Raw genomic sequence first — 72,089 nt, forward strand, 5'->3', positions numbered from 1 at the left:
TAGTCCTTCCTTAGGAGTTGACTAGGACTTGAGGAATCAAATTGATTCATCCACTTGACATTCCTTCATAGTTAGAGGTTAACTAAGTGGGAGCAATGGACAATTGATGTCACAATTGATAAGGATAGGTAGGATAGGACTTCTAATTCTCATACCTTGCCAAGAGCTTTCTTAATTATTAGTTTATTTTCTTATCATTTACATTCCTTTTTCAACCTTTCAAAAACCCAAAAAGATAATATCTCATGACCAATAGTAACATCCCTGCAATTCCTTGAGGGACGACCCGAGGTTTAAATACTTCAGTTTAATTTTATTGGGTTTGTTTTAGTGACAACCAAATTTTTGTATGAAAGGATTATTGTTGGTTTAGAAACTATACTTGCAACGGAAATTTATTGTGAATTCTTTACTAGCAAAAATCCGTTCATCAACGCACAACCGGCGCAATCTTCAAATCTTGCGCACGTATGCACCCATGCATACGCACAACTATGAATTGGTGTCCCACGCAAAGGCTATCCAGTGCCACACCTGTGACCTTCATAATTGAATTTTGGGCCATGCAAGAAACATTCCTTTGGCGTTCCACGCCAAATCTTCAGCGTTCCACGCCTATGCTCTATATTCATGCATTTGTGCTTGTTTTCTTTAGTTGCTTTTGAAGTCCTACACCAAGGCTGTTCCCGTGCCACGCTAGTTACCTCATTCATCAATTTTTGGGCAAATTCAAGGAGGAGAGCAATTGGCATGCCACGGCAAGTACAACAGAGGCCAAATTGGGCTAGCATTTGAGGAAAAAGTGTGGCGTTACTTGCTTTCCAACCTCCAATGCTCAACTTCATCATTCATTCATCAATTCTTCAATCTTCCAATTGGATCAAGCCCATGGAATCCATCTCAATTTAATCTTGAATTTAATGTAATTCGAAATTCATTTGAATTTGTAATTTAGATAGGTTATAAATAGAGGATTAATCTGAGAGCAATAGGAAGGGACTTTCCCACCATCTCACTCTCACCTCTCTTTTTTTAGTCTTCTCCTCTTCTTACTTTTCACATTTTGAAAGCCGTGATGGCTAATTCCCTTTTTAATGGGGAAAAAGAACTCTATTGAATTTAATGGATCAATTGTGATTTATTCTTCATCTTCAATTCATCTTTCATTTGCTTCTTTAGAAAGAGTCTTTGTTATTCATCCCAAAGATTCAAAATCTATTGAGACATAGTTTGAATTTCACTTGAATATCTTTCTTCCAATTTGGTGAATTTGGATTTGGAATTGATATGTGACATGTAATCAACCCATAACTTGATTCATGAAATTGTGTAGCTCTAAATTGGAGACGAATCTTCATCTCTTCTCTTAAGCAATTAGATCAAGACATTGTGAATTGATCAAGTTCAGAGAGATAAAATTACCAAGATATTGGAATTTTATCACTTATGATTTACCAAGAGATTAATGATTTCATGATTGAAGTGGAGATCAAAAGCAATTTGATCCAGAGAATCCAATATCTCTATACCCCAATGATCTTCCCTTATTCTTCTATTCCCTTTCTTTATTAATTGCATTCAATTTAATGCTCATTTACATTGCTTTCTTTACATTCTTGCAATTTACTTTTCCATTATTTACATTCTTGCAATTTTAATTCCAAGTTATTTACATTCTTGTCATTTACTTTCTTGTCATTTTATTGCTTTATTTTAATTCAAGTCATTTAAGTTCCCGTTGGAATTTCTTGTTTGCTCATTATCCCAATGCGAACCGTCTAACTAGAATAATCAATCAACTATTGTTTGCTTAATCCATTAATCTTCATGAGATGGATACTCACTCACTGTGAGTTTATTACTTGGTACGACCCAGTGCACTTGCCGGTAGTTATACGAGATTGTAAAATCCCATATCAGTACTTCAAATCTTGTTATTATGTTCTTGTAGAGGAATTTCCGACTTTTTTGAGCTGTAATAGAAGCCAAAGGTTCTATCTCGATCCATTTGGTCAAGTAATCAACTCCAAATATAAGGTATTTTACTTGTCTGGACACTTGAGGAAATGGTCTGAGTAGATCAAACCCCCATTTTGCAAAGGGTCAGGGTGAAGTAATCCTGATGAGTTCCTCAGGAGGTGCTACAAGAAAATTTTCGTGGAGCTTACAAAATCGGTAATGTCCTTCATCAAGGTCAGCCAATAGAACCCATCCCGTAACACCTTTTTAGCTAGTGATCTTGCCCCTAAATGATTTTCACATATACCACTGTGAACTTCATCTAAGCCTTCTTCTGTTTTGAAGGTTGGGACATATTTCAACAAAGGTACGGATACCCCTCTTCTACAAAGGATATTTTGGACCAGGGTGTAATTTTGGACTTTCTTACTGACTTTTTTGCTTATTTTTCCTCTTGTGGGAGAATATCAAATTGAGGTATTCCACAATTGGAGTCATTCATCCTAAGTTCATATTGGAGGCTGTCATTATGCCCGATCCTTCTACTCCCTTAGACATAGATGGATATTGCAATGTTTCTTGAATTAAGCTCCTATTATTACCTCCCATCTTTGAGCTAGCCAACTTGGAGAGGGCATCAGCTCGGCCATTTAATTTTCAAGTTATATGTTTGACTTTGGCCTCTTGGAATTTAGTTAATTGTGCTAATGTCTTCTCCAGATATCTTTTTATGTTAGGATCCTTGGCTTGATAGTCACTATTCACTTGTGAAGTTATTACTTGGAAATCACTAAATATAATCACTCTCAATACTCGGATCTCTTCAGCCATTCGGAGTATGGTAAGAATGGCTTCGAATTCAGCTTGATTGTTAGAGGCTAGAAAATTAAATTTGAAAGATAAATCTAGCCAAGTTCTTTCTTCACTTTTAAGAATAATTCCAACCTCGCTGTTGACTTCATTTGACGAACCATCTACGTACAAACTCCGAGTAGTCGAGCATCCTACCTGCCCCCTGCATATTCAGCAATGAAGCCAGCCATATATTGCGATTTAATAGTTGTTTGAGCTTCCTATTTTAAATTGAACTCAAACAGTTTAACACCTCATTGCATAATTCGTCCTATGATGTCCATTTTTGTAAGGTAGGCTTCATGAGTTGATTTGTTTGGATTTTAATAGCATGGGATTAAAAGTAGACACGCAACCTTCTGTAAGCTACGACGAGAGCGTAGGCCAACTTTTTAATTCTCTTATTATTTAGCTCGGCTCCTTGCAACACGTTGCTTAAAATAAACAGGCTTTTGTCCTATCTCATCCTCATGAATAAGTGCAGAGGCTACCGCTTTATTGGCTACGGGTAGATATAAAATGAGTTCTTCACCTACCTCAGGTCGAGTGAAGATAGTAGGTTGTGAAAGAAACTCCTTGAATTGTTCAAAATCTTCTTCGCACTCCTGAGTCTAAGTGAATTTGTGTCCCTTTCGAAGTATTGCAATTAGTGGTAGTGATTTTAGGGTTAATCCAACCAAAATCTTTGAGAGGGCTACTAATATGCTACTCAATTGTTGAACTTTCTTCAAACAGGTCAGACTTTTCATACCTAAGACTTCCTTGGACTTGTCTGGATTAGTGATAAGTGAACATCTTATACCCTTTTTCATAGCATTTTCTTAGTGTTTTTGGTTATATTTTATTCATTTCTAGTATGTTTTAGTGCAAAATTCATCTTTTGAATGCTGCTTTGAGTTTTTGTGTTTTTTTCTATGATTTTAGGTAATTTTTGGGCGAATTTGGTAGAATCTTGTTCATAGACGAAGAAAGGATATCAGATGTCAATCCTGACCTTCGTGCATTCCAATGAGCATATCTTGAGCTACAAAGGTCTAATAGAATCTTGTTCATAGATGAAGAAAGGATAACAGATGCTGTCAAGCTTGACCTCCGTGCATTCCAATGAGCATATCTTGAGCTACAGAGGTCCACTTGACGTGGTCCCAACGGTGTTGGAAAGGTAACTTCCAGAGCTTTTCAACAATATTTAATAGTCTATACTTCTTGATAAATCCCAATTTTGTGGTTTATCTTGTGCTTAATTTAGGAGATTTTTTCAACTTATCTCACATTTATTCAATGAAACAGCATGGTTTTGTAATTCTTCCTTAATTTGTGCTTAAGTGTAAAAACATGCTTTTTAGGCCCTTAAATTGGTGATTTAATTCACTTTAATTCCATTCGATGCCTTGATGTGTTTGTTAAGTGATTTCAGGTTCATAAAGCAAGTATTAGACGGAAGAAGTGAACAGAAAAGCATGCAAAGTGGAGAATTATGAAGAAATGAACATTTGGAGAATCAAGGGCCACGCGCACGCGTCATCCACACGTACACGTGAGTTGAAGATATGCAAGCTACGCGCACGCGTCACCCACGCATACGCGTGAGGAGGAATTTTGGCCAGCGACGCGCACACATCACCCACGCGCACGCGTGACGCTGATCACGTGACCTCATTAAAGTGAATTCGCTAGGGGCAATTTCTGAGCTTCTCAGGCCCAAATCCAACTCGTTTCTGAGGATATTTCATGCAGAATTCAAGCTTGGGCAAAGGGAGAACAATTAGTTTTAGGTTAGCATCATGTAGGTTAGTTTTCTAGAGCGAGAAACTCCTTCTTCTCTCTAGAATTAGGGTTCTTAGGCTTATTTCCATCTTAGATCTAGGTTCAATTTCTTGTTCTCATATTGTTTTCTTTACATTTTCATGCTCTAGTAGTTTAGTTCTCTTAGTTTCCTTGTTAATTTCCCCTTTTGTGCCTCTTTTTAGTATATGAACACTATTCTTGGATTTGGATTTTCTTTAATGCAATTGATGTTTTATGTTCCTTCATTGTTAATTTGAGTAGTTATAGTTACTTTCTTGAAATTAGAAGTTGTTAGATTTTATTATTCTTGCAAATTTATTATGCTTTCCTTTTATGCCTTCCAAGTGTTTGACAAAATGGTTGGTTGGATGTGAGAGTAGATTTTTGAGCATTCTTGGCTTGGTAAGAGAAATTAGGTGATCTTGAGTCATGAATACCCAACTCATGTTGGTGAACTAGAGTGATTAGTTAATATTATTTCCATTGACTCTAATCTCTTGCTAATTCAATTAGTAAGTTGATTAGGACTTTTGGATTGAGATTAACTAGTCCTATTTGACTTTCTTCCGATGTTGGAGATGATGAAATAGGATTAGCTCTTGTTAATTATTGTGATATGATTAACTAGTCTTATTTAACGTTCTCTCATGTAAAGTTAACATTTTACCTTCTCCCATGTTGGAGATGACTAAATAGGATGAATTCTTGTTAATCATTGTATGACTAGGATAGAAAGCAAATATTCTCAATCATTGCCATGAATGTCTCTCTTTATTATTTGCTTTCTTTAATTGTTTGCTTTACTTTTCTTGCCATTTATTTTCTTGCCCTTTTACCAATCAAACCCCCTTGCATCTTCATAGCCAATAATTGAGCACTTCATTGCAATTCCTTGTAAGACGACCCGAGGTTTAAATACTTCAGTTAATTTTCATTGGGGTTTGTACTTGTGACAACCAAACATTTAAAACTTTGATTGAGCATTGCTTGTCGGTTGGAAACTATACTTGCAACGAAGTTATTTCCCCTAACCGAGAAGAAATTCTTAGCTGACGGTTATGCTCTTTCAAGTTTTTGGCGACGTTGCCGGGGAATTGTAATGGTGCTATGTTATTGGCTATTGTATATATTGTGAATATGTTAATATGTTTGCCTTTTGCTTCTTTGTTAATTGTTGTTAGTTTTAGAACTTTGCTTTCTTTGTTTCTTGTTAGCTTTTGTTTTTGTTTTCTCTTTCACTATGAATTCTCATCCCTTTGGCTATGAGTTTGGCTACAATTATGTTGTAGGGAATCAAAGCTTCAATGAGGAACCACATTGTGGGAATGGATATCAATTTAGGAGGGAGCCACATGCTTATGGTCAACCTTCATGGCAACACCCTCCTCCAATCTAACCCATAAGGTACACAATTATGAACCAAGCCCTCAATATTGTTGTCAATCATGCTCACAAGCCTCATACGACCATTCACCTCCATATGACCCCAATCCATATCCACCATACCAACCACTATATAAACCATATCTAGAGCCACCACCATTCTAACACCAATACTCCCATGAACCCTAAATTCCATATACACTACCTCAAGACTTTCACCAATATGAACCACCTTCCAACTACAATACCCTTCCATCAAACAATGAATCCTCTCTCCCACCACCGCCCCTAATGGACGAAGGTCTCTATGCCCTCATATTAGAACAAAGAGATCTTAGATCTCGTATCCTAAGGCAACAAGAGGAGACGGAAAAAGAATTCAAGGAGATAGAAGCCAAGATTGCTACCGTGGCGGAAGCCGTTAGCAACATGGTCTCATCCCGTCTAAGCCTATACGATCAAGGCACTCCCATTGTTGAATGTGGAGAAGCACTCAAGGAGCTTAGTGAGGGAATGGACTTGAAGCTTCAAGGTGAAGAGGAGGAGTTAAAGCAAGAAGTGCAACAAGAGGAGGAGGTAGAGATTATTGAACAAGAGGAAGTAGTGGTTGAAGATTTAGGAGATGTTGAGTGCAAGGAGGAATCTAGAGTTGAAGAGACTTCTTCCATCGAGTTTAAAATTGGTGTTGAGGAGAATAGTGCACAACCTCTAAGGCACAATATGATTGAAAAATTGGAAGGAGTGGGGCAAGCACCAAGTTCCCCTATCTATGATGTTTTCGCATCAACATATGATCCTTTTGAGCTTGATGAATCCCTCCCCATTGGACTTGGAATTGATGATGAGGTAGATTTCACTCAACCTCCTTTTATGATTTGAGTGATGGGGAAGAGCTAGAAGAATTTGGTGAAGAAAAATGTGAACTTGAGGAAGCTTGGCAAGAGGTAGAGCTTGAAGCACCTTGTCAAGTGGTGGAAGCCTCTAGAAGAGGATGGACGGGAGTGGAACATGCTTTGTCAAGATCATTGGGGACTCCTCCACCTAAGTTGCCATCTAATTCTTCATTTGAGTGGGTAAAACTTCTAACTCTTAGCTTTATTATCCCACTTGAATTTGGTTTGCTTGAAACGGATGGCCAACTTAGGTCGCTTTGGAATTAAGCGTAAGAGGAGGATGTTTAGTGGTTGGCGTTGTAAATCTAGGCTCATTATGGTTGGAAGCTCAAAATTTAGGAGCATGGATTGGTGTAGTTATCAATTGAATGGGTCTCGGAGGATAGTCTAGTACCTTAGTGAGAATTCGCTTTTCTTACCACCCGGAGGAAATTACTATGATCAACTTGAAGACGGGTGTGAAAACAAAGTATGGGATCCCTGATTACTAGAGGAGGATCAACTTTGGGAACTCATAGTTTGTGAAGAACTCCATCAAAGCTTGGAGATATCAATCTTGAATGATGGAGCTTATTGGAATTCCAAGTGTTGGTGGATGTTCAAGGATGGATTCAAGCACAAGCCACCTTGATGAAGAGCTCCTCATAAGTCCAACTTAAGGTAAATAAATAAAAGTGCTAGGTAGGAGACACCCCACCATGGTAACATCTTTTCATTTTTTCTCTTTTGTACATATTGGTAAAATAGGTTTAATTTTATGTTTTGTTTAGTTAGTTGAGTTTATTTGGGAGTCTAGTAGGTTTAATAAGGTTTCATGGTGTTTTGGTAGCTGTATGGAGGTTTGGAATGCTTGGTTTGGTGCAAGAACTTGGAAAAATTTTGAAAAACAGAGCACCATGCCATGCGTACGCGTGGATCCAAAATTTTCACCTCCCATACAAATTCCAGAGAGTTGTGCGAGTTTTGGGCTGGAATTATACTTTTAGCACAAAATCCACCCACGCGTACGCGTCACCCCTCTGAATAACCCATCACACGTACGCGTGACCCACTCGTACACGTCGCACCCATTGCACCCCTCTACGCTTACGCGTTACACGAAGCGTACGCATGGATTGCCCTGTTTCACCACCCCTCTTTTCTTCTCTTCTTTCCATTTTTTTCCTTCTTTTTTCTTCTCCCCTTTTCTTTCCACCCTTCAACCATCATCCAACACTACCATACACCATCAATCATTAGTTAGTTTAGTTAGTTGGTCATTTGGTTAGTTTAATTCCCATTTAATTTTCTATTTTTCATGATACATGTTGGATTAGTGACCTTGTTTGCTATCTATTGCTGCTGATTACTGATAGGATGTTAACTTAACATCAATATTGTTAATATTCATTGTTGGACTTCTTTGTTGAGGTTAAAAATTGTTACTTGGTTTTGAACTTTTCATGCTCAACATTTGTGAATACCAAGTACATGTGACATTGCCTTCAAGCCTTCTAAATCTTTTGAATTACATGTTTTGGCCACCATGTGATTTAAAGTATTTCATTATGATTAGGCAATTTGTGTACTGTCAATGCATTTTTTGTTAGGTGATGCTTATTTATGATTGATCTTTATTCGCATCACCTATTTCATGCATTGAAATTTTGGAATTGTGAAATTGGATCAAAAGCTTACCTAGTGACATATTTTTGAGCTTTCTAAGCTTTGTGGACCATGCTTGCTATGTGATTGATTTCCACTTCTATCTTCTTTTTTCTAAGTTCCATAGCACTCATGTGTTCCATTTCTATGTCTCTTAGGTGTTGCAATAACTTCAATATGTGTCATTGTTTGATGTGTGAGCTCTATATTTCATTTTGTTCACTAAGTTTCCTTGCACATCAATCAATGCACATGCATTATCCAATTTCACAATTACTTGATTGTTGCTTGAATACTTGTATGCTTCTTCACTACTTGTTTGTATCTTAACCTACAAGTCTTTTAAAGTATTTCAAGCACACTAGAATGAGTGAAGTATATGCTTTCTTTTGTGTAATTGTGACATAACTTTTTACGCTAGTGTGTGTGTTCTGAACCGCTGATGAGCGGATAATTTATACGCTTTTTGGCATTGTTTTTAGTATGTTTTTAGTAGGATCTAGTTACTTTTAGGGATGTTTTCATTAGTTTTTATGTTAAATTCACATTTCTGGACTTTACTATGAGTTTGTGTATTTTTCTGTGATTTCAGGTATTTTCTGGCTGAAATTGAGGGACTTGAGCAGAAATCAGATTCAGAGGTTGAAGAAGGACTGCTGATGCTGTTGGATTCTGACCTCCCTGCACTCAAAGTGGATTTTCTGGAGCTACAATACTCGAAATGGCGCGCTTCTAATTGCGTTGGAAAGTAGACATCCAGGGCTTTCCAGAAATATATAATAGTCCATACTTTGGCCAAGAATAGACGACGTAAACTGGCGTTCAACGCCAGCCTTCTGCCCAAATCTGGCGTCCAGCGCCAGAAAAGGATCCAAAACCAGAGTTGAACGCCCAAACTGGCACAGAAACTGGCGTTCAACTCCACAATGGCCTCTGCACGTGCTACACTTAAGCTCAGCCCAAACACACACCAAGTGGGCCCCGGAAGTGGATTTATGCATCAATTACTTACTCATGTAAACCTAGTGACTAGTTTATTATAAATAGGACCTCTTACTATTGTATTAGACATCTTGGAACGCATAGTTCTTAGACCATGGGGGCTGGCCATCTCGGCCATGCCTGGACCTTCACTTATGTATTTTCATACGGTAGAGTTTCTACACTCCATAGATTAAGGTGTGGAGCTCTACTGTTCCTCAAAGATTAATGCAAAGTACTACTGTTTTCTATTCAATTCATCTTATTTCGCTTCTAAGATATCCACTCGCACCCAAGAACGTGATGAAGGTGATGATTATGTGTGACGCTCATCATCCTTCTCCCTTATGAACGCGTGCCTGACAAACACTTCTGTTCTACATGAATTAAGCTAGAATGAATATCTCTTAGATCTCCTAACCGGAATTTTCGTGGTGTAAGCTAGAATGATGGCGGCATTCAAGAGAATCCGGAAAGTCTAAACCTTGTATGTGGTATTCTGAGTAGGATTCAATGATTGAATGACTGTGACGAGCTTCAAACTCGCGAGTGCTGGGCGTTAGTGACAGACGCAAAAGGAGGGTGAATCCTATTCCAGCATGATCGAGAACCGACAGATGAATAGCCGTGCCGTGACAGGGTGCGTGAGCATATTATTCACTGAGAGGAGGGGATGTAGCCACTGACAATGGTGATGCCCTTGCATAAAGCCAGCCATGGAAAGGAGTAAGACTGATTGGATGAAGATAGCAGAAAAGCAGAGGTTCAGAGGAACGAAAGTATCTCCATTCGATTATCTGAAATTCCTACCAATGATTTACATAAGTACCTCTATCCCTATCTTATTAATTATTATTCGAAAACACCATTATCCATTTATATCTGCCTGACTGAGATTTACAAGGTGACCATAGCTTGCTTCATACCAACAATCTCCGTGGGATTCGACCCTTACTCACGTAAGGTATTACTTGGACGACCCAGTGCACTTGCTGGTTAGTTGTATCGAAGTTGTGACAAATTATGAATGTGTAATCACGATTACGCGTACCAAGTTGCTCACGTGCCAGGAATAGTTTGAGCCTGGACATCACAATTTCGTGCACCAAGTTTTTGGCGCCGTTGCCGGGGATTGTTTGAGTTTGGACAAACAACGGTTCATCTTGTTGCTCAGATTAGGTAATTTTCTTTTTATTTTATTTTCAAAAATTTTTCAAAAATATTTCAAAAATTTTCTCATCTGTTTTCGAAAAAAAAATATAAAAATGTTTTCAAAAATTTTATTCAAAATTTTTAAGAATGAATTCTAGTGTTTCATGAAGCATGTGAAACCTGGCTAGCTGTAAAGCCATGTCTAAATTCCTTTGGACTGAGGCTTCCAACCATCAGTTGTTACACGACTGTAGGGTATGTCAGGCATGTCATGTCTGAATTACATGCTGAAGCTTGGCTGGCCATTGGCCATGTCTAGTGTTTTGGACCGGAGCTTTCATTGAAAGCTTGGCTGGCTAGTGAGCCATGTCTAATTCCTGGACTGAAGCTTTAGACTAAGAATGCAAGATTCCTGGAATTCATGTTAAAAATTTTGGAATCCTTATTTTTTCTTTTTCATATAATTTTCAAAAAAATCCAAAAAAATTTAGAAAATCAAAAAAATCAAAAATATTTTTCTGTTTCTTGTTTGAGTCTTGAGTCATATCATAAGTTTGGTGTCACTTGCATATGCATCTTGCATTTTTCGAAATTATCATGCATTCATGGTGTTCTTCATGATCTTCAAGTTGTTCTTGGTAAGTCTTCTTGTTTGATCTTGATGATTTTTTGTTTTGTGTCTTTTCATGTTTATCATATGCATTCTTGAATTCTTAGTGTCTAAGCATTAAAGAATTCTAAGTTTGGTGTCTTGCATGTTTTCTTTGCACTAAAAATTTTTCAAAAATATGTTCTTGATGTTCATCATGACATTCAAAGTGTTCTTGGTGTTCATCTTGACATTCATAGCATTCTTGCATGCATTCATTGTTTTGATCTAAAAATTTCATGCATTGCATAATTTTCATGTTTTTCATAAAAAATAAAAAATTCAAAAAAATATATCTTTCCCTTTTTCTCTCATCAAATTCGAAAATTTGAGTTGACTTTTTCAAAAATTTTTAAAAATCAAATTGTTTCTCATAAGTCAAACCAAATTTTCAATTTGAAAATCTTATCTTTTTCAAAATCTTTTTCAAAAATCAAATCTTTTTCAAAATTCTTAGTTATTTTCGAAAATTCCAAAAATATTTTTCAAAAATCTTTTTCTTATTTTTATATCAAATTTTTGAAAATAACATAATCAATTAATGTTTTGATTCAAAAATTTGAAGTTTGTTACTTGCTTGTTAAGAAAGATTCAAACTTTAAGTTCTAGAATCATATCTTGTGATTTCTTATGAATCAAGTCATTAATTGAGATTTTAAAAAATCAAATCTTTTTCAAAAACTAATTTCTATCATATCTTTTCAAAAATATCTTCTCATCTTATCTTTTTCAAAAATATCTTTTCAAAATATCTTATCTAACTTTCTAACTTCTTATCTTTTCAAAATTTGTTTCAACTAACTAACAAACTTTTTGTTTGTTTCTTAACTTTTTCAAAACTACCTAACTAACTCTCTCTCTCTCTAATTTTCAAAAATATCTTCCCCCTTTTTCAAAAATTTCTTTTTAATTAACTAATTATTTTTATTTTTGATTTCAAAAATTTTTCGAAAATTACTAACACTTTTCAAAAACCATTTTCGAAAATCACTAACTCTTTTTCAAAAATATTTTTCGAAAATTCTCCCTCTCCCATCTTATTCTATTTATTCATTCATTTACTAACATCTCATCTCACATCTCAACCATCCTCACAGTTGTGTTTCTTCCATTACATTACATTCTTTATCTCCCCCTCTTTTCTTCCACTAACAATAAGGAACCTCTTTACTGTGACATAGAGGATTCCTCTTCTTTTTTTGTTCTCTTCTCTTTCTTATGAGAAGGGACAGAGAAAAAGGCATTCTTGTTGAAGCTGATCCAGAACCTGAAAGGACTCTGAAGAGAAAATTAAGAGAAGCTAAATTACAACAATCCAGAGACAACTTAATTGAAAATTTCGAACAGGTAAAGGAGATGGCAGCCGAACCCAACAACAATGCAAGGAGAATGCTTGGTGACTTTACTGCACCTAATTCCAATTTACATGGAAGAAGCATCTCCATTCCTGCAATTGGAGCAAACAACTTTGAGCTGAAACCTCAATTAGTCTCTCTGATGCAGCAGAACTGCAAGTTTGATGGACTTCCATCTGAAGATCCTTTTCATTTCTTAACAGAATTCTTGCAGATATGTGATACTGTTAAGACTAATGGAGTAGATCCTGAAGTCTACAGGCTCATGCTTTTCCCTTTTGCTGTAAGAGACAGAGCTAGATTATGGTTGGATTCTCAACCTAAAGACAGCCTGAACTCTTGGGATAAGCTGGTCACGGCTTTCTTAGCCAAGTACTTTCCTCCTCAAAAGCTGAGCAAGCTTAGAGCTGATGTTCAAACCTTCAGGCAGAAAGAAGGTGAATCCCTCTATGAAGCTTGGGAAAGATACAAACAGTTGACCAAAAAGTGTCCCTCTGACATGCTTTCAGAATGGACCATCCTGGATATATTCTATGATGGTCTGTCTGAGTTATCTAAGATGTCATTGGATACTTCTGCAGGTGGATCCATTCACCTAAAGAAAACGCCTGCAGAAGCTCAAGAACTCATTGACATGGTTGCTAATAACCAGTTCATGTACACTTCTGAAAGGAATCCTGTGAGTAATGGGATGCCTATGAAGAAGGGAGTTCTTGAAGTTGATACTCTGAATGCCATATTGGCTCAGAACAAAATATTGACTCAGCAAGTCAATATGATTTCTCAGAGTCTGCATGGAATGCAAGCTGCATCCAACAGTACTCAAGAGGCATCTTCTGAAGAAGAAGCCTATGATCCTGAGAACCCTGCAATAGCAGAGGTAAATTACTTAGGTGAACCTTATGGAAACACCTATAACTCAACATGGAGAAATCATCCAAATTTCTCATGGAAGGATCAAAAGCCCCAACACGGCTTTAATAATGGTGGAAGAAACAGGTTTAGCAATAGCAAGCCTTTTCCACCATCAACTCAGCAACAGAGAGAGAACTCTGAACAAAATATTTCTAATTTAGCAAATTTAGTCTCTGATCTATCTAAGGCCACTGTAAGTTTCATGAATGAAATAAGGTCTTCCATTAGAAATCTGGAAGCACAAGTGGGCCAGCTGAGAAAAAGGATCACTGAAATCCCTCCTAGTATTCTCCCAAGCAATACAGAAGAGAACCCAAAAGGAGAATGCAAGGCCATTGACATAAGCGCCATGGCCGAACCTGTGAGGAGAGGAGAGGACGTGAATCCCAAGGAGGAAGACCTCCAGGGACGTCCAGTAATCAATAAGGAGCTTCCCTCTGGGGAACCAAAGGACTCTGAGGCTCATCTAGAGACCATAGAGATTCCATTGAACCTCCTTATACCCTTCATGAGCTCTGATGAGTATTCCTCTTCAGAAGAGAATGAGGATGTTACTGAAGAGCAAACTGCCAAGTTTCTTGGTGTAATCATGAAGCTGAATGCCAAATTATTTGGCATTGATACTTGGGAAGTTGAACTTCCCTTGTTCATCAGTGAACTAAGTGATCTGGATCAACTGACATTGCCTCAGAAGAGACAGGATCCTGGAAAGTTCATAATACCCTGTACCATAGGCACCACGATCTTTAAGGCTCTGTGTGACCTTGGTTCAGGAATAAACCTCATGCCCCTCTCTGTAATAGAGAAACTGGGAATCTATGGGGTGCAAGCTACTAAAATCTCACTAGAGATGGCAGACAGCTCAAGAAAACAGGCTTATGGACAAGTAGAAGATGTATTAGTAAAGGTTGAGGGCCTTTACATACCTACTGATTTCATAGTCCTGGATACTGGAAAGGAAGAGGATGAATCCATCATCCTAGGAAGACCTTTCCTGGCCACAGCAAGAGCTGTGATTGATGTTGACAGAGGTGAAATAGTCCTTCAATGGAATGAGGACTCCCTTGTGTTTAAAACTCAAGGATCTCCCTCTGCAACCATGAAGAGGAAGCATGAAAAGCTTCTCTCAAAGTAGAGTCAACCCAAGCCCCCACAGTCAAACTCTAAGTTTGGTGTTGGGAGGCCACAACCAAACTCTAAGTTTGGTGTTGAACTCCCATATCCAAACTCTAAGTTTGGTGTTGGAGAGTCTCAACAAAGCTCTGCACATCTGTGAGGCTCCACGAGAGCCCACTGTCAAGCTATTGACATTAAAGAAGCGCTTATTGGGAGGCAACCCAATGTTTATCTAATTCTTATTTTTATTGTTTTTCATGTTTTCTTAGGTTCATGATCATGTGGAGTCACAAAATAAATATAAAAATTGAAAACGGAATCAAAAACAGCAGAAGAAAAATCACACCCTGGAGGAGCATCTGTCTGGCGTTCAGCGCCAGAACAGAGCATGGTTCTGGCGCTGAACGCCCAATATGGGCAGCTTCTGGGCGCTGAACGCCAGAACAGGCATGGTTCTGGCGTTCAACGCCAGAAATGGCACACAAATGGGCGTTGAACGCCCAAAATGGCCACCAACCTGGCGCTGAACGCCCAGAGTTGGGTACAAAGGCATTTTTACATGCCTAATGGGTGCAGGGATGTAAATCCTTGAACACCCCAGGATCTGTGGACCCCACAGGATCCACTCAGGATCTGTGGACCCCACAGGATCCCCACCTACCTCCACTCACTTCTTCTCACCACTCTCTTTCACACAACCCCACAAACACTCTTCCCTAAAAACCCCTCACCAATCACCTCAATCTCTCTTCCCCACTAAACCTTCACCACTCACATCCATCCACTCTTCCCCATAAACCTACCTCATAAACTCCACCTACCTTCAAAATTCAAAACCAATTTCCCACCCAAACCCACCCATATGGCCGAACCTTAACCCCCCTCCCTTCCCTATATAAAGCCCTCCATTCTTCATCAAATTCACATAACACACCCCTCTACACCCCTCTTGGCCGAAACCACATCTCCCTCTCCCTCTCCATATTTCTTCTTCTTCTTCTTCTATTCTTTTGTTTATTGCTCGAGGGCGAGCAATATTCTAAGTTTGGTGTGGTAAAAGCATAGCTTTTTTTGTTTTTCCATTACCATTGATGGCATCTAAGACCGGAGAATCCTCTAGAAGAGGGAAAGGGAAGACAAAAGCTTCCACATCCGAGTCATGGGAGATGGAAAGGTTCATCTCCAAAGCCCATCAAGACCACTTCTATGATGTTGTGGCCAAGAAGAAGGTGATCCCTGAGGTCCCTTTTAAACTCAAAAGAAATGAGTATCCGGAGATCCGACATGAAATTCAAAGAAGAAGTTGGGAAGTTCTAACAAATCCCATCCAACAAGTCGGCATCCTAATGGTTCAAGAATTCTATGCCAATGCATGGATCACCAAGAACCATGATCAAAGTAAGAACCCGGATCCAAAGAACTATGTTACAATGGTTCGGGGGAAATACTTAGATTTTAGTCCGGAAAATGTGAGGTTGGCATTCAACTTGCCATACATGGAAGAGAACGCACGCCCCTTCACAAGGAGAGTCAACTTCGATCAAAGGTTGGACCAAGTCCTTATGGACATATGTGTAGAAGGAGCTCAATGGAAGATTGACTCCAAAGGCAAGCCGGTTCAACTAAGAAGATTGGACCTCAAGCCTATAGCTAGAGGATGGTTGGAGTTTATTCAATGCTCAATCATCCCCACTAGCAACCGGTCTGAAGTTACTATAGACCGGGCCATCATGATCCATAGCATTATGATTGGAGAAGAGGTGGAAGTTCATGAGATTATACCTCAAGAACTCTACAAGGTGGCTGACAAGTCCTCCACTATGGCAAGGTTAGCCTTTCCTCACCTCATTTGCCACCTATGCAATTCAGCTGGGATTGACATAGAGGGAGATATCCTCATCAAAGAGGACAAGCCCATCATTAAGAAAAAAATGGAGCAAGCAAGAGAGCCCAGTCATGGAGCTCAAGAGGCGCAAGAAGCTCATCACCATGAGATTCCGGAAATGCCTCAAATGCACTTTCCTCCACAAAACTATTGGGAGCAAATCAACACCTCCCTAGGAGAATTGAGTTCCAATATGGGACAACTAAGGGTGGAACATCAAGAGCACTCCATCATGCTCCATGAAATAAGAGAAGATCAAAAAGCAATGAGGGAGGAGCAACAAAGACAAGGAAGAGACATAAAAGAGCTCAAGGACATCATTGGTTCCTCAAGAAGGAAACGCCACCATCACTAAGGTGGATTCATTCCTTGTTCTTATTTCTTCTGTTTTTCGTTTTCTATGTTATGTGCTTATCTATGTTTGTGTCTTCATTACATAGTAGTAACTTTGTCTTAAAGTTATGAATGTCCTATGAATCCATCACCTCTCTTAAATGAAAAATGTTTTAATTCAAAAGAACAAGAAGTACATGAGTTTCGAATTTATCCTTGAACTTAGCTTAATTATATTGACGTGGTGACAATGCTTCTTGTCTTCTGAATGAATGCTTGAACAGTGCATATGTCTTTTGAAGTTGTTGTTTAAGAATGTTAAATATGTTGGCTCTTGAAAGAATGATGACTAGGAGACATGTTATTTGATAATCTGAAAAATCATAAAAATGATTCTTGAAGCAAGAAAAAGCAGCAAAAAAAAAAAACAAAGCTTGCAGAAAAAAAAAAAGAGAAAGAGAAAAAATAGGCGAAAAAAAATTAGAAAGAAAAAGAAAAAGCAAGCAGAAAAAGCCAATAACCCTTAAAACCAAAAGGCAAGGGCAAATAAAAAGGATCCCAAGGCTTTGAGCATTAGTGGATAGCAGGGCCTAAAGGAATAAAATCCTGGTCTAAGCGGCTAAACCAAGCTGTCCCTAACCATGTGCTTGTGGCGTGTAGGTGTCAAGTGAAAACTTGAGACTGAGCGGTTAAAGTCAAGGTCCAAAGCAAAAAAAAACAAAGAGTGTGCTTAAGAACCCTGGACACCTCTAATTGGGGACTTTAGCAAAGCGGAGTCACAATCTGAAAAGGTTCACCCAATTATGTGTCTGTGGCATTTATGTATCCGGTGGTAATACTGGAAAACAAAGTGCTTAGGGCCACGGCCAAGACTCATAAAGAAGCTGTGTTCAAGAATCATCATACTGAACTAGGAGAGTCAATAACACTATTCAAAATCTGAAGTTCCTATAGATGCCAATCATTCTAAACTTCAATGGATAAAGTGAGATGCCAAAACTATTCAAGAGGCAAAAAGCTATAAGTCCCGCTCATTTGATTGGAGCTATGTTTCATTGATAGTTTGGAATTTATAGTATATTCTCTTCTTTTTATCCTATTTGATTTTTAGTTGCTTGGGGACAAGCAACAATTTAAGTTTGGTGTTGTGATGAGCAGATAATTTATACGCTTTTTGGCATTGTTTTTAGTATGTTTTTAGTAGGATCTAGTTACTTTTAGGGATGTTTTCATTAGTTTTTATGTTAAATTCACATTTCTGGACTTTACTATGAGTTTGTGTGTTTTTCTGTGATTTCAGGTATTTTCTGGCTGAAATTGAGGGACTTGAGCAGAAATCAGATTCAGAGGTTGAAGAAGGACTGCTGATGCTGTTGGATTCTGACCTCCCTGCACTCAAAGTGGATTTTCTGGAGCTACAGAATTCGAAATGGCGCGCTTTCAATTGCGTTGGAAAGTAGACATCCAGGGCTTTCCAGAAATATATAATAGTCCATACTTTGGCCAAGAATAGATGACGTAAACTGGCGTTCAACGCCAGCCTTCTGCCCAAATCTGGCGTCCAGCGCCAGAAAAGGATCCAAAACCAGAGTTGAACGCCCAAACTGGCACAGAAACTGGCGTTCAACTCCACAAATGGCCTCTGCACGTGCTACACTTAAGCTCAGCCCAAACACACACCAAGTGGGCCCCGAAAGTGGATTTACGCATCAATTACTTACTCATGTAAACCCTAGTGACTAGTTTATTATAAATAGGACCTCTTACTATTGTATTAGACATCTTGGAACGCATAGTTCTTAGACCATGGGGGCTGGCCATCTCGGCCATGCCTGGACCTTCACTTATGTATTTTCATACGGTAGAGTTTCTACACTCCATAGATTAAGGTGTGGAGCTCTGCTGTTCCTCAAAGATTAATGCAAAGTACTACTGTTTTCTATTCAATTCATCTTATTTCGCTTCTAAGATATCCACTCGCACCCAAGAACGTGATGAAGGTGATGATTATGTGTGACGCTCATCATCCTTCTCCCTTATGAACGCGTGCCTGACAAACACTTCTGTTCTACATGAATTAAGCTAGAATGAATATCTCTTAGATCTCCTAACCGGAATCTTCGTGGCGTAAGCTAGAATGATGGCGGCATTCAAGAGAATCCGGAAAGTCTAAACCTTGTCTGTGGTATTCTGAGTAGGATTCAATGATTAAATGACTGTGACGAGCTTCAAACTCGCGAGTGCTGGGCGTTAGTGACAGACGCAAAAGGAGGGTGAATCCTATTCCAGCATGATCGAGAACCGACAGATGAATAGCCGTGCCGTGACAGGGTGCGTGAGCATATTATTCACTGAGAGGAGGGGATGTAGCCACTGACAACGGTGATGCCCTTGCATAAAGCCAGCCATGGAAAGGAGTAAGACTGATTGGATGAAGATAGCAGAAAAGCAGAGGTTCAGAGGAACGAAAGTATCTCCATTCGATTATCTGAAATTTCTACCAATGATTTACATAAGTACCTCTATCCCTATCTTATTAATTATTATTCGAAAACACCATTATCTATTTATATCTGCCTGACTGAGATTTACAAGGTGACCATAGCTTGCTTCATACCAACAATCTCCGTGGGATTCGACCCTTACTCACGTAAGGTATTACTTGGACGACCCAGTGCACTTGCTGGTTAGTTGTATCGAAGTTGTGACAAATTATGAATGTGTAATCACGATTACGCGTACCAAGTTGCTCACGTGCCAGGAATAGTTTGAGCCTGGACATCACAATTTCGTGCACCAACCGCGCACAAACTTAGAACCCACACACCTATTTTTCATCAATGTCACACTAATTCACTCACTTCATTCTAGTGATTTGCCTTATTCCAACAATTTACGCTTCCTTGCTTTTGTATTTTCTCATCTTACGATGTTATTTTCTATTTTTCATGACTGATGCACCATAAGCAAAAATGGAAGCGGAAGAAAGAACACGCAACAGCCGGTTGATCCACCAGCTAAAGGTGGCAACCCGGAGAGTCGCCGTACCCCTTTGCTTATCTTTGAATGCACCGAGGACGATGCAAATTTTTAAGTGTGGGGAGGTCGTCCGACCAATCAGCGTTTTTGGGTGACAAATTTCTAATCTCAACACTTTTGTATTTCATTCGTAGGTCTTTTTAGAATTTCTAGTTGTATTTTCTTGTTTTGCATCTATATATAATAAGCTTAGTCAAAATAATGAAATTTTTCAAGGATTTTGTCTATAGGGTACCCCAATTGATTGAAAAAAAAATTTTAGAACTTGCTTGAATTATATATTGTGGATCATGTTTTTGAGCTAAGAACACAAGCATGTGAGATTTGAGCCTAATTGTGTGGTTACATCATATGACCACTTATTTTCATTCTTGTGTGCACTATTCTCTTTCTATGATTGTAATCTTTGATTTGTTTGATTCTTTATGTCCATTATTTGTGTATGAATGCACTTATATGATTGAGGCCATTGTTTCAAATAGCTCACTTACCCAAATAGCCTTATGAAAGAGGATTATTGTCGGTAAAGAATTTCACAAAAAAATAGTTGCGTTGCAAGTATAGTTCTAAACCAACAATGAATCCTCAAATCAAATTTAATATGGTTGTCACTAGTTCAACCCCAATAAAATAACCGAGAGTATTAATCCCGGGTCGTTCTCCCTAGGAATTACAATTAAGTGCTTTATTATTGGCTACGAAAGGATGTTTTGGGATTTTTGTAATAAGGAACAAGAAATGTAAATAACAAGAATTAATAAAAAGAAGGAAGGACTCTTGGCTAGACATAGGAATTGAGATCACCATCCTTGTCTACAAACTATATATTGATAATTATGAGGGACCAACCCATTAAGTTTACTTCTATGCTTGAAGTAAGTACAATATCTACCTCAAAGCATTAAGTACGTTAAATAGGCTTGATCAACATCAACCATAAGTCCCAACCTAGCTATTAATTAGCTTAATAGTAGGTTAGTGTCAATGGACAAAAAATTGACCACATAGGGTTCTCAAATCACCAATTCAATAAGACCCAATAACTCAAGGTCACTCAATTCCCTTAGCCTAGGCCAAGAGTAAAGAAAACTACTCTAAAACTAGTGGAAACATTTCATCAAACACATAGAGGGCAATAAAAGTAAATATCATCAATTGCAAGAATTAAAGGAAGCTACAACTAATCAAAGTAAAAAACCAACAATAGAAATTAAGGTAAACATCAAAAGACATAGAAATCATAAATTGCATTGAAAGAAAATGAAAATCAACAAGAGAGTTCATAAACTAAAATTAACAAAATAAAGGAATTAACAAGAGAAGTAAAGTACTAGAACAAATAAAAGTAAAAGAAAACTAAATTGAAGGAGAAAGAGATCTAGATCTAAAAAGGAATAAAACTAAGAACCCTAATCTAGAGAGAGGAGAGAGCCGACGCGTGGCTTTGAAGATGCAATGGTCACGCGTACGCGTCATGTCACGCGTACGCGTCGCTTGGAGTTTGGTGCGGTCACGCGCACGCGTCGTCCATGCGTGCGCGTCGGCATCAGCTTCTCAAATCTTCATTTTCTTGTGTTCCTTCCACTTTTGCATGCTTCCTTTCTATCCTCCAAGCAATTCCTACCTTATAATCTCTGAAATCACTTAACAAACAAATCATGGCATCGAATGGTAATAAGAGAGGATTAAAAATTAGTGATTTTAAGGCCTTGGAAGCATGTTTTCATTCATAGCATAAAATTAGGAAGAAATCTTAAAACCATGCAAATTGTATGAATAAATGTGAGAATAGTTGACAAAATCCACTAAATTAAGTACAAGATAAACCCTAAAAATGGTGTTTATCACCCTACCTTTTATCTTCCATTGTTAGCCAATTTTGAGCCTATGCTTAACCCATTTGTTTTTATTTTAGCACATTACAAGCCTTAAAGTGAAAAATAATAAATGTCCCTTGTTTGGATCTTTGATTAGCTTAGGCTAGTGAGAGTGTTTATCATTTGATTTTGGGAGAGTTGAAAACATGGGGTAGAGATAAAAGTGTATTTTGTGATTTTGTTGAAAATCATGAGAATTTGGTACATACTCATGTATTAATTATGTTTAAACCATATGCATTGATGCTTTTGTGTATATTTTAGTTTGAAAAAAAAAGAAAAAAATATATATTAAAAAAATAGAAAAAGAAAGAAAAAAAAGCAATAAGAAGGGGACAAAATGCCCCAAAGTAAAGTTCAATAAAAGTCAATGCATATGTGTGGTGATCGAAAAGAGAATGCATGAGTGTGTGAAAAAGTGAAGAATGGGTAGTTAGATTTGTTTAGAATTGTATAGGTTGCTATATAGGTTAGGTGGAAAGTTTAGGCTAATCAAAGATTCAAACTCTAGTCCACTTACCCATATGCATCCTACCTTGACCCTAACCCCATTACAACCTATGGAAAAGTCCTCATGATATTTGTATGCATGTATGAAAATAATTGTTGATTGTTAGATGAAAAACAAATCTTGAAAAGTATGATTAGGGGAGAATTGAGTGAATCAACCCTATACACTTGAGTGATGATGGTGTTTTTGTAGAAAAATGAATTTCCAAAACACCTAAAACTAACCGGCAAGTATACCGGGTCGCATCAAGTAGTAAAACTCACTTAGAGTGAGGTCGATCCCACAGGGATTGATTGATCAAGTGACTTTAGTGGGTGATTAGTTTAGTCAAGCTAACATTGAGTGAATTGTGTGAAATGTAGCCAACAGAAAGTAAATTGCAATGAATCTTAAAGATGCAGAAAGTAAAATTGCATGTAACTTAAAGAACAAAAAAGTAAAATAGCTGAAACTTAAATTGCAAGAAATGTAAATTGCATGAAAAGTAAAGGGGCTAGGGTGCTGGAAATTAAAGAGAAGCAGTAAACCAGTAACTTAGAGTAAGTGCAGAAAATGTAAATTTGCAGGAAATGTAAATCGGAAGCAATGCAACAGAAAGTAAAAATGCTTGAAAGATTAAAAACAGAAAATGACTGATGCTAAATTGCAGCAATTAAAAGGATGTTGAGGATCTCAGGGGTGGAGGAGACTAGAAAGCAAGTCTAGATCTCAAGTCCTTCCTTGATCCAACAAGAATTGCAAATTGAAAATGGAAAAGTAAATTGCAGAAAAAAGGAGAGTTGGAAGCAGTAAACAGAATTGAAATTTAAATTCTAGAATTATGCAGAAAGCAAACAAAAGATCTCAAGGTAAGATTGAAACAGAAGTTCTTCAATTCTTTACCCAAGATTCAAAACAGAAATGAAAATTAAAAGAGAGAGCAAAATGAAAACTAAAGAGTGCAAAACTCCCTATTGGAGCCAACCTCCTTTCTAAAATGAAAATGATGCCTTTTTATAGGCTTTTACAAACATGACAAATGAAAATGAAATTGAAAGCAAATTACAAAGAAAATGAAATTCCTAATCAAATTGTTTCTTGTGCCTTTGAGTGATGTCAATTGGGCTTTTGGCCTTGATGGAATTGGGTTGAAGATAGCTTCTGTTGATTGCTCTTGAAGTTGGAGAGAAACCCACTTGTGAACCGGGCCATGAACCATTAAAGCTTGAATCAAAGTTTGAGGTAAACTTTGACTCAAGTTTTTCATATCAGCTAGCCTCCCTTTGCTGTCATCCACGTTTGAGCCAAAGTTTGAGGTCAAACTTTGAGCCAAACGTGGATCCTCCCTTGCATGCTTCTTGGCCAACGTTTGGCCCAACGTTTGAGGCAAACGTTGGCGCAAATGTGGCTCCATTTAACCTTCAATCAGGGACTCCTCTTCATACTCAAATGGCGCCAACGTTTGACTCAAAGTTTGAGGCAAACGTTGGCGCAAGCTTTGAGTCAAACGTTGGCACCAGCTTTTTGCTCCCTGGGTGTGCTTGTTGTGGCGCCAACGTTTGACTCAAAGTTTGAGGCAAACGTTGGCGCAAGCTTCTGGCCTCCCTGGGTGAAATTTTGCTTTTCCTCACGTTTGAGCTTAAGTTTGAGGCAAACTTTAGCTCAAAAGTGAGTCCTCCTTCTTGCCCTTGCCATCTTCTTTTCTTCAACCTTCTTCAAAGCTTTTTCACCTATCATCAATCAATCAAAAGTATCAAAGCTATGCTCAAAATCATGAGATTGTTTTTCTTTCATAATATATGACAATTATAGCACAAAATCTCATGAAAATGCATCAATTTATCCATGATTGATTGAATCAAAGGAAACATGAAATTCTACCCAATTGGCTTACTTATGGCTCAAGAAAGTGCATAAAACCTATTAAAAAAACAAAGAAAAAGCATAGAAAAACATGACATGATGATATGTCATCAAGTGACTAGAGCGGATAAACATCCGGTGAAGGTTCAATTGCTGAATTACATGTTTTCACCCATGATCATCTCTTTTCTTGCAAGTTTGTACATTCTTTTTAATAACTCAATTCAATTGTGGGTTTGATTTGATTGCTATTGCTTTAGCCCTTGTGTTCATATATGCTTTCTTGGGAAATTGATTTATTTTAACCAAGTAGTTGCATTTAGATAGGTTGAATTTAGATAGTTTGCATTGAATAAATGTTGATACCCTTTGTTTCTTTCTTGAGTTTAGCATGAGGACATGCTTAGTTTAAGTGTGGAAAAGTTTGATAGACCCCAATTTTGTGGTTTATCTTGTACTTAATTTAGGGGATTTTATCAACTTATCTCACATTTATTCAATGAAATAGCATGGTTTTTGTAATTCTCCCTTAATTTGTGCTTAAGTGTAAAAATATGCTTTTTAGACCCTTAAATTGGTGATTTTAATTCACTTTAATTCCATTCGATGCCTTGATGTGTTTGTTGAGTGATTTCAGGTTCATAAGGCAAGTATTGGATGGAATAAGTGAAGAGGAAAGCATGCAAAGTGGAGAATTCATGAAAAAATGAGCATTTGGAGAATCAAAGGTCACGCGCACGCGTCACCCACGCGTAAGCGTGCGGAGGAATTTTGGCCAGCGACGCGCACGCGTCACCACGCACACGCGTGACACTGATCACGTGACCTCATTAAAGTGAATTCGCTGGGAGCAATTTCTGAGCTTCCCAGGCCCAAATCCAACTCGTTTCTGAGGGTATTTCATGCAGAATTCAAACTTGGGCAAAGGGGGAGCAATTAGTTTTAGGTTAGCATCATGTAGGTTAGTTTTCTAAAGAGAGAAACTCCTTCTTCTCTCTAGAATTAGCGTTCTTAGGCTTATTTCCATCTTAGATCTAGGTTCAATTTCTTGTTCTCATATTGTTTTCTTTACATTTTCATGCTCTAGTAGTTTAATTCTCTTAGTTTCCTTGTTAATTTCTCCTTTTGTGCCTCTTTTTAGTATATGAACATTATTGTTGGATTTGGATTTCCTTTAATGCAATTGATGTTTTATGTTCCTTCATTGTTAATTTGAGTAGTTATAGTTAATTTCTTGCAATTGGTAGTTGTTAGATTTTATTATTCTTGCACATTTATTATGCTTTTCTTTTATGCCTTCTAAGTGTTTGACAAAATGCTTGGCTGGATGTGAGAGTAGATTTTTGAGCATTCTTGGCTTGGTAAGAGAAATTAGGTGATCTTGAATCATGAATACCCAACTCATGTTGGTGATCTAGAGTGATTAGTTAATATTATTTCCATTGACTCTAATCTCTTGCTAATTCAATTAGTAAGTTTATTAAGACTTTTGGATTGAGATTAACTAGTCCTATTTGACTTTCTTCTGATGTTGGGGATGACGAAATAGGATTAGCTCTTGCTAATTATTGTAATATGATTAACTAGTCTCATTTGACGTTCTCTCGTGTGAAGCTAACATTTTACCTTCTTCCATGTTGGAGATGACTAAATAGGATGAATTCTTGTTAATCATTGTATGACTAGGATAGAAAGCCTATATTCTCAATCCTTGCCATGAATGTCTCTCTTTATTATTTGCTTTCTTTAATTGTTTGCTTTACTTTTCTTGCCATTTATTTTCTTGCCCTTTTACCAATCAAACCCCCTTGCATCTTCATAGCCAATAATTGAGCACTTCATTGCAATTCCTTGTGAGACGACCCGAGATTTAAATACTTTGGTTAATTTTCATTGGGGTTTGTACTTGTGACAACCAAACATTTAAAACTTTGATTGAGCATTGCTTGTCGGTTGGAAACTATACAACGAAGTTATTTCCTCTAACCAAGAAGAAATTCTTAGCCGACGGTTATGCTCTTTCACTTCTCTTCCAGAACGATTGCCAAAACTGGCGTTGAACGTCCACATTTGGAGTTCAACGCCCAAGAAAGACCAACCTCCCAAGTTGAACACCTAAAACTGGCGTTCAACGCCAGCCAGCGAGTAGGATTAGCGAAGTTCAACGTCCAGAACCCAAGTTGAACGCCAATCTTTATCCAAAGACTCACCAAGTGGGCCCCAAAGTGGATTTTAGCACTCCTTAGGCTTTTCTTATTTTATTTTTTAATTTTTAATTAAAAATAATATCTTTTAGCTTTAGTCTTAGAAGTTTTTACTATAAATAAGAGACTTCCTTCCTCCTAAGGATCACGCCTCCAGGGAGGAGAGTCAGACACATTACTTTACACCTTCTTTGTTTTCTTTGTAAAGCATGAGTAACTGAACCTCCTAGGTTAATGTTAGGAGCTCTGCTTATTCCCATGGATTAATATTATTACTTCTCTATTTTAATATATGTTTGATTCTATTCTATGATGTATTGTCATTCTTCATCTAAATGAATCTAGGGTAGAACGGAAGTATGACCCTTTTTTCTACATGAGTTCTTGCGAGTCCTTGACCGGATAGTATTGAACTACAGCTTGAGAATACATCTCCTAGACCAACAAGTTATCTGGGTTAATTGGGATATGTGACATAAAATCTGGTTAGTTCTGGGTAATTGAGGTTTTTGTGGTGCTAAGGCTAGAATACTGAGCTTCATTCTCCGATCCGAAAGATCTAACCTTGTCTGTGGCACTTTAATTAGGATCAAGAGAGATTGAATTGCGTGAGCTTCATTCTCGTTCAGATTAAATGACCACTGACCCTGGCGTTTGATATGGATTAGAGGAGATTAATTGACCACTGACCCTGGCGTTAATCACTTACAGCTTTACCATATAATGAATCATTCATTGTTAATATAGTCAATAAGAAGTACTAATCCGGAAGGATAAACATCTCCAAAGCTTTAACTGTTTTCTCATTATTGTTTTACATCGATTCTTTACTACTTTCTTTATTTCCTTGTTTTATGCGCCTACAACAACAACTTTCTTTTCTATTTGCCTGACTAAGTCCAGCAAGATAACTATTACTTGGATTTTAATAATTTTTCTTTTACTTTTCATGCAATTTCAATTGGTTTCAAATTCTCTTCCAATTTTGATAATTGATAATTTGAATAGATTTTACCTTTGATTTTAAGCTTAATTCATTTGATATCCAACTGGTACCCATGAGAAGTTTTTGTTTGGGTTTTCGTGTTGATATACACAACATTGTTTAAGGAAAAGACATCTCAAAGAGCTATAGAGATTCGATGGAGCAAACTTAGAGTCATTTGAAATAAGAACTCAAGATCTACAACTTTTATGTTGAATACTTTCTCCAATTCTCAATGATCATAGGTGTAATTCGCAACCAAATATTAGTGCTAAGAATGTTTCGGATGCTGTTAATCTTGACCTCTTCATACTAATTTGATCATAACTTGAGCTATATGAGTCCAAATGAAGCGGTTCCAATGGCATTTGAAAGCTAACATCTAGAGATTCAAAATTATATGTATATGTTTATAGTGGACATTATGAATCGCGTACACCACCATTTTTTGCGTCGCAAATTAAGCCTTACATGACACCATTAATGTTGAACGTAGCTCATATTTTGGGCCTCCAAAAGGATCCAAACTTCATAATTTTTTTAGTATTTAAAGAGAAAATATGAAGGAGGAAAGCAAAAGAGAGTTTAGTGTTAGTTTTAGGATTATATTTTTAGGTTTCTAGAGAGAAAAGTTCTTCCCTTTCTCCAAAATTAGGATAGATTTAGTTAATTTCTTAACAATTTCTCTCTAGTTTTAATTTTTAATCTTGTTTTAATTTAGTTTTATTTGCATTTCTTGTTCTATTGTTTTAGTTCATTAGCACTTTCTTGTTAGTTTCTTATTATGTTATTTAGTTTATGATTCTAGTTAGATCTATGTTTTTTATTTATGAATTTGATGTTTTATGCTTTATTATTGCTTAATTTTATTGTTATCATTCAACTCTTGTAATGGGTAGTCATAGTTTTTAATATTTCTTGCAATATATGAAGTTTTGTGTTTATGCCTTGCAAGTGTTTGATAAAATGTCTCACTTAGTTATAGAGTAAATTTTACATTCTTGGCTTGGGTTGAAAACTTGGATGATCTTGAGTTACTAATGTCCAAATTTATTGATAATTTAGATATGTTAATTAGTTTTATTTCCACACTAATCTTTTAGTCATTTCAATTAGTAAGTTAGTTAAGACTTGTAGATTATGATTAATTAACCCTAATTGACTTTTCTCAATTTGTAGAGATTGATTAATTGAATTTGCTCTTTGTAGTTATGATATTATGGTTAGTGACAAGGACAGTGATCCTTAATCCTTAACCCTTGCAAAGATCTTTTAGAATTTGAATTAGCTTTCATTCTTGAGTTACTCACGTTAATTGCTCCTAATTTAATTTCTTTTGATATTTAGTTATTGCTTGCTTCTTTAATTTCTTGCTATTTCAATTTTCGTTAATTGTGGACCAACCCCTCATGACCAAGGATCACACCTTTTGCATCTTCCTCCGTGAAGGTTATTATGGGCAAATCGGACTTTTCTTCATTCTCTCTAACTTGATAAACTTCCTTCAGATGTCTCTTACAGGAGGACTTGGTTATTTCTTCTCCTACAAACCCACCAACGATCACATGAATGTGTCTCTCAAGTGTTCTTGCTGGTTGTTCTTTCTTTTCTCTATTTTCCTCCTCTATTTTTTTTTTGTTAGCTTCGTTGACCTTCCGACAATGTATTTGTCCAATCGCCCTTCTTTGAAAAATTTTTCTATCACATTCTTCAAAAAATAACAATCACTAATAGAGTGACCATAAATTTTATGGTATTCGTAATATTCTGACCAATTTCCCCCTTTCTTACTTCAAATTAGCCTTGGAGGTGGGATCTTTTCAGTGTGACATATTTTTCTGCAGACATCTACCAAGGAAACTCGCAACAGAGTATAGGAGGATACCTTCGAGGCATGTTCGAGTTATCTCCTCCTTTTTTCTTCTAATCTTTTTCATTATTTCAGGGCTGATATTGGTTGTCGTGTCCTGGTGCAGGCTTTCTTATCTAAGTAGTTTTTTCCATATTGATATATTTTTCAGCCCGTTCCTGTACTTCATACAAAAAGGTCGGGTGCCTCTTTGATATTGACTGTGAGAAAGGACCCACCTTGAGACCATTGACGAATCCCATGATAGCTGCTTCAATGAGTAGATTTTGGATTTCTAAACACGCTTTGTTAAAACTTTTCATGTAGGCTCTAAGAAACTCTCCGACCTCTTGTTTGATAACCAAGAGGTTTGAAGCGTGTTTGGTCTTGTATTTCTAAATTGAGAAAAGTGTGAGGAAGCTTTTGGCTAAGTTATCAAAATAGGTAATCAATCTGGGCGGGAGGCTGTCAAACCACTTCATTGCGGCATTGGTTAATGTAGTCGAAAATGTTTTGCACATCGTTGCATCAGACATATCTAGCAAGTACATACGACTTTTAAAATTGCTTAGATGATGTCATGGGTCTAAAATGGCATTGTAGAGATCCATATTTGGGTTTCTAAAACTCCTAAACTTTAGCCTGCATGATTTCCTCTGAGAATGGGTAATCGCTTCCTAAAGAGGTTGCATCAGGTCAGTCCAGGATTTTTTACCCTTAAGGTTGAATTGCAACCTCTTCAATTTTTCTTCAAGATCTATACGGCTTCATATCTCTCTCCGCAACAGTTGTTCAGATTCGCATTATCACTCTAACTCAATCTTTAGTTCTTTTAAACAACCTTGATGACCATGGACCAATCCCATGATTTTCGTTACATCCCTGTTTCTTGATCCTTCAGGAATGTGAATTTGAGAACCTATCCTTCGTCCTCCTAAGTCGCCTTTATCTCTGTCCTCTGTAGTATCCTTACCTCTTTTTGAATGTTCGCGTATAAAGAGTGCTCGATTGTTATTAGGATGTCCCCCACAATGGGATTCTAAATCGGATGCAATGTGTCCATCTTATGGGTGAACTTCCGCCATGGTTTGTTGTTGAATTCCAATTCCCCAACAATGGCGCCAATGTTTTGAGGATTACCTGAAACTAATATGATTTAGGCATAGACCTGAGGTCCAAACTCCTTTATGTTAGGGTTCTAACGTCTTTTCCAACGAGGCAAAGCCGTCCGAGGTCTTTGAATGAGGATGGAAGGTGGTACATGCAAAAGATTCGATGCTTAAGTTAGCAAAGATTTTAGGCATGCTTTAGTGAATTGGACTTGAAAATACCTGAATTTGATTAGGTATTTATAGAGGAAGGTGACGACTTGTCCTGAGTATCCCTACTTTGTAGCATTGGGTGGTTTCTACCTTGATATATGGGAGTTATCTCATGTTGTTACTAAAAAGAAACACATCTAAAGTAGTAGTTTTAACAAACTTACTTGTTATGCAAGTCGGATCTAGCATGGGTTGAGTAATTTGTGTCCCATGTAGGTCAGGCTGATTGACCTACCTTAATCTACCGAATTCTTTGAGTCTTGTATAATTGGGCTAGTTTATTTAGACCCTGACTTCTATCTCTGGGCTAGGGTATGAATAGTTAGGAAGTTATTCTGGAGCACAACCATGATTTAACTCTAGCGGGGATGGTCCATATGATACTGAATTTTAGAGAAATGACATATTCAACAAAGACACATGTTGATGGTATACACGTGCATGGTGTTCCAACATCTAAGATCTTAGGGTATATGGTTAGGCAAGCATGTGAGTATTCTTTGATGGGATTTAGTAAGACGGATACAAACAATTATATTGACAAGACTAAGCGTGCTAAGATTGTGGATGGAGTTTATATTGCAACAATAGTATATTCGGAGCGAAAAGTAGGTGCGGATGCTATGTGCATCGCGAGATACAATTTGATTGATGATAATATATTGGCAAATATGTTTTGGGCTAACGGTCATAGTAAAATTTGATTACCAATACTTTGAGAATGTTCTTGCTTTTGATTATACTTACAAGAAAAATAAATACAAAAGACAGTTGGTATTTTTTTGGCTTCAAACAATCATAAGCAGACAATAATAAGGTTGGAACTGGTGTTAGATAAAAGCGTTGGACTGTATAAGTGATTGCTCCAAAATTTACTTGAAGTGATATGTAACAAGAAACCTTCCGTGAAAGTAACTAATGGATGTGATTCAACAAAAGCTACTACCAACTCAACTTTTCCGGAGGCTGCTAATGCTAAGGATACAATTGATCCAACACCATTGCTTTACCAATTTATGTTGCTGACGTGGTACGTGGAGGATACAAGACCTAGCCTTAAGTTTCCTTTTCAACTTATTGCTTCTTCCATTCCCATTCCTCCTTTCCGGTTAGTGGTTCTCCACCATTCATTCACAAGTCGTCAAATCCTAATTTCTTCAACCGGTTCGCAAAAGTATGATAAAAGCCTACTACGACTAACTCTTCGATTATTGATTTGACTTTTATCCTTATTTTATTGCAAGATGGTTTTTCTTTTAACAAACACCACCTATTCAAATAAATGTTAAATTTAAGCAACACATATCCTCTTAAACAATAAGATCATTCTCCAGATTCACGCAACTCTTTCCTCATAAGTTCGAGCCTATTTCATCAAAACACATGTCAAATCGAGTTTCAAAGGATAACAACCAAGTCTAGGTTAGAGTTTGTTTTCTTCATTGGCTCTTGAAAACAACCTAATCAAGAGCTCAAGAATAGGAACAGACAATTCCAACTCTTACACTCTTCAAATTATTACTTTTTCGAGCAAACATCAATTATGCTATTTCATTCAAAAAAAAAAATCAAACAAACAAACACAACTTCATTTTAATAAAACATTACTATAGGGTTTAATACTAAAACTATTTTTAACATTTTCGGTAATTAAAATTACATTTTACAACTCCTTAAGAAGCTTTGCACACTATGTCACGACTCTAAGAAATAACATAAAATTATATCCACAACTTAACGGCCCATTTTGGACCTTTCAATAGACTGAAAATTCATTTTTATTTTTTTAATACGAAAAAGAAACTCTTTCTATTTGCGGGCATGGGAATAGCCATATTCCAAATAAATGTCGACCGGCTCAATTGCTATTTGCTGGATACTCAAAATTTCACCCAAACCTACCGTTACAGCAAAAAAAAAAAAAAGGGCCATGCCCAACAAAAGGAAATTACTAAGCTGAACTGAAATTAGCATTCGACAAAGGCATGTCAGCACTCAGCAAAGTCTGCAACCTCTAATCTATTTGTGTAACACTATTTATAAATGGGTATAAATTTAGTTATCCGTTGTCACATAACCATATCAGATGCACATTGCAATTCATATACTTATGATGCAATACATGTTGAATTTTTGATAGGCATAAAAAATAAATAATTGAAAATTGAAGAGTTTGAAACACTCAAGTTTCCATTCAACCTCCTCATCAATGAAAATCAATATATGTAGTTAAACTGTTAAAAGGACAATGTTAGTCTATAGCAAAATTCTTACTGACCAAAGCCATGCAAGTATACTTGCAAGCTGAAGTGACAAAAACAGTGACTCAGAAACATAGAGAAAGGAAATTAACAATGCAAAAATACGTTGGATCGATATTGCAAGAGTGTATTAAACAAAGAACGTGTCCCGAAAGAAGGGGGGAAAAGTGGTTATGACATAGAAAAAGCACATACCTAAACGATATATTCAGTAACTTAAGCTTCCTTCCTAGTTATCCTGCAATTGAACAACAATCAAGACGGTCAATATCAAAAGCAGGTTCTCAGCATAGAGAAAATTATATCATGTTATAACTGACCACAGTCGAGATAAATACCATTTCAGGTTCAACAAAAATATACATTGATTTATTTAAAATATTAAGTGGAATGTATAATAGCCAATTCTATGAATTCACTAAGCATACCGTGTACCAATTCATCTATGTACCGGAATTGTATATTTTCCACATAAAATATTTTACATATGGCATATTGCATACCCATTCTCATACTAGAACGTATTGTGGCCCATGTAACTATGATAATAGCATACACAAACCGATTTTCTCTATGTCCATCAGGTGGACTGGAAGTGAAGAAAGGGAGAGAAATGCCAAAATTTACCTGAAACAATATATTCCCAGGGCATCCGTAATCTCATGGATGACAGATGTAGCAAAATGCAAGTAAAGTGTTCCTGTATTAACATTAGCAGAATCCAATCATCAGAGAAAAATTTGAGTTTTTTTGGGGTGTGAAACATGTTATGCAGATCCGACAAGCAATAAGGTACTCTTAGTGATAGCTGGATCTGTTCAAACTATTCGGTGAAATTGTCTATTCTAGTTCCAGAGTTTAGAAACGGAGGAAAGACGCCTAGGCTCTTCCACATAACCTTATTTCCGCAGGTACCCAACCTGTTCGGGTAGGTGAGAGAGCAGAACGGGTTGAGCTACAGGTAGGGTCAGCCGGTCAGGTGGGGGTTTAGGCCTAATCCTACCTGCACCCTTGATATATTATACTTGTATAATGAAGTTGATGGGAATCGAATCCACACTCTCCATTTTATAAATGTATAATTTTATAATTTTAGGGAGATGAATGCTTAAATGATAATCAAGCTTGTCTGTGATACACAATAAAGTGGCCTCCTTAGCCAACTTACAAATAGGGGTGTTTGCGGTGCAGTTTGGATCAGTTTTAAGTCAAAATTTCATTCGATCCGAACACTAATTTCACTTGCGGTATGGTTTAGATTTGATGATTTTTTTTAGAGAATCCGATCCAATTTCAAGGGTTTGGATTGAATTGAATTTGCGGTTTTGTAAATTAAAAATATATATATGACAAATCTCAACATCAAATTTTAAATAAATTTCAACAATATGTTAAAAAAACCAAAAATAACATAACAAAAGAAATAAAATTATATATTAGTTAAAATAAATAACTAAATAAATAAATAAATCTCATTTTGAATTCACATAATATTCACTAAATAATAATAATACATGAATAACATAAAAATCTATAACAAATTGAACATAATATATAATAATAAAATAATAACATTATAACACATTGTGCAATTTGGATTCGATTGGATCGGTTTTGAGACGTAGATCCGAAATGCGATCCAATCCGTGCGTAGGGGTGGCAACGGGGCAGGTAGGGGCGGGTTTTTGCTCTATCCGACCCCGCCCTGCCCTACAAAAACCCGCATCAAACTCGCCCCGCCCCTACCCGCGGGTAGTAAAATGTTAAACCCTAACCCGCCTCTGCGGGTACCCGACCCGCCCCTATAATTATTAAATCCAACAAATAAAATTAAATTTTAAAAATTATATAACCACCATTTACATACATAACATAAATTAAAGTAAAAATTTAAATATAATATAATATTATTAATCATTTTACTAATTATTTTATATATGTTACATATTTTATATATTAAAAATATATATATTTATATATATATTATATATACCGGGGCGGGTTTAACCTAAACCCGACCCGACCCGCCCAGCCCAATAACCCGTCCCGTTAAAACCCATCCCGGTGCGGGAGCGAGTAATTACCCGCCCCGAACGGGTAAGGGCAGGGTGGGTACCCGCGGGTTCGGGTAGTGTTGCCACCCCTAGACCGTGCGGCTTGCCAAAAATAGAATCCAATCAAATCCAAATTAATGCGGTTTAATCAGTTTTCGGTTTGTTTGAATTGGATAAGCGATTTAATTTAGATCGATTTGGATTTGAACACCCCCATTTAGAGGCCGCCTACTTATTTTTTAGGGTTTGGATATATTCACTGGCAAGATTTGATATCATGTTTTTTCTTTTCTTTCCCCTTTTATTTTGTCTCTCTCGTATATTAGGCTATTGGTTTTAGGGCAGATATATTTAGCCTCTCTCTTGTACTTCTTCCTTTATACTTCCAAATTACATTTCATCTTTTGTTGCTGAAAAAAAAGGGGTAGGTATACCTGAAAATGCACAGTAACCAAGAAGAACAAATCTCTCATCCACTAGAGGAGCCCTGTGAAAATATCAACGGATTTCTGTAAGAAGAAACCAGAGAAACTCATAAAAACACATAATGTACATTTAACAACTCAATCATATCGCATACCCATCATTTAGCCGTGATGCAAGTGCATTAGCAATGGCGAATGGGAGATACAGGAGCGACTGTACAAGGCAAATAATGCTTCCATTAAGTATCAAAGAGACTCAGCCAGGAAACACTTCAATGAAATCAGCTAAATATTTAATTTAGATAACATCGTTCTTTGTCATCCCACCATCAATGGATTCGGTATCACTGATGAATCTCTATCTTGTACCATATCAACTAAGATGTGATAGATAAACTAAAATTTATCAATTAAAAATTATATTGAGAAGTGTATGAATAAGTTTCATGTTTTCAAAGTAATTTTATCAATTTCTCATACTCAATGCACCAAGGAAAACTCTCATTTATTAGGGGAAGCATCTAGCCATTTGTAGGAATAACTTATGGACCTATCTAAATTATTCTCATTTATCATATCCTCCCATTTCATAAATAGAACACTCCAGTTTTGTCGGCAACTCCCTCGAAACATACTATAACAGTTAATATCCGGATGCAATTTATTTCAAACAGGCAAACAGCCCTAACTTTGTAACCAAGGACTGAGACACAACATAAAAGACATTAGACGATATCTAAGAATCTTAGTTGCTTTTACTTCAAACTCCTGAATATAAGTGAACTTGCAGTTAAGACATTAACAAATGAAAGTTTAATTGCTTAAAATGTTTTAAAAAAAAAAAAAGGTTGTATGTCAATATGCAGTGTTTGCGGTTTTAGAACTAGAGATACTAGCCAAATATGTTGTAAAATCAAGTATATTAAGAGAGTTAGTAAGGATGTAAATCCAAATAAACAGCCTCAATACCATGCACATTCCAGTTTTCAAGCCTTTGGGTTCATCACATAAGTGGGACAAAATCATCCTTCCCTGCAAAAATTAAGCACTCCTCAGTGAAAAGTCAGATTTAAAGAGGAAGAACAGCAACACAAGGAAGCAGATATATTAAGTTGAGTCAGTGAGAAAATATAGAAGACCAGAGAGAAACTGAAATTACCATGGGCGCACTGATACTATTAAAAAAAATAGAAAATAGAAAAACTTCAAATACAATTTCCATTGTCTGGTTTACACTCTTGCCTTTCCAGCTAACACTATTAAAAAGATTTCGATGAATTTGTGTATTATGTCAGATTTGGCCATATCACACAGTTCATAACTACTGGTAGAAAATGCAACTATGCTCTTCAGCTTGCATATAAATATGATAAAATTTATTTTAATAAATAACATGGATGGTAAAGGCACTTAAGTTAACATATTGACAAACTTACACTAATAATATGCTAATGGCAACCAGTATGGAGTAACCTTAGACAAAAAAATTACAGAAACCCATTGATAAAACCAAGTTTCAATAAAGAATGTTTTACACTGTGCGGCTAGTGTACACAAATAAACAAAAATTTGAAACTTGCAGTGTTGAGAACCCCACAGCAAACCAAGAACATGAAAGACAGCTTATTTTTAGGTACTATATGCCCGAGATAGATACCAGAAGAATGATAGAACATAAATTTAGTACATATTAGAGCATGTGTTTGTGTCAGATTCCTGATCTGCAATCCAGCACCAATACAAACAATCCTTTATCAATTGCTCAATACATAACCGAAGTGATCTAAGACATTCTCAAAAGCATAACAAAGAGCATCCTTTAAGGAATTTCAAATTCAGCATATTTAGTTAAAATAAAAAATTGTGGCTTTCCATTAATATTCTGACAGCCATCTAGTCCTATGCAAATTGGTTCATCCTCCAGTTCGCTAAGAGTAGTAATACTAATGACTAGTAACGAGCTAAAATGGACACCGGAAATATAGATAACAACAAAAGAGTAGTTTGTCATAAAAGGGAGATAAACAACCATTTATCAAATTTGAAAACACAGATAGCTCACCACAAGATATCCAAAAGTTAGTCCTGTTCCTATAATCACTAAATGTGGATAGCTCCTTATGATGTCCGATGGAGACAAATAATCCCTGAACAGAAATCAGCCAAGTGTGATGATATGTTTGCAGTGTATACATTTCTTACAAATAAAACTGGTAACAAAAATAGTCCATGTTTGAGTTATACCAGATAAGAACTCCTCCCACAAGCACCACAAATGGATAAAGCTGCCCATAAAGAAAACACGTCAATGAGGAAACCTGATTCAAAGAAAGAATATCAAACAGGAGAACATATTACCATCGCCAATGCAAGTGGCATGCTTCCGTTTCTTGCCTTCACAACCTTATGAACATTACAAACACTGCATTGGAACCAAAAGATGTTGAGCGTATTGAGAAGAGGGAGCTTTATGGTAGTATCATAGGGTATGTGATTCAGTTTATACGTACTTGAATGTGACTGTTGGTATAACACCAAAAGCTATCATCAAAAACAATACCACTTTATACGTTGTGATCCCTGAAATCCAGAAAGCACAATATAAACCGGGCAATTATTTATCAAGAAAGAACCCACACAATGATGAACTTTAATACACTATCCAAAGGCCGTGAAGCCGGGCTTAAACTGGAAAACCAAATGGTATCCATCCTGCTTATTTGTGCTACACATAATTTGCTTCATTCCAGTTTATGGGATAAGTACAGCAGATGGGAATATAACTACTCTTAATAAGATTAATATGATCAGTTTCTAAATATTTGACAAGATTATCCTAACCACCGCAGGAATTCCCACTAGTCTAGAAAACATGACAAGAAATCCGAAATTTTAAAGATGTAACTGAAACTATAAGGCAGTGTAAGAAGAAACATGAAAAAATTGGTATTCTAGACATTACAAATGAGACTACTATAGCAAAGGTCTTTACCCTCCCAAAAGATAATAAAACAAGATAAAAGTGCAAAAATTTAGACAACTCTGAAGATTTTGTTCTTGACATAGAGGATTTCCCTACCATGGCTAACTCAAACTGAATGTGTTTTCTGTGCCTATATATGCCCAGATCACAAGTTCAGAGACAACATCGGCAACCACCTAAACTGACAAGAACATAAGCAAAGACTTAAATAACAAGTTGATTAAAATCAGGAGACAGTAAAATTTGTTGAGACCGGTTTTAGATAGGAGGAAATGAGAAAATAAACACTATAAAATAATATGAAATATATTGATATGATTATGTTGTGTCAAAATTTGTTGAGAATGGTTTTAGATAGGAGGAAATGAGAAAATAAACACCACAAAATAATATGAAATATATTGATATGGTTATGTTGTGGTGTCTTACAAGAAAGGAACCCTCACCTCTACTTAAAATAATAGTAAAGTCCTAATCTAATCAGATAAGGAAATAATGATGAGATGGTAGATATCAAACTAATACTACAAGATATTCTTTGATATGCTGAGCTACATGATAGAGACATTATAGGATATTCTCTTCATTTCTAACAAAACTAATATCATAGAATAGACACCTTAGCATGTACATAAAGCTGGCTCCAAATACATGTGAGGCCTTCTGAAATATAAATAACAAAAAAAACCTTTTTATAAGGTGCTCTTTACGAATTGGTAAGGCTCTATTTTGATAGATCACCAATAGCTTGAATAATACAACACCAAACCTTTTAGGTCACTGATATAAAAATAATATCTGATATTGAAGAATAGCTTACCCTCAACAAAAGGCAACCAGTTCAAAAATGGGAAAGACTTTCCAAACTGCTGAGCCCACCACTCAGAACCTATATATAAATAATGATCACAACATCATTCATTTGGATGTTGTAAAAGCAATAACAATAATAATGATAAAGGGTAAAGTATACTTTTTGTCCCTAAAGTTTGCGATTTCTTTTAAAAATATCCCTAACGTTTAGTTGCATTCAATTTTGTCCCTAACGTTTTCGATTTTTGTCAAAATTATCCCTAGACGTTAACTCCATGTAAAATGTTAGGGACAAAATTGAAAACTTCTAGGGATAATTTTGACACAAATAAAAAAACGTTAGGAACAAAATTGAATAGAATTAAACATTATGGGTATTTTTGAAAAAAATCGCAAACGTTAGGAACAAAAGATATATTTTACCCAATGATAAATAAAAGTATATCAAAATCAAGGATAAGGCATACCAACAAAAGCAGTAAAGAAGTGAGCAACATATATCAGCATAAGACCCTCTGTAGGTCCATTTACAACTGGCAGTATAAGTGTATTGGTGAAAAAGCTGCATCCAAGACAAAGGTTAAAAGAAAATCAATACAATAGTATAAACCAGAAAACAACATATAAGACTCAATCAAAAATTACTCCAAGATGCACTTAAAAAATTAAGATAATTAGGTAAAGTTGTTTTAGTACTTTTCCAGAGCTGGTGACAGTAGCTTCAGGAAAGAGAGAGAGGGGGGGGACTTTAAAAAAGGCCAGATCAACTATTTTTTCCCCCTACGATTAAAGTAATTATCCAGATCGCAATACATTCCCATGAAAACAGGTACACGATACGGGGTACGCCACCTGTCAGATATGGTACGCGGGGGTATACCTATTTGGTACAATTTCAGTGCGCGTACGTTCAGGACCATGTGAAATACCATCATAGATTACTAAACCTACCTCTTTTTAGTTTCTTGTAAATTTGTTTTTGTTTTATCTTTTTCTAAATCCAAAGCCCAAACATCATCTTCCAAGTTATCTTTCACTGTGCATCAATTATCCTATGAGTCTTGCATGCAAACTAGCATCATTATTATCTCTATTTGTGACCCATAAGTAATTAGTTCGCTATCCATGGCGTTCCAATACATAGATGAATTGTGAAACCAGTACACGACACGTCGCCTAATTGGTGAATTCATCTAACAATTACATTTAACACTCGCAGAATCATTTTCAAACAGCTTGCAAAGAAATGCAAAATGAAGGTTTCACCAATTAATCTAACTCAATTCAAACCAGCCTCTAATTCATACTCCATTAGATGCAACGTATAATATCAATGAGTTTCTATTTCATGCTTCTCATATATTATATAGGAGTGAGAACCTCCACATTTTTGCTTGAACAAACCCTCTTTTTTGTCTTTCCTGATTCAATTTTTTAATGTAGAGCAAGATTGTTATTTCTTTACTATTTACTACTCTAGCTTATCTCATTTAATTAATATCAGTCTTCAATCTTCACTACTTATCTCTGCATGAATATTATTCTTTTTTATTTTACTTGAATATTATATAATTATAAAATTTTGCAACATTATTACAAGAAGGAATAAAGATTAATGCCACATAATATCATTATACAAAACAAATAACATACTACATATTTCACAAGTGGCACTATGGTGCACTAAATAATTTAGACAAAAACATAAATGAATACAAAATCAGTGTGAAGTTTCAAAAGAAATGCTAACTAATATAAGAGTTTAATTTCGATGTACTGACAGTGTAAACCAACCACATCCATTCTTTTGGAAGACTATTCACACATTTTTTTTTTGCAAAAACTAGTTATTTTTCTAATATAACATTACATGAATGGATGTATATTAAACTATGAGTTAGTGTAAAACTACTTTACCATATCAAAATTAAATTCTTAATATAATTACATTAGCTTTCTAATTTCACGTAAATTTATAAAATAGTGTTGTAAATTATTTTTAGTATCATACAATCTAAATGACTGGTAAGTTTTTAAGTCATGGTAGTGACTTTTTAAATCATTCAGATTTCTTCAATTAGGTACTTCATCTAAATATATGAATAATTTGACAATAATAATTATTTATGGCTGTTATGAATAATATTCTCTTAAATTAAAATTAAAATTAAAATATATTTATGCTTTATAGAACATGTAAAGAATTTATATGATTTTCTTGAGAAAAAATTTATTCTAATTACGGGAAACAACATACATCATACTAGAAAGCAAACTAAAAAAGAAACAACGGGGCCAGTGGTTCAAAAATATAAATTTATATGAATTCGAAATTTACATAAATTTAGGGATTAAATAAAATTTTGGTCTCTACGAAATAGCTGTTTTCAGGTTTTAGTCCTAAAAAAAATAAAAATAAATTGGCTTTGGCACAATAAATTTAAAGGTTGTCTATTTTGGTCCCTGCAGTTAGTGTGCTTCATTAAGTAATAACATGGCAGGTTAAATGTTGACATGTGATGTTTTGGCATGCCGACATTTTAATTTTCCATGTTAACAGTTAACCTACCTCCTCAACACTTAACTCAAGAAGAGAATATTTATGTAGATATAAATATTGAAGAACAAGTATTAACAAAGTGAAAGATGATCTATAGTAATGCATGTGAATGAAATAAAATTACTATACGTTAATTCAAGAAAGAGAGGAGGGTTTTTATACTTTTATGTGTCCAAAGTAAAGCATAAAACATAATAAACTTACTGCTCCCAGGTTGCACCATAAAATGTAATTGCAGATATCAACCAGAACCAGAAAGTACTTCTTCCACACATGGCTGTGCTCCCAAAAGCCAATGCTTCAAACTGAAAAGCAGTTGACACAGATGATTTCTTAATGTTTCTTTTAGTTAATGGTTTAGAAATAATAGCAAAAGCTAAAAGACACATACTGTGCAAGCAAGTGCATCGCACCCTGAAATGAAGTAGTGTGCCTTTGTTAGTAACTAACATATGTGCATTATGAAAAAGAAATGGGATAAAACCAAAGTGCAGAAAAATTACCATGATCAAACAGCTCCCCTAATGGGCTTGAAGAATTTGTTCGTCTAGCTTGCTTCCCATCAACAGCATCAAATGTCTAAGCATATACATATCAAATTATCAGCAATAATCTACGATAAGAGAATTAATTACCTTGTCTTCCATAGATAAATTACAATAGTACTTCACATTTTTTGGAAAGACAATATCCACTTATTTATTAGGATAAACTACACATGAAATGTGTAACCTAGTTTATATAATTTATTAGGATTAAACACCCAGCCATCTGTTTAGTTTAAAGTTCATGTTTATACGGGATATCCTCTCAGAGACATGTTGAGAGATCAGAAAGCGATGTTTCATAGATAGATCATTTTTTGCTTGCTTTTGTATAGGGGAAGTATTATCCCCAGTGTTCATGCACCTTATATGACAAGTTTTCTGACAATCATGTTTTATGGGGTAGGATTAGATCCCTAGCATGTATATGGTGTAAAGCTCATGGTCTTTATAGAGGATTTTCCCTCTAAGACATGTTGAGAGATTGAAAAGCTATGCTTTATAGAAAAGTGTTGTTTTGTTTTGCTTTTGTAAAGAGGAACCCGTATCCCCAATTTGTATTAGCCTTCTCCTCTAAATGAAATTCTTCTTATGTGGGAAAAAAAAAAACAGTATTATCCCCAATTTTGTCATATTGTTCTTCCCACTTTAATGGAATTCTTCTTTAACCCAAAAATTAAAAAATAAAAAAGGGAAAGAAAAAGGTAGAAAGTCCTTGTAGGAAAGAGAGAAGTATATATTCATTTTTTCTACAACGTTGTATCAAATAAGAGGGACATCAATTGACAAACATGATTCTAATATCAAAAAATGCTGATAATACAATCAATCACAAATATAAACAGCTTCAGCTTATAACTGGAATCAGACAAAAAGTAAAATTATGAAACAATACCACAGCCATGACAATCTAGAAAGCAAATATTACACGCATGAAATGAGTGTAGATTTGTGATCATATATAAAACTTAATGTGTTTGTTCATGATCAAGATGGCAAAACAAGGGTGACCAGCATTAAAACCGAGTAGAATAATCAAAAGGGCAAAGAAATGAACAAATAAGAGGACAACCATACCTGGTATAGAAAAAGAAGCAGGCCATGCGCAAAATTAACCCATCTCGGTGGAGCTGTATCCAATTGAAGTGAGTATATCTGAATAATTAATAAATAAACTTAAGCATAATGGACCTAGGAAATAACCATTCAATGTTCCAATCCAAACTCTTAAAAGCTTTGATAGAGAATAGTGAGAATATTTCTAGATTACTGTTGCATGGCTTTAACGCCTATGCAATGGCAGGATTCATCAAGATTTGCCTAATTGGGCTTATTAGTTTCGGAATTTGGGCTCATAATATAAATACCAGTATTTGACTTAGCCATTTGGACAGATAAAGGAATCAAGCTAGTTAACTCAGTTCCACTTACATAGCCAAGCAATGCAGACAGTAGCAAGAACATAAATCCTGTAAGAGTGATCTGCAGCCAAAGAACAAACACATTATCAGTGCAAACTGCAAAGATAAAGCTTGTTACAACAAGAATAACAATTACAGATAACACTTTAGTTATGAAGGAAGCAGAAATTGCACCATGTTTGGACTGCAAAGAATCCCAGAATGCCAAGATGCCCAGAGATGTGAATTCATCAGAGAAAAACTGAGTTAGTGTAGCTCAGAATTGAAACTTGAAATTCTGAAAATACTAAATGATATCATTGCCGAATAGTAAATGTAAATATTGTCATCTCCGTCAGTAAAATATCGTATGTGGCTATGGCCTTAACATATAAAATTCAAACAAAAATGTGCTTACAAGCTACAACTATATAGTGAAATATTCAAATGTTACAAGCACTGTGAGCTGAGCTTCCTGAATCTTAGATGTTAAGTTGTTTATAGCTCGTAAGTCATGGAAGGATTTCCAACAAATGTCATCATTTAACCACTATTACCACAGCCATTCAGGAATTATTTATTACACTAACCTGCTAGAACAGGAGAAGGAATAAGGAACCTATTTATCCATTACAAAACAGAAGGCCAATGACAGAATACATGATACGGTAAAGTGCCTTTTTGGTATATTCTACCACGAAATACTCTTAACTTCTAATGATGGTTAGTTTATATTTTAAAGCTTGAAAGAACTTCATATAAGTGAACACATCAAATAATTAACTACTCATTCTTATAAAAAACCGAAATTTTAAACACTAATACTGTATAAAACTGGGAGATATGAGATATCCTATGGCTAGTGTTAACTTCGTCTACATTTTTATTCAGACAAATATTGTAGTATAAGGTTACGTTGAATTCACAACGATATATTATTATTATACATACTTTATAAAAGTTCCTATAGTTAGATCCAGCACTCAATCTGTCAAATGAAGTTCATACTATGATTTATCATCCTTGAAACGAACAGATATTTTTTTATTATAACTTAAGTGATAACAGTGAGAAATTATTAGTTCAAAGTAAAAAGCATATAAAATTACTCACGGCATCCACAGCGGGAAAAAATTAACAAAGCGGCTCCAAAAGGGCTGCAGTACATATTTGGCAAGGTACGAATGATCTACGCCACTATATTTGTATCGGTGCAGAGCTTGAACACCATGAGCCCCAATATAAACCATTCCTTCTTATCAAACTTTGAATTATGCTTCAAAGGCCAGCTATGCCGTGTCCAACCTGCTAAAATTTGAACAACATGGTAACTAAATAAATATATATGAATTTTCAAGATACCCATGAACATAAATGAGAAATGAGATTGAATTTCAAGCTCCAAAATCAAGTTGAATGTTTATCGTTGGCGAAAGAATGAGAAGTTGCCGGAACATTGAATTTACCCTTACAATAATATGAAAAATGAAATCAATTTAAAGTTATGTAGGAGACAGGGGGAAAAGGCAGTATAGTTTACAAAATAGTATGGGAAACAAACAGATCAAACAAAAAAAAACGGAGCAGAATAAACGGGAAACAACTAAACGATACTTTCAATTAATACTCAAAACAAACAGGGAATCAAGGAGCTTAAACAGTAACGCATAGTCGCATAAGAAACGCAAGGATTTCTTATTTCTATTTTCAATTGGCAAAGTTATTAGAAAGAACTAAAAGTCTCTGAATCTTTGAGACCCATAGCTATCAGCAGCTTAGGGTTTGGCAAAATTGTACAGTGCAAATGTGCAATATGTTTTTTACATATTAATAATCTGTTAATAGAAAAGAATACAATATTTTACTGTTATCTACTTATCTTCATTAACACAAAAGTATATAAATGACTGCTAAAAGAATGGATCAACAAACAGATTAATGTAAGCCACATCTCAATCTCAACTCACTTATGAAGTTATGATCCCTTTTATTAGAAGTAAAAATCATAACAGTAATTATATGAAGGAAATTGATTTTCATTATCTATACAACCTTTCCGATCTGAACCATAGTACCCTCGACATACAAACCAGTAACTAGAACAGCAGAGAATGGAAAAGAAGAAAAATAAAATTAAAAAAAGGGGAAAACAGAAAAGAAAAAAGAATGCTTAAAGCAACTATCACAGTAGAAATAGATCAATTATAAGTTCAATTTAAGGAAAAATTTGAAAGCAAGAAACCAATTGCGCCATAAGTAACCTCCGATGAACTCTACTGCTACTACTAATGTTTCTTTCGAATGCTAATACCGAAAAATCTAGCATATAAGAGTTGTTATAGTTCTTGCTGAGAGCAAAGTGTAAAAGGCTAAGATCAAAGGGGAAACGTTTGAGGGAGAATGCAACTGGGATCCAAAAAGCAGAAGCACAAGGTGTTACCCTTTTCAAGCTGAAAAATACAAATATTTTTATAAAATAATAAAAGCTTGGATGATAACAACGAAGCCTCTATTTCACCATCAAGTATGCTTCAAGGTGAGAGAGAGAGAGAGAGAGAGAGAGAGAGAGGGGAAGCAAATTAGTTTTAAGTAAGAGAAGGAAAGAATGGAACCTGGGAATATCGGAGCTCTTAGTGGTGGAGGCCACTTGCTAGGAGAAGAGGTTAAGTGAAGGAACTAGACTGGTGAGAGAGATGAAGAACGGAGAAGACCAGGGTGGAGAGGGAAAGCGGGGGGAAAGAGAAGCGGAAAGGGAGGTCTGAAGAGCGTGCACGTTTTGGAAGTTTGCCAAAAACATTGGAATACGGTATCATCGTGTAATAGAATAGAATCATGACTCCACTTTAGTCTTAACTTTTTCAACATCAAAATTTGTTTAGTAAATACCCTCTCCGCCCCTGTCCTTTTTGAAAATTGACTACACGCCCCTAATCTTTATAAAATATCAAATTAGCCCCTATCTATATATTCCGTGATACCAATTAGTCCTTCCATTAGTTTCTTCGTTTAAAGTTGTCGAAAAACGCTGAGGTGTAATGTACAACCCGTGACATGGCGTTGAAACATCATACATGGAATGCTCTGTATTCATTTGAACAATTAAGCCCCTGCACACTCAGCAAAGCGACGTCGTTTTGCCCCGAAGCCCTTTTACTCGTTATCGTGTAATCACATTCTCCCTCCTTTCTGAACCCTAACACTAGTGTCTCAAGCATGAGCGATCCAGAGCAATCTTCAACCTCTGACGCACGCCGTGTCTGGAGGAAGACTATGGTGGGTTCAAGTAGCAATGCAAGTGAGGGTAAGAAGGCCAAGTTCCAGCACTCTAAATGCTAGTATGGCACGTATGCAATCATGCAAGAGTCTGGGACAGCCAAGAACCCAGACAGAATCTTCCTCGGTTGTTCCTACTATCGCGTAAGTGTGCATCCATCTTACATTTATGTAATCAACTTCTTCTGTGGTTTAACAAGTTGTATTCACTATAATGGCAATTGCAGACGGAGCAACGTCACTGCAACTATTTTGTTTGGTTGGACAAACTGATTTCTAAATGTTTTGGGCATGAAGATGACAATGATATTGAAGGAAGAATAATGGTGTTGGAGAATAGATCGGCGCAACTTGGAATTCAAGATTGAGCATGAATATGAGGGAAAATCAAAAAAATGTATTAATCCCCATGTGTATTTCTTATGCTGGCAATGTTAATTCTGTTAACAGCAATTGTGTTTGTAGTGTTTTAGGGTATACTGTGTTGCTGTAAGTGATGCATGGACAAGATTAAAAGTTGGGTTAATTTGCTCTATAATTGCAGGTTCTATATGAATTGAATGTGAATTTTTTTTTTTTTTTGTAATAATGTAAAGCCTGAAACCATGATAAGTCTGCACAATGTTATATAAGCTAAAAGCATAATATTTATATTCATACTGCTAAGTACAAAGTCTATTACATATTCAGCCAAAAACATCAGCACATGTCTGAATTCACAAAACAAAAACATGTTCCAGTAGTCTTAAGTGTATTACTTTTTATAACTTGACAACCAAAAAACTTGACACCAAAAAACTTGACACCAAAATATTCATAATTATCACTACGATTATGTCATTTCTGAAGTCTTGGTGGCCTAAACCTATATGTTTGCTTGAACCTGTGCGGTGCATTTAGGCCTGGTGTGGAGATAAATGTGAAGGGAGTTGTGGCAGTCCCTGAGCCAGTTGCTCCTTCAGTTGGAAGTTGTTGCTGAGTTGGTAGTTGTGTGGTTGGGGTTGTTGCTTGCTGTAGAAGGGGCTGAAGTATTGAGGCTTTGGCCTGCTGCATAGGTTGCTGAGTTATTGGGGCTGTGGCCTGCTGTTGAGGGTGGTGAACTGTAGATACTGGTGGTCTAGTTATTGCCTGCATGGGTCTGAAATTTGGCCCGTGGTTGAGTGTAGTTGGGGTAGCAGGGGTTGAGGGTTCAGTGTTGAAGTTCACACCCTAAGCCACATGAAAACAACTCAATTTCGTGTCTATGCTCTTGGGCCAAAAAATTTGATAATTGCTAGACATGAATCTGTAAAATAACATTACCTCTGCTGGTGGTGGGGCAGACTGTGAAGATTGGATCTCAACTCTTGTCTCTTGTTGGACTGAAATAGGGTTGGAGGTCTTTGGGACTTTTTTCTTTTGCCTTTTTGCTTTAGCCTATGAAAGACACAAGATAAGCAAAGTTGTTCAGCCATGACAGAAAAAAAAAAACTTAAGTAACTATAGTATGTAAGACAGTTGACTACCACTGGATCAAGTGGTGTGACAATAACGTTCTGGGGGGATATTTGTTTGAACTCCTTCCCCGGCCTGTGCAAATGAAAAATAACATCTCAGCTACTATACTGCTCAATTAATGGAAATAACAATAACTACAATGTAAAAAAAACATGTAGAACTCCTTTAACCTGTGCTTGCTGCTGATTTGGAGGTATCTATGATGATTGGTTTCCATTTTGTTGTTGCCTTGCCTTCTTTCGCTTTGGCTGCCAATTCGGATTTGCAGGAGCACCTTTGCAAGTCCTATGGTAGTGTCCCTTTTGCCTACATTTACTGCATGTTACTTGGAATGACTTCCTCACCTTGTGACCTTGCTGCTGCATTTGAGACTCAGCTACCACATCAACAGTCCTTTTTTTGGTTGGTCTCCCAGGGGGTCTCTTAATTATTGGTGCCTCTGGACGCAGCCTGTTGGTTTCTTCCCAAAACTCCTTAGAGTTCACTGGTTTAATGGAGTTCCCATAAGTAGCCCAGACGGCCTCCATCGTAAGCCATTTGTGTGCAAAATCCTCTAGCCTCAGTTGTTGTTTCCTAAACCTTGATATAGCAGCTACTGCATGCTTGCATCGCAACCCTGGTAGGATAGATACATGAATCAACATTTACTGAATCAATATTTACTGAATTCACATAACTATTAGTGCCAGACAATAAGTAGATGATTAAACCTGTTAGTTGCCAAACATTGCAAGCACATGTTTGTCTTTGCAAATTGACAGCCACTCTTGTCTGGTATCTCTGGACTTCAAATAATACCCTGGCTTCATCCCCAACCCACTCTGCCGTCCACTTGTTACTCTCAGGAATGATGTATTCATCCAGCCTTAATTGTTGAACTGGAGCCAATTTACCCTTGCATTTGCTTAACCTATACTTGTGCCCTGCCATCTTTCGCATAATGTAACTTCAAAGCTCCTCGCACATAGTTAAAATTGGTTTGTCCCTGTACTCCACAATCTTGGCATTCCAAACTTCACACATGTTGTTGGTTATATTGTCACACTTCGGCCCATGGCTAAAGTAAGCCTTGGTCCATGCACTAGGATCAAATTTCCATAGATACTCCCAAGCATCCTTGTTCACCTTCTTCACAAGCTCCATTCAGTCTTTGAATTCTCTCATTGTTGTGCTCTTAGCAGCCTTCCAAACTAGCCCTTTTGTGTGCTTATCCTTGAAGTGCTTGATGAAGTTTTTCCATATATGTAGGACATAATTTCTATGATGAGCTTGTGGCATTACCTCATGCAATGCCTTAGCCAACCCCTGCAATAACAAGTCAGTCGCAAATTGAATTAACAAGTCAGCACAACACACAAACCATAAGACAAAAACAAACACAACAAAGGAATGCATGTTACCTTTTGCTGATCAGACATGAAGTTCCACCCGTTGGCAGCCACTGGACCAAGATCATCGTGCAGGATTGAAAGAAACCATTTCCAGGAATCAGTGTTCTCAGCTTCAACTACAGCAAATGCTATTACAAAGAAACTATTATTGGCATCCTACCCCAAAGCTGACAAAAGATGACCACCGAAGTACCCTTTTAGGAAGCATCCATCCAGTCCGATCAGAGGGCGACAGCCCGCCTTGAAGCCTTTCTTGCAAGCATCCAGTGAAATGTACAACCTATTGAACAGTGGATGACCCTCCGGTTGAGGAATTACGTCAATCATCCCAGTGAAACCTGGCTTGCTTCTATGAATTTCATTTAAGTAGTCATGTAGCTTTCTATATTATTCTCACTCCTCTCCAATTGTTTGCTCTCTAGCAGCTTTCAAAGCTCTGTAAATCATCATGTAATGTATATGGACATTATATTCCTGTTTCATGTGGTCGAGTGCCTCTTTGGGAGTCATAAAAGGTTGAGTTAGCAACCTTTTTACCAATTTACTTGTCACCCAAGCTCTATCAGCCATGTTATTGCTCAAATTCCTGCCATAGTTGTGCTCTCCAATGAATGTCTTGATTTGGAAACTTAGACTCTGATTATTATGAGAGCAAAACACCATCTATGGACAACCCCTCCTCAGCACACCTTGCTCTAATGCTATTCGGCTCATTCTTCAAATACATAAGCTCTTTATCCTCATATACAAAGTAGTCCTTAAGTGCTTGCTTGAACATTGCCATGGTCTCAAATTATTGTCCTACCTGAAACTGAACCTCGCCATACTCTGCATCCTCATTGAAGTTAGGATATCTTGCCTTATGCTCCTCATCTGAACTGGATATTAGAGAGTTAAATGCCTCAGACTCATATTAATATGGCTTATCCAAGTCCAGCCACTGGATCTAAATTGGGCTTATCCCTTGCCTCATCATTTGGGTCAACCTCACCTAGCCCATTACCTTATTCTCCACTAGGCCCACTGTTTGGCACATTGTCTACTTCTTGTTGGGATAGAACATGTTTTTTTTTCTTCCAACATACCTTTTTGCCTTCTTCTTCTTGGTCCTAGGAGACATGTCCTTATCATCAAATCTACCAGGTGGCACATTCTTCTTCTGTTTAGGTGTTTGTTGTCTAACACAACTCTTCTTCTTAGTACACTTTTGTCCAACATCCATTGCCTCTTTCATCCTCACACTAGGCTGCTTCTTCCTCGCACTCTTCTTCTTTATATTAACTTCCTCATCACTACTATTTTTATCAGATTCGAATCCAGGGGGGAGGGTTTGTAAGGTTCGTCTTCAGTGGTCTCATATCCGTCATCGGAAGAAGAAGAATCAACCTCAACAACATCTGGCCCATATACTGGTTGACTAACATCATGCTCAAAATAAATAACCAGCAAATCCGTCTCCACATTTTCCATCTTTTTATCACACATTTCATTGATCTCCTTATCTCCTTTGAGAACATGTAACCCAGACTCTAAATCAGGGACACTGCCATCATACCAATACATCTGTTTGTAGCTTGTATACCCTAAACCCTTGAACATTTTCTCCAAATCCTTGAAATTAACATAATCTATGTCTAATGGAAGAAATGTCTCAACACTTTCGTTGTGGTAGTATAATACACCATCTTCATCCCGTTCAAACCAACCCCCATGATGAAAAACATGAACTATTTCATATGACATCTATTAGAACAACAATGTGCAACAATTAGAACTTAATTAACTACTTCCATCATGCCTCAATCGTTAACAGAATAACATTTTAGAACATGCATGGGATGATCACTAAGCCAAATCATCATTAACAAAAACCACATTCAGCAAAAAAAATTTGGAGCAACACAAGCTAACGAAGCTGCAAGATCAGATAGCGACACTAACCTTAGTAGCACTGTCAGTTCCTCCGTCTGCAGCACCGTTAACATCTCCCTATTGGAAGTCTCTGTCAGCTTGCTTGGAGGGAAACGTTTCGTTCTCTTAGGTTTTCTTCATAATTTTGAGTAGAGAACGAAGGTGATCTATGGTAGCTGAAGTGTGCACAAAGGGGAGAATGGGATTTCACCCTAAACACGCAAAAGGATGCCAAGCAAAATGACATCGCTTTGCTGAGTGTGCAGGAGCTTAATTGTCCAAATGAACACAGAGCATTCCACGTATGATGTTCCAATGCCATGTCACGGGCTGCACGTTACACCTCAGCGTTTTTCGACGACTTTGAACGGAGAAACCAACGGAAGAGCTAATTGGTATCATGGAGTATATGGATAGGGGCCGATTTGATATTTTATAAAGGTTAGGGGGCGTGTAGTCAATTTTCAAAAAGGACAGGGCCAAAGAGGGTATTTACTCAAATTTGTTTAATACAAAATCTTTGGTAACGATTCTATAAAAATTTTAGCTTTTTTAGATATTAATAAATTAAAGGATAATTTTTAATATATTTAAAAAATTGTACTATTTTAAATTTATAAGTTTATAAAATTATATATTTTCTAAAATTTAAATTAAACTACAAAATTTAGTTTTTATTAATTTTGATCTTTAGTATTTTATTTGAATCCTAATACAATATTTTTTTATTAAGAATAGTAAAAACTATGTAGAATAGTTGAGCAATTTTTTAACTATTCCAATTCCTTTACAATATGTGTGAAATTAAGGTAAAAATATAAGTTTCTATCGTCACTTACAAAAATAGCGAAAATGAGAAATAATACATAAAATTAAGGGTGTAAAAAATTTTCAGGAAGTGGGGATCTCCGCGGGGACCGTCCCGAATAGAGTCCCGATGGTGGAGAATTTTTTTCGTAGGAATGGAGATGCAGAGTAAAATTCTCTCGAGATAGGCGCGGAGTCCCGAGCGGGAATTTCCGCCCCATCCCCGATAATTCTCCGAATGTTTGAAATTACTTAAATAACCTTACTTTATTTCTAACATATGGGTTTTTTTTAGTAATTTCACTAATTAAAAAATCCTAACCTTATTATTCAGTCTTCCCTTCTCATTGTGTTGTTTGCTGCGCCATCTACTCTCTAGATATAAGATGAAGTTGTTAAAGTTTTTTTTTCCTAAAATATATAGATCTCAAAGTAAGTTTCAATTGAGTAAGGTCAAGAAAATGATGGAAGAATTAGTATGTAAATATCAACTCAGGACTAGGGTTAAAAGAAGAGCTCCAAATGATGATAGTTCAGCTTCTACTTTGAATGTTGGAGATGATGATGGATATTCAAAGAGAAAATTTAGTTCTATTTACTTGCAATTTATGGAAGATACATCTGAAGACTAAGTTACAAAAACTGAGTTGGATTTCTATTTGGAAGAGAGTGTTATGATAGATAAAACAAATTTGGAAAAATTTGACATTTTTGGCTATTGAAAAAATATTGGAGTGAAATATCCAACCTTACAAAAGATTGCAAGAGATTGTTTAGCCATTCCCATTTCTACTGTTACCTCCGAGTCCATTTTTAGTACCGGTGGTCGAGTTTTACATCCACATCACAATAAATTCTATTATGAACTTGTTGAGGCATTAATTTGCACTCAGCATTGGATACACTCTTCAAGTAAAAGTACTAATAACTCAAATTTTTATCTGGTATTAAAGTTCAATCTCATGTTAAATTTAACTCTCGTAATTTGTTGATTGATATAATATAGGTAAATCAGGGTCAAAAATTCCAATCTCTTGGGACTATCTGATGGATATGGGGAATTTAGGAATTTAGGTAATTATTTTTTTATTATGTCAAATTTTTATTTAATGTGTAAAATTCTTATTTATGATATATGTTAACATATTTTTGTTTGTGTTATTTTAACAGAGAATATGGAGATGTTTGCCAGAAGCTGTATGCTGACCATCAAAGAATACTTGATGTAAAAAAACTATATTTTATTGTTTTTTTTAGAATAGAAGTTGTATTTTAAGATTTTATTTTATGGACTATAATTTGCTATGTTGTATTTCTGGACTTATAATCTTGGATAAGATATGTTTGTGTGTTTGTAATAGTATTTTGTAGTTTGTTTTTTATTTTTTTGATATTTTTTACTATAATTTTCATATGAATGTTAAATATAAGGAGATGGGGAATGGGGCTCCACAGGGAATACGGGGAACACAGAGAACGGGGATGGGTATTTACTCAAATTTGTTTAATACAAAATCTTTGGTAACGATTCTATAAAAATTTTAGCTTTTTTAGATATTAATAAATTAAAGGATAATTTTTAATATATTTAAAAAATTGTACTATTTTAAATTTATAAGTTTATAAAATTATATATTTTCTAAAATTTAAATTAAACTACAAAATTTAGTTTTTATTAATTTTGATCTTTAGTATTTTATTTGAATCCTAATACAATATTTTTTTATTAAGAATAGTAAAAACTATGTAGAATAGTTGAGCAATTTTTTAACTATTCCAATTCCTTTACAATATGTGTGAAATTAAGGTAAAAATATAAGTTTCTATCGTCACTTACAAAAATAGCGAAAATGAGAAATAATACATAAAATTAAGGGTGTAAAAAATTTTCAGGAAGTGGGGATCTCCGCGGGGACCGTCCCGAATAGAGTCCCGATGGTGGAGAATTTTTTTCGTAGGAATGGAGATGCAGAGTAAAATTCTCTCGAGATAGGCGCGGAGTCCCGAGCGGGAATTTCCGCCCCATCCCCGATAATTCTCCGAATGTTTGAAATTACTTAAATAACCTTACTTTATTTCTAACATATGGGTTTTTTTTAGTAATTTCACTAATTAAAAAATCCTAACCTTATTATTCAGTCTTCCCTTCTCATTGTGTTGTTTGCTGCGCCATCTACTCTCTAGATATAAGATGAAGTTGTTAAAGTTTTTTTTTCCTAAAATATATAGATCTCAAAGTAAGTTTCAATTGAGTAAGGTCAAGAAAATGATGGAAGAATTAGTATGTAAATATCAACTCAGGACTAGGGTTAAAAGAAGAGCTCCAAATGATGATAGTTCAGCTTCTACTTTGAATGTTGGAGATGATGATGGATATTCAAAGAGAAAATTTAGTTCTATTTACTTGCAATTTATGGAAGATACATCTGAAGACTAAGTTACAAAAACTGAGTTGGATTTCTATTTGGAAGAGAGTGTTATGATAGATAAAACAAATTTGGAAAAATTTGACATTTTTGGCTATTGAAAAAATATTGGAGTGAAATATCCAACCTTACAAAAGATTGCAAGAGATTGTTTAGCCATTCCCATTTCTACTGTTACCTCCGAGTCCATTTTTAGTACCGGTGGTCGAGTTTTACATCCACATCACAATAAATTCTATTATGAACTTGTTGAGGCATTAATTTGCACTCAGCATTGGATACACTCTTCAAGTAAAAGTACTAATAACTCAAATTTTTATCTGGTATTAAAGTTCAATCTCATGTTAAATTTAACTCTCGTAATTTGTTGATTGATATAATATAGGTAAATCAGGGTCAAAAATTCCAATCTCTTGGGACTATCTGATGGATATGGGGAATTTAGGAATTTAGGTAATTATTTTTTTATTATGTCAAATTTTTATTTAATGTGTAAAATTCTTATTTATGATATATGTTAACATATTTTTGTTTGTGTTATTTTAACAGAGAATATGGAGATGTTTGCCAGAAGCTGTATGCTGACCATCAAAGAATACTTGATGTAAAAAAACTATATTTTATTGTTTTTTTTAGAATAGAAGTTGTATTTTAAGATTTTATTTTATGGACTATAATTTGCTATGTTGTATTTCTGGACTTATAATCTTGGATAAGATATGTTTGTGTGTTTGTAATAGTATTTTGTAGTTTGTTTTTTATTTTTTTGATATTTTTTACTATAATTTTCATATGAATGTTAAATATAAGGAGATGGGGAATGGGGCTCCACAGGGAATACGGGGAACACAGAGAACGGGGATGGGTATTTACTCAAATTTGTTTAATACAAAATCTTTGGTAACGATTCTATAAAAATTTTAGCTTTTTTAGATATTAATAAATTAAAGGATAATTTTTAATATATTTAAAAAATTGTACTATTTTAAATTTATAAGTTTATAAAATTATATATTTTCTAAAATTTAAATTAAACTACAAAATTTAGTTTTTATTAATTTTGATCTTTAGTATTTTATTTGAATCCTAATACAATATTTTTTTATTAAGAATAGTAAAAACTATGTAGAATAGTTGAGCAATTTTTTAACTATTCCAATTCCTTTACAATATGTGTGAAATTAAGGTAAAAATATAAGTTTCTATCGTCACTTACAAAAATAGCGAAAATGAGAAATAATACATAAAATTAAGGGTGTAAAAAATTTTCAGGAAGTGGGGATCTCCGCGGGGACCGTCCCGAATAGAGTCCCGATGGTGGAGAATTTTTTTCGTAGGAATGGAGATGCAGAGTAAAATTCTCTCGAGATAGGCGCGGAGTCCCGAGCGGGAATTTCCGCCCCATCCCCGATAATTCTCCGAATGTTTGAAATTACTTAAATAACCTTACTTTATTTCTAACATATGGGTTTTTTTTAGTAATTTCACTAATTAAAAAATCCTAACCTTATTATTCAGTCTTCCCTTCTCATTGTGTTGTTTGCTGCGCCATCTACTCTCTAGATATAAGATGAAGTTGTTAAAGTTTTTTTTTCCTAAAATATATAGATCTCAAAGTAAGTTTCAATTGAGTAAGGTCAAGAAAATGATGGAAGAATTAGTATGTAAATATCAACTCAGGACTAGGGTTAAAAGAAGAGCTCCAAATGATGATAGTTCAGCTTCTACTTTGAATGTTGGAGATGATGATGGATATTCAAAGAGAAAATTTAGTTCTATTTACTTGCAATTTATGGAAGATACATCTGAAGACTAAGTTACAAAAACTGAGTTGGATTTCTATTTGGAAGAGAGTGTTATGATAGATAAAACAAATTTGGAAAAATTTGACATTTTTGGCTATTGAAAAAATATTGGAGTGAAATATCCAACCTTACAAAAGATTGCAAGAGATTGTTTAGCCATTCCCATTTCTACTGTTACCTCCGAGTCCATTTTTAGTACCGGTGGTCGAGTTTTACATCCACATCACAATAAATTCTATTATGAACTTGTTGAGGCATTAATTTGCACTCAGCATTGGATACACTCTTCAAGTAAAAGTACTAATAACTCAAATTTTTATCTGGTATTAAAGTTCAATCTCATGTTAAATTTAACTCTCGTAATTTGTTGATTGATATAATATAGGTAAATCAGGGTCAAAAATTCCAATCTCTTGGGACTATCTGATGGATATGGGGAATTTAGGAATTTAGGTAATTATTTTTTTATTATGTCAAATTTTTATTTAATGTGTAAAATTCTTATTTATGATATATGTTAACATATTTTTGTTTGTGTTATTTTAACAGAGAATATGGAGATGTTTGCCAGAAGCTGTATGCTGACCATCAAAGAATACTTGATGTAAAAAAACTATATTTTATTGTTTTTTTTAGAATAGAAGTTGTATTTTAAGATTTTATTTTATGGACTATAATTTGCTATGTTGTATTTCTGGACTTATAATCTTGGATAAGATATGTTTGTGTGTTTGTAATAGTATTTTGTAGTTTGTTTTTTATTTTTTTGATATTTTTTACTATAATTTTCATATGAATGTTAAATATAAGGAGATGGGGAATGGGGCTCCACAGGGAATACGGGGAACACAGAGAACGGGGATGGGGACAATTATCCCACCATGGCGGGATCGGGACGGGGATGGGAATTAATTCCGCCCCCGCTCCACCCCATTGACATCCCTACATAAAATGCTAAGTATGTATTATTGTATAAAATGGTAAATATATAATTTTTTATTTATTTAAAAGAAAACCTATAAACATATATAATTTAAAATGAGATTTTTTTAAATAAAAAGTAATTGGTATTTTAAATGTGTATTGTTCTAAAGTCATACCTGAAACAAAGATGATAGGAATCAAGCTTGATGATATAAACCAAAATCCTGAAACTACTCCCTTGTACACTCTTGAAATAGCAGTTAGAGGTACCTATAAGAAACTTCTACACCAAAATGAGTTGATGTTTTAGTAGAATATAGGTAGTGTTGAATCAATAATTAATTTAGTACATTATGATGATAAATATAATTAATTATTTTTTAATCTTTATGATACGCATTATAGGAATCAATCAAGAATGATAAATCACAAGCAAAAATCATGCAAAATACCTACATTAATAAGGATATCATTGAAGATGATATCAAGTTATGTTTGAAAAGATTCAACACTATTAAATAATGTTTGAACAGTTGCTGCACGTATATATTAAAGAAGAAAGATGAAAAGTTTCACCCTTTACAGTTAGTGCATTAAAGATTGCATCAGCTAACTTGATCAAAAGAAAAACAATTCCTACATTAAAGAATAGATATGAAACTCTACATATTGATGATTTATCAAAAAAGAAGGCAACCAATTTGTGTAGATTTTGAAACTGTACAAACAGCCATTGTATTCCTTATTTTTGAGTGTGTTCATCTTTTTCTATTGTCTAGAAATAAACTTATATTGAGAAATACAAAAGGCAAAGAGAGTTGATCACACAAAAACCATGTTAATCTATTGTTTGAAAGTGTGATTTCCAAAGTGAGTTGGGATTAAAGTGCACTTGATTTTCCTTAATTAGGTTAGGTTAGCACCTAGATGATTTACTAAGCTTGGGATAGCTTAGGTGGTTTACAAGAGTGTGAGTCTCTTGGAATTGGTGTATGTAATCAATCTTAATTATAGTAAAAATTCTACCATTGTTGTGGTAGAGACTGGACGTAGGTCACATTATACTTCGTAGTCGAACCATAATATATCATGGTGTTCTCTTTCTTTTTCATCTCCTTCATTAAAACTATTTTTGTTCTACTATACTAATCAGGAGATTTTTTTTTAAAATTATCTCTTGAATTCTGAGTTCTGCACAAGTTGTATAAATAGCCTAGAAGTGGTTGAATTGATTTAAACCCCTTTCTCAATTCACTTAGAAACCTTCAATTGGTATCAGAGTGTAGTTCAAGAGGCAAGCTTCACAGTTTGGAGTTAACGATCCATGGCGAACTAAATTGTTGCATTCACTTTAACAAAAGGACAATCCAACAATAGGTCATCATTCTTTAATAGTACTAACTATGCCTATTGAAAAAAAAAGGATGAGAATTTTCGTATAATCCATTACAACAGCTAAAAAATCATTTTTAATGGACCAAACATTCCTACCAAACTCAATGAGAAAGAAAGTGTAGTTCCAAAAGAGGATAGTGAATGGAATAATGAAGACAAGATGAAAATTGAGCTAAATGCCAAAGCTATTAATTTGATGCATTGTGCAATTAGCTTTGACAAATTTAGAAAAGCCTCAAGGTATAAAACTGCGAAGGAGATCTAGGAGAAGCTGCTGTTCACTCATGGAAGAACTGAACAAATTCGAGAAACTTGTATTAATAAGCTTATGAAAGAAGACAAAATATTTCTCATGAAGGAAGGTGAAGTCATAGATGAGATGTTTGAAAGATTCTCCATAATCATGAATAATCTTGATGCTATGGGAAGAAACACATTGAATAAGAGTGCGTGAGAAAGATCCTAAAAAGTCTCACCAAAGAATGGAAAAACAAGAGTATTACTATTACTTAGGGGAATAATCTGAAAAAAAATCTCCTACGACGAGATGAGAGGAATACTGCTGGCTTATGAAACAACTCGCAATGAACCAAAGAAAAAGGATCTTGCGCTAAAATCCAAGATCTCCTACAAAGATGAAGAATCAAAAGTTGATCTCTCTTATAATGAACTTATCTCCTTTGCTAGAAAGCTTAGAAGAATGATGAGTCAAAGTGAAAAAGAAAAAGAATCTTTTTCAAGGGACTTCAAAAGAGACCAAAGCAAAGTTATTGATTATCACTGCAAAAAATTTGGCCATTATCGATCTGACTGTCTACAAAAGAAGACAGAGGACAGTAAAAAAAGAGAAAAGAAGATTCTAATGGCATCATGGGAGGATCTTAAAAATGACATTGAGGAACAAGACTCCGACCATAAACTTCAAATTTGTCTCATGGCTGATCAAATCAATTATGATGAGGACTTTCATCTGATCAATTATATTTTGTTATTAATGATTTAACTGAAATTTTTGGAAAGCTTTTTGAAAAATATAGTAAATATAGAAATGAAAATAAAGCCTTGAAATTTGAGAATGCCAAACTCAAAGAACAATTAAGCAAAGCCAAATCCTCCAGTGTTTTGAAACAAGAAAATGAGCTTTGAAAAACTGATCTAGAGGATTTAAAAATAAGGAATTCATTGTTGGAAGTGAAGTTCTTGCTGAGAATGAAAAACTACAAGAGAGGATTAAGAACTTAAATATTGATTTAGCAAAGTTTGCTCAAGGTTTTGAAAATTTGGACAAAGTAATTGCTAATCAAAGGCCTCTTTTCATTAAATCTGGTCTTGGTTTTGTGGAGAAAAGAAAATCAATTTTGAAAAATAACTTTAAAGCCTCCTCATCCAAAACCAAAAGGACCAAACCAATTTTTCATAAAACTCAAAAGGCCAATTCTTTTAAAAACAAGAATCCTCCCTTCATCCTCCCTTCAATTTCAAAATTTCAGCAAGAAGTAACACTTGTTCTAATTGTCACAGAGCTAGACATTCTTCTCCTCAATGCTTTATTTACAAAAAGTTAAACATGTTTATAATATTGTTTATGATTATAATGCTCTTGGACAACTAAGAAGAATTAACATCAAAGGATCCAAGCTAGTTTGAATAGCTAAAACTTCTTGAAAGTATTGTAGGATTGCCTTATATCCAAAAAGAAGCAACGCATGTGGTATCTTGATATTGGATGTTCAAGACAGTTGACGAAAAAATCTACCTTTTTCATTAAGCTAAGTGTATATGATAGTGGATTTGTGACATTTAGAGATGAAAATAAAGGAAAAATCACAGCTATTGAAAAAGTTTATGATATTACAGATGGTACAGAGGTTACAAACAGCCTTGGACGAGGTGCAACCCCTAAAACACAACCACATTCTGCAGATGCTATTGTACTAAATATCTGAAGACAAAACAGAATTATCTCCTGATTCTGCAGGAGACAATACTACTGCAAAAAATCCAAAAAATGCAGAACCATCAAAGCTGTTGCCGTCATATCTTTCTTGAATAATAATGTGATATCTGCATTTAATTCAAATTGATTTCTTTCTACATTAAAAATGATTTATTCAAATTATTTTCTGCATTAACCATCTTATTTTTTGAAAAATCTTTCCTAAAATTTCTTCCATATCTATTTCAACATCTTTTCTATTTTATGGGATTCTTATTCTTGCATCAGTTATTATTACCTCTAGTTTTTAACATCGTTCCACTGCTGTTGTTGATGTTTGAACCTCTCTTTATTTCCCTCTTTGATGACAAAAGAGAGAGAAAGTAAAATTTAATCTAACTATTTTTTTGTATATGCATTTTATACTAAACTATTATATGCACCATCCTTTGTCTTGTTTTATGTTATGTATGCAATTTTAGTACATGATAAGATACCACTATTTGGTGATCTCACTATTAATTAGAGGATGCTCATAAAGAGGGAGAATTTGTTAAAATTTAGGGAAGTCACTCTACTCTCTCTCTCCGTAATTTAAAAGCTTAATCGTGTTAGTCATCAAGGGAGAGATTGTTGAGTCAAGAATTGATTTGGTATATTATGATGACAAATATAATTAACTATTTCCTAACCTTTATGATAAGCATTATAGGAATCAATTAAGGATGATCAATCAAAAGTAAGAATCATGTAAAGCATCTATATTAATAAGGATATCATTGAAGATGATATTAAGCTATGTTTGGAAAGATTCTAGACAATCATAACAGCTAGAAATATATCACAATCAAGGAGCTGCTGCATATCCTAATTGTAATGGACAGCTGCTGCATGCATATGTTGAAGAACAAAGATGGAAAGTTAGACCCTTCAAAGCCAACAGTTAGTGCACTAAAGAGTCCAACGGCTAGCTTGATCAAACGAAAAACTATTCCTACATTAAAGAAGAGACATGAAACTCTATATATTGATGATTCATCAAGAAAGAAAGCAACCAATTCGTGTAGATTTTTAGACCATACAAACAGTCCTTGTATTCCTTGTTTTTTAGCGTGTTCATATTTTTCTATTATCTAGAATTAAACTTATACTGAGAGATACAAAAGGCAAAGAGAGTTAATTATACAAAAGCTATTTTAATCTATTGTTTTAGTGTTTAATTTTGTAAGTTGTAAAAACCGAAAATTTATTACCTGTTTAATTAGAATAAAATAATAATTTAATTGTTCGGAACAGGTTAAAAAATTTAGAAATATAAAATTGAAAATTTAAAGGTGAGATTTAGATTCAGCAGATTTTTTCGAGTGGAAAAATATAATTTTCTACAGAAAATTATGTAAAAATGTGTACCAATAATTTACCCGGCAGTACCAACTTAAGTCTATCCAGTACTGCATATGAAAAATAAAACTGCAGAAATATTTAGAATAGAAAACTGGATACTTATTCTAAAGGTTTTGGCCCGAAATTGAGTCAAACGAACCAAAAATGCAAACGAGTTGGACTGGTCCAAGTTAGGCCAAACCCAACATATATATACATCATTAATGAGCCATTTAGCTCATTGTTCATCCAAATGAGAAAGAGAGCACGCTGGTGAGAAGAGAATAGGGGTAAGAATTTCACTATTCACTTCAAAACCAAATTGATCATAACTTGTATCCGGAGCTCTGATTGGCATGCCGTTTACAGCCACGCGAAGCACTCCTTGAGCTATTCATTTTTATCTAAATAAAGTGGGTAAGAAAATTAAATTTCTAATTCCATTCTTCTGCCCTATGTCAAACTCAAAAATAATTTTTGGGTATTGAGATTCTTTGTGATTTTGTTGTTTAGGTGTAATTTAACTTGGATGATAAGTGGGTTTCACCCCAAGATTCATTGGAGAAGGTAAAGTATCACTAAATTCTTGTGTTTAGATGAATATTAAGAGCCCAAGTGTTAATTTTGGAACTTATATGGTATTAGATTGAGAATGTATGTTGATTGGAATGCTTGAGATTGATATATTGTGGCTGGGACTTGTTAATTTTAGTTTGGAAGATTGAAAAGCCCTTGAAAGAGGTTTTTGGTGTTTTATGCTGGGGAGAAAATTGGCCAAATTGTTGTTGAGAATTATAAATGTGTGTGATATGAGGATGTTAAAAGGGAGATTGAATGAGTTCGCATGATGTTATTGATTGATGACAAATATTGATGAGTATGTGAATGAAGTTGGTGTATAATAAATGTGATGATGATTATTGATGTTGATGAGAATTGATGAGTATTAATGTGATTTAGGTTGAATTGTGAAAATTGTTGAGAAAGGATTGTTAAGCGGAAAATTATTGTTAAACTTGGAAATTGTGGATTAAATGGATTAATTATTGAAAAAATTCAATTATTTAGGTGTTTGAATTCTTAAGCAATGATTGAATAGTGTTTGGTATTGGTTCTAAGTGTTTTGGTATAGAAAAAATTGTGTTTTGGTTTGAGTGTTTTGAAACTAGAGATTTTTCAAGTTTTGGTAAAACCTTGTTTTTGACGAACTTCAACAAGTCGTAACTTGGTTTTCGGACCCCCAAATTTTTTGAAACTTATTTTGAATGAAAATTGGGTCCGTGTAATTTATGTCGTTTGAAGAACAGATGAAAAATGATTTTTTTATGAAAAAACTATGCGCGTTTGAAGTTTGGTGTAAAAAACTGAATTTTGCAGCAAAATGACTTTTTCTGAAAATTTGAAAGTATGCGTACGTGGACAGTGCGTGCGTAGGCGAGTTTGGGCCTCTGTCAGTATTCATGCGTACGTGACACTGGCATGTGTACGTAGGGACCCATTTTAGTTTCGAATGCTCGCATATGAGGAAGGTACTCGCGTACGCGAAATGCCTTTTTAACGCTCATGCGTACGTGCTAGGGCACTATATCCCAGGGCGCAATTATATATTCGTGATAGAAAGGTGACATCTCGAAGGGTGTGTCGGGTTGTCCGTTGAACTGACAAGTGATATCATGGCCAATACGACAGGTATTCATCATATGCGTTCATACCTTGGCCCAACAAGCAAAGCCATGCCCAATAAAACAAAAATGCCCACCAAAAAGGGTGGCCTCCCTGACATGCCCAACCTCTTTAAAGAGGTCGGACACAGACAAAGGAGCCCAACTTTACCTGCCCAAAAGTAAGTAACTGCCTCCCCAAATCTCGTCTACAATCTCTATCTTTACTAAAAAGATAGATCCCAACACACCCCCGAGATAAAAGGGAACAGTTATCCATCAGAAAAGATGAAACTACTCCAACAAAGGTGGTTATCAGCTCTACTATAAGTACATTGACACCCCTTAAGTATATTCACGTTCTAATCTACTGAAAACCTGTCTAAATTCCTTGCTAACTTAAGCATCGGGGTCTCTTGCAGGTACCAACCCCCACCTCCCTACGAGGAACTCGGACGGCGGCACCTCAGCACCAACAAGTTGGACGCTGCCACTCAAAGGGACTTGGACCTCACGTTCAAGCCCAAATCAACATCTTTTCAGGTAACCCTCGGAACACTGACACCGTTGCCGGGGACCTGGGATCTAACCTTTAAACTATGGTGGACCACCAATATGAAGACGGCCATACAGCCTCTGAATCCGAACCTGAGGCTCAACCAGAGGGGCACGCCATTATAATCCCTCCACCACAACAAGCGCATACCTCTCATGAAGGGGCAACCTCGGGAAACCCCCAGCCAAGGAGGATTCATTCAGAGATCCACCAGCCCGAAGGTGAGGAACCCACTCATATAATAGAGATACTAGATGTAACGACCCATACTTTTGAAAATATAAATATAGATAAGTTATAATTTATTTCATAAATTGGAGTTCCTCACTTTTAGAAATTACTTTATTAAAAGTAATTAAAGTAATTTTATAACTATTTGAGTTCAATTAAATTCAGATTCTTATATATATATTTTTATTATGATGAAATATTTTACATAATTAAAACTATAATTTTAGTAATTTATAAATAATGAAAATTATATATATTTTTTAATTTGAGTAATTGATATTTTTAATTAAAAATAAAGTTTAGTTAATAATATTATTATTGAGTTCGATATCCACTGATATGAGTAAATATCGGTACTTCTCGGTGAACGTAGCTTTGCTAATGCTTCACCGTATATCTTTTATTATTATGTTGCTAATGTTATTTATATTAGTAACTCATATATATTATTACTTGTGTTTTAATATATCCAGCTTTCATAATTATCCGTTTAGGATATTTATAACTTGAATTGCTAACTCAACAGCCTTATAATGCGACACCCAACCCATATGTGTCATCTAACCAATAATTCTTCATCATTAATAATCAAAACAGGCATGCAAATGTTCATTTGGATGAGAAATATAAAAGAGAACCGTAAGAGAGAAAGAAAGAAAACTATGGAACCTCATCCGTTCCGAGCTTGATTTCTTGATATCCGTAACTCCAATAAAAAATCTAATCCAGTAAAAGTGTTCCTATCCTCTTCCTCTACACGTTGGTATTACTTTTGTCTGGTAGAAGTTGATAGTAACGTAAATCCTCTTTCCCTTGAGTTTGGTCAATTGGAGTTCTAGGAGGCAAAGACGATTTCTGGCGTTTTCTTCTTCAGCAGCTCGGTTAGAAAGCTTCTTCGGAGTTTCTGTTGTTGTGATTTCTATACAGAAGTAGGGTTTGGTAACTTTATAATAATTAAATGTGAATTTGATAAGTGAATGTTGATTTGGTTGATTATTGTTTGAGTTTGAATAAGTTTATGTTGAATTATTGTTGTTGCTTGTGATTTGTTGGTTCGGCTATGAGGATGCTCATCTGTGGTTGTTTCAATGATTTTTGGACTGTTATGATGTGGTATTTTGAGGAAATTGATGAGATTTGGTAGTTAAAAGATTAAATTAAAAGTTGAGAAAAATCGATAACCAAAAAATATGAAAACGGATTAAAATAGAAGTAATATTTTGAAAGGAAAGGGCTAAGGGTTTCAGTTTTGGTATAAGAGGAAGATTAGTATTTAAACTTTATTTTTGAAGGGTAACATTTTATTTGTACATAAAAATCGAGGTACAATTTGTAATTATATAAGTTTCTGGGTATTTTGGATAATAAATAAAGTACGGGAATAAAAATAGGTATTTTATAAAAGTTTAGGCTTATTTTTATAAATATAAAAATAAGTGAGGGTTCAAATATAATTTTATAAAATATTAAAAAGTTTGTGATTTAGAAAGTAATTAATAAAAGTTTAAAAATAAGGTTTTATAAACTAAGTTTTAAGAATATATATATTAAAGGGATCTCTACCGCAGTAGAGTAGAGAGTAAAGATTGAAAAGAAATTGAATGCTGTTTAGGAATTAGTGCCAAGTGTCTAGTGAGGACGGCGATGGGTAACGCTCACTTGATACTATAGGGATGGCTCAGTGAGGACGGCGATGCGTAATGCTCATGGAGAGGACGCTGGCTGAGATAGGGACGACGATACAAAACAATTATCTCAGGACCAGTGTCGGAAATCGGGCAACAAATCGACACATGAGCTCATGGCCTGTATAGGACCAGACATGCATCATACTTGTTTGCACATATCTCTATGTTGTGAAATTCTACGAACGCATCTGTGTATTTTCTGGTTAATTGACTTCCGAGTGAATTACTTGTCATGCTTTGTTGAAGTTCATCTGTGTTCTGTGGTGTGCTGTTGTTGACTAAGGAATAAAGTAAAATGAATAGAACTATACACCTCGACCTTACTAAGAACTCCCTAATTCTTATCCCCTATTTTCACCCCTTTCAGCTACAGGTGCGAAGGTTTAATGAGGAGCTACAGGAGCATAGAAGATCATGTTCATGAGTTGAGTTGTTAGAATATATTTTTCCCTCGCCGTTTATTATTTTTAGTTTTTAGAAGGGTAGGATTCGTTTTTGAGAATCTTGAAAAAAGTCTATGTATTTAATGCTATGTGAATATATATACCTTTGTGGTTAAGTGGTTTAAAGTAAAGAATCTTTGTTTTCTTAATTAAAGTTTCAGTTCGTATTCACGAAGGCTTGATATTAAATAAAGATAGTATAGAATAAAAAGGTTTAAAGGTAAATAATGCCTGAGCTTTTGGTATGATCATGAGGTGCTAAAAGTTAGGGTGTTACATTATGGTATCAGAGTAGTTCATTTCTGTTAGAGCCTTGGGAATGGACTGACTATGCTTCACTGCATACTCTGAGTGTCTGTCATGCAATAGGACTTGTCCTTGTGACAAGAATTTGAGTTTCAGATGTATGATTGTCTATTAATTAATGCTGTTAGTCAACCGTTGTATCTCTCATGGTGTTAGGTCTGGCCAACTTAATACTAATGATTCATGTATATGAAAACATTAATGGATTATCATAGACGAAATAGAAGTAATAGATAATGCGAATCACAAGATTTTGGGGACGTTAGAAGTTACTTTTGAGGGTTTACTCCATTTCGAAGTATGACCTTTGTTTATGCCACGTAACTCAGTGCTCTATTTTTCTCTTTTATCATTTGCACTGGGATTTCTTTCTTCAGATTTTCCTTTTGGAATATGATTTAACTATATTTCAACCATTCTTTATCGCTCTTGCATATCTCTGCTCGATTGTAATCCTAACTATTCATTTGATACATTTGAAACATTCATCCTTGATATTGCTCATATTCCTCTTTATGAATTATGTGTTCTTTGATTTGGCTTTGAACTTGGTTTCTTATAATAATGATTCTTAAGTCTTTGAAGACGTTAGATGTTCTTTCTTGATTAGTTTATATGAAAACATGTACTCTTATTGTGCCACGTGATAGGCGTACTGTTTATTCATTTATTTTTCATCTCTTCCATCCCTTGTTTCAATTCTTTTCAAAATCAGATTTGATTATCCATCTTTATCATTATTTGTACACTTCTTCATAAATCATTTAGCCTTCGATCTAATTTTGAATTTGTTTTGACGCAATGCATAATTCTCAATATCTTCCTTTATTTTGTATTCCTTTGATTAAGCTTGAGTTCATTTATGCCATGAGCAATTTCTGGATGTGACAAGCAATACGTTAGTTCTGCGGGATACAGTTGTCACAAAGAATAGACTGTTCTCTTAGTCGAGATTGCCTAAAAGAAATAGATCGCTTGCAGATGGATCCTTTCAGAATTTTTATCCTTGACATTGCTTATATTCTTCTTCAAGCATCTTGTACCATTTGATCTTAAGCTAGATTTAGGGCAATAATCAATCTTTAATTCTTTGAAAATATTGTCATTGACCTTGGTTATCTATATTTGTGAACCTGGTAATTCAGCTTGAATTTGCTTCGACTTATTCTACTACCTTTTCTTTTATTGTTCCTATCCAAGTTCCTTTTCTCAGACTTCTTTTTAGGGTACGATTTAACTCTCTTTCTGACGGATTTTGTATTTTGTGCACTCCTATTTGATTTCGATTCTACTCATCTTTTTTAATTCTTGTAACTATTATCTGTGATGTTCAGCCTTTTTCTTTCTGAATTTTGGATTTCTTTGTTCAAACTTGAGCTTATTTATTAAAATTATAAGTCCTCGGATTCTAAATTTAATTTGCATTAAACCTATCATACAACTTCTGCATCACGCTATACTTTTTCAATTATTTTCACACGATATTATTTTCCTCATGTTTGAAAACTGAACATGTCAAATCTTTTTGTTTTTCTTGGACATGTTTGAAAGGGAAGTTAGTATGAATCTTTTTCATCTTGTATCAACTTTTGAGGGCGAAAATTTTTGTAAGGTGGGTAAAATATAACGACCCACAATTTTGAAAATATAAATATAAATAAGTTATAATTCATTTCATAAATTTAAGTTTCTTATTTTTAGACATTACTTTATTAAAAGTAATTGAAGTAATTTTATAACTATTTGAGTTCAATTAAATTCAGATTCTTATATATATTTTTTATTATAATGAAATATTTTACATAATTAAAACTATAATTTTGGTAATTTATAAATAATGAAAATTATATATATATATATATATATATATATATATATATATATATATATATATATATATATATATATATATATATATATATATATATATATATATTATCGAGTTCGATATCCGTCGATACGAGTAAATATCGGTACTTCTCGGGGAACGTAGCTTTGCTAATGCTTCACTGTATATCTTTTATTATTATGTTGCTAATGTCATTTATATTAGCAACTCATATATATTATTACTTGTGTTTTAATATATCCAGCTTTAATAATTATCCGTTTAGGATATTTATAACTTGAATTGCTGACTCAGCAGTCTTATAATGCAACACCAACCCCATATGTGTCATCTAACCAATAATTCTTCATCATTAATTATCAAAACAGCCATGCAAATGTTCATTTGGATGAGAAAAATAAAAGAGAACCGTGAGAGAGAAAGAAAGAAAACTATGGAACCTCATCCGTTCTGAGCTTGCTTTCTTGAGATCCGTAACTCCAATAAAAATCTAATCCGGTAAAAGTGTTCCTATTCTCCTCTTCTACACGTTGGTGTTACTTTTGTCCGGTAGATGTTGACGGTAACGTAACTCCTCTTCCCCTTGAGTTTGGCCAATTAGAGTTCTAGAAGGCAAAGACAATTTCTGGCGTTTTCTTCTTCAGCAGCTCGATCAGAAAGCTTCTTTGGAGTTTCTGTTGTTGTGATTTCTGTACGGAGGTAGGGTTTGGTAACTTTATAATAACTAAATATTAATTTGATAAGTGAAAGTTGATTTGATTGATTATTGTTTGGGTTTGAATGAGTTTATGTTGAATTATTGTTGTTGCTTGTGATTTGTTAGTTCGGCTATGAGGAACAGCTCAGCTGTGGTTGTTTTAATGATTTTGTAACTGTTGTGATATGGTATTTTGAGGAAATTGATGAGATTTGGTAGTTGAAATATTAAATTAAAAGTTGAGAAAAATCGGTAACCAAAAAACTCGAAAACGTACTAAAATACAAGTAAGATTTTGAAAGGAAAGGGCTAAGGGTTTCAGTTTTGGTATAAGAGGAAGATTAGTATTTAAACTTTATTTTTGAAGGGTAACATTGTATTTATATATAAAAATCGAGGTACAATTTGTAATTATATAAGTTTTCGGGTATTTTGGGTAATAAATAAAGTACGGGAGTAAAAATGGATAATTTATAAAGTTTAGGCTTATTTTTATAAATATAAAATAAATGAGGGTTCAAATATAATTTTATAAAATATTAAGGTTAAAAATAGAATATTAAAAGATTTGTGATTTAGAAAATAATTAATAAAAGTTTAATAATAAGGTTTTATAAACTAATTTTTAAGAAAATATATATATATATATATATATATATATATATATATATATATTATTTACCATTTAAATTATCTTATTTATATTATTGTTATCATTTTATTTAGAATATTTAAGTCAGAGAAGAGCAAACAGAAGAAGTCTTAAAAGTTTTAGAGGATGTAGTTGATTTAAGAATTTTATGATTCTTTTTCATAAGATATTAGGGAAGGCGAGGGAAGAATGTGAAGTTGAATTATGATAAAGAGTTAAAAGATTGAAGAAAAGAAGAGAGAAAGAAAAGATGTAAGAAAATAAAAGAGACAGATGAGAAAGAAAAGAAAAGAAAAAGAAAAAAAAAGAGAATGATGTATTAAGTAAAAGGATCTCTGTCACAAAAGAGTAGAGAGCAGTGACGAGAAGGATGCATTAAGTAAAAGGATCTCTACCACAGAAAAGCAGAGAGCAGTGACTGAAAAGATTATAATGAACTTCTACCACAGTAGAGCAGATAAAAAAGAAGGTATTAATTAAAGGGATCTCTACCGCAGTAGAGTAGAGAGCAAAGATTGAAAAGAAATTGAGTGCTGTTTGGGCCTTAGTGCCAAGTGTCTAGTAAGGACGGCGATGCATAACGCTCATTTGATACTATAAGGATGGCTCAGTGAGGACGGCGATGCGTAACGCTCCTTGGAGACCGAAAGGAAGGTTCCTCCATGAGGACGGCGATGCGTAACGCTCATGAAGGGGACATTGGCTGAGATAAGGACGGCGATACGAAACGCTTATCTCAGGACCAGTGTCAGAAATCGGGCAACAAACCAACACATGAGCTCATGGCCTGTATAGGACTAGACATGCATCATACTTGTTTGCACATGTCTCTATGTTGTGGAATTCTGTTAACGTATCTATGTGTTTTCTGGTTAATTGACTTCTGAGTGAATTACTTGTCATGCTTTATTGAAGTTTGTCTGTGTTCGGTGGTGTGCTGCTGTTGATTAAGGAATAAAGTAAAATGAATATAACTATACACTCCGACCTACTAAGAACTCCCCAATTCTTACTACCTATTTCACCCCTTTCAGCTACAGGTGCGAAGGTTTAATGTGGAGCTACATGAGCATAGAAGATCATGTTCATGAGTTGAGTTGTTAGAATTTATTTTTTTCTCGTTGTTTATTGTTTTTAGTTTTTAGATGGGTTGGATTTGTTTTTGTGAATCTTGAAATAAGTCTATGTATTTAATGCTATGTGAATATATATACCTTTGTGGTTAAGTGATTTAAAGTAAAGAATCTTCGTTTTTTTAATTAAAGTTTCGGGTCGTATTCGCGAAGACTTGATATTAAATAAATATAGTATAGAATAAAAAGGTTTAGAGGTAAATAACGTCTAAGCTTTTTGTACGATCAGGAGGTGCTAAAAATTAGGGTGTTACATTAGACATAGTCCTTGGTCAACGAGAACGACTAGAACAGCTCGAACATGAAGCTGAGCGACAATAGGAAGCTGAACAAGAGCTGCGGAGAGAGGTAAGATGACGAAGGGAGCTAGAAGAAAAGCTTCTGAAGTTAGAAATCGACCTTCGCAATTGACATAACCGAGCAGATCAGGAAGGAAGCCCCCTAGGAGGGAAAGATCTGTTCATAGAAGAGATCATGCGGACCAAAGTTCCCAGAAAATTTAAAACTCCCGACATGAATCTCTATGACGGTATGACTGACCCGAGGCACC

The 72,089-nt window shown here is 35.1% G+C and overlaps 1 protein-coding gene across 7 annotated transcripts; it reads right to left on the minus strand.

The window, feature by feature from the left end:
- Nucleotides 1-23,119: 23,119 nt before the first annotated feature.
- On the minus strand, nucleotides 23,120-46,401 carry LOC112750474 (choline/ethanolaminephosphotransferase 1). 7 transcript variants are annotated; one of them, XM_072216565.1, is made up of 19 exons: nucleotides 46,188-46,401; nucleotides 43,771-44,880; nucleotides 43,607-43,657; nucleotides 43,253-43,330; nucleotides 42,134-42,209; nucleotides 42,022-42,044; nucleotides 41,835-41,935; nucleotides 39,538-39,632; nucleotides 39,078-39,146; nucleotides 37,785-37,854; nucleotides 37,633-37,696; nucleotides 37,519-37,559; nucleotides 37,337-37,421; nucleotides 36,244-36,306; nucleotides 35,430-35,488; nucleotides 35,284-35,336; nucleotides 33,423-33,495; nucleotides 32,991-33,033; nucleotides 23,120-24,041 (listed from the first exon to the last, which is right to left on the minus strand). In XM_072216565.1, the coding sequence occupies exons 2-18, from the start codon at nucleotides 43,825-43,827 to the stop codon at nucleotides 33,012-33,014; spliced, it is 1,080 nt and encodes a 359-aa protein (XP_072072666.1). In that variant the 5' UTR covers nucleotides 43,828-44,880; nucleotides 46,188-46,401; the 3' UTR covers nucleotides 23,120-24,041; nucleotides 32,991-33,011. The 7 variants fall into 7 exon arrangements, with proteins under 7 accessions (XP_072072666.1, XP_072072663.1, XP_072072668.1 ...); XM_072216562.1 differs by lacking the exon at nucleotides 23,120-24,041 and adding an exon at nucleotides 32,126-32,432; XM_072216567.1 differs by lacking the exon at nucleotides 23,120-24,041 and adding an exon at nucleotides 32,126-32,432 and having other exon boundaries at nucleotides 44,685-44,883; nucleotides 46,188-46,389.
- Nucleotides 46,402-72,089: the final 25,688 nt, after the last annotated feature.

The sequence above is a fragment of the Arachis hypogaea genome, chromosome 15 (genome assembly GCF_003086295.3).
Source record: "Arachis hypogaea cultivar Tifrunner chromosome 15, arahy.Tifrunner.gnm2.J5K5, whole genome shotgun sequence".
Lineage (NCBI taxonomy): Eukaryota > Viridiplantae > Streptophyta > Magnoliopsida > Fabales > Fabaceae > Arachis > Arachis hypogaea.

What these genes read in the sequence shown, in the direction of transcription:
- LOC112750474 (XM_072216565.1), bottom strand. Translation starts at nt 43,827, where the DNA reads ATGAATTCACATCTCTGGGCATCTTGGCATTCTGGGATTCTTTGCAGT. An exon ending in TTCTTTGCAGTCCAAACATG is followed by an intron (nt 43,658 to 43,770) that starts GTGCAATTTCTG and finishes CTTTGGCTGCAG; the next exon opens with ATCACTCTTACAGGATTTAT. An exon ending in TGAAAACTGGAATGTGCATG is followed by an intron (nt 35,489 to 36,243) that starts GTATTGAGGCTG and finishes TGCCTTGTACAG; the next exon opens with TCGCTCCTGTATCTCCCATT.